Source organism: Akebia trifoliata, chromosome 15, assembly GCF_017979445.1.
Source record: "Akebia trifoliata isolate Shusen 1 chromosome 15, ASM1797944v1, whole genome shotgun sequence".
Lineage (NCBI taxonomy): Eukaryota > Viridiplantae > Streptophyta > Magnoliopsida > Ranunculales > Lardizabalaceae > Akebia > Akebia trifoliata.
In genome coordinates this window covers 901,010-964,111 of record NC_141389.1, presented here as the reverse complement: position 1 = coordinate 964,111, position 63,102 = coordinate 901,010, and the positions used below count along the sequence as shown (strand labels likewise).

The 63,102-nt window shown below is 34.1% G+C and overlaps 6 protein-coding genes across 12 annotated transcripts; 5 read left to right on the top strand and 1 right to left on the bottom strand.

Annotated features, from left to right (window-relative positions):
- Window positions 1-11,406: 11,406 nt before the first annotated feature.
- LOC147383775 (cyclin-dependent kinase C-2-like) lies at window positions 11,407-19,127 on the top strand. 5 transcript variants are annotated; one of them, XR_015172590.1, is made up of 14 exons: window positions 11,407-11,552; window positions 11,935-12,058; window positions 14,687-14,768; window positions 14,873-14,963; window positions 15,064-15,093; window positions 15,343-15,452; window positions 15,540-15,612; window positions 15,701-15,821; window positions 15,940-16,057; window positions 17,188-17,327; window positions 17,466-17,523; window positions 17,970-18,040; window positions 18,130-18,829; window positions 18,971-19,127. XR_015172590.1 is itself a non-coding variant. In XM_086425526.1 (13 exons), exons 2-13 carry the CDS (start codon window positions 11,949-11,951, stop codon window positions 18,668-18,670), a joined length of 1,545 nt encoding a protein of 514 aa, XP_086281652.1. In that variant the 5' UTR covers window positions 11,407-11,552; window positions 11,935-11,948; the 3' UTR covers window positions 18,671-19,004. The 5 variants fall into 5 exon arrangements, 4 of the variants coding, with proteins under 4 accessions (XP_086281652.1, XP_086281653.1, XP_086281654.1 ...); XM_086425526.1 differs by having other exon boundaries at window positions 18,130-19,004; XM_086425527.1 differs by having other exon boundaries at window positions 11,550-11,671; window positions 18,130-19,004.
- A 1,389-nt stretch (window positions 19,128-20,516) lies between these two features.
- Window positions 20,517-31,475, top strand: LOC147383774 (Transducin/WD40 repeat-like superfamily protein). 3 transcript variants are annotated; one of them, XM_086425809.1, is made up of 14 exons: window positions 20,517-20,755; window positions 20,892-21,121; window positions 23,546-23,660; window positions 23,824-23,923; window positions 24,306-24,489; window positions 24,691-24,745; window positions 26,044-26,128; window positions 26,242-26,317; window positions 27,318-27,417; window positions 28,584-28,635; window positions 29,681-29,818; window positions 30,017-30,104; window positions 30,916-30,983; window positions 31,371-31,475. In XM_086425809.1, exons 1-13 carry the CDS (start codon window positions 20,698-20,700, stop codon window positions 30,976-30,978), a joined length of 1,344 nt encoding a protein of 447 aa, XP_086281935.1. In that variant the 5' UTR covers window positions 20,517-20,697; the 3' UTR covers window positions 30,979-30,983; window positions 31,371-31,475. The 3 variants fall into 3 exon arrangements, with proteins under 3 accessions (XP_086281935.1, XP_086281934.1, XP_086281933.1); XM_086425808.1 differs by having other exon boundaries at window positions 20,518-20,755; window positions 26,044-26,131; window positions 31,360-31,475; XM_086425807.1 differs by having other exon boundaries at window positions 20,519-20,755; window positions 26,044-26,131.
- A 5,469-nt stretch (window positions 31,476-36,944) lies between these two features.
- On the top strand, window positions 36,945-44,976 carry LOC147383773 (putative protein S-acyltransferase 4). Its single transcript, XM_086426829.1, has 6 exons — window positions 36,945-37,311; window positions 38,779-38,958; window positions 39,506-39,814; window positions 40,805-41,032; window positions 43,313-43,803; window positions 44,618-44,976. The coding sequence occupies exons 1-5, from the start codon at window positions 37,216-37,218 to the stop codon at window positions 43,799-43,801; spliced, it is 1,302 nt and encodes a 433-aa protein (XP_086282955.1). The 5' UTR covers window positions 36,945-37,215; the 3' UTR covers window positions 43,802-43,803; window positions 44,618-44,976.
- A 2,352-nt stretch (window positions 44,977-47,328) lies between these two features.
- Window positions 47,329-50,928, top strand: CRD1 (dicarboxylate diiron protein, putative (Crd1)). The gene is made up of 5 exons (XM_086426185.1): window positions 47,329-47,826; window positions 49,008-49,072; window positions 49,212-49,539; window positions 49,644-49,742; window positions 50,527-50,928. Exons 1-5 carry the CDS (start codon window positions 47,377-47,379, stop codon window positions 50,788-50,790), a joined length of 1,206 nt encoding a protein of 401 aa, XP_086282311.1. The 5' UTR covers window positions 47,329-47,376; the 3' UTR covers window positions 50,791-50,928.
- A 2,214-nt stretch (window positions 50,929-53,142) lies between these two features.
- Window positions 53,143-60,859, top strand: LOC147383771 (proteasome subunit alpha type-3-like). Its single transcript, XM_086426186.1, has 10 exons — window positions 53,143-53,336; window positions 53,437-53,476; window positions 53,557-53,640; window positions 55,641-55,714; window positions 56,553-56,639; window positions 56,735-56,819; window positions 56,963-57,009; window positions 57,938-58,003; window positions 59,371-59,461; window positions 60,602-60,859. Exons 1-10 carry the CDS (start codon window positions 53,233-53,235, stop codon window positions 60,671-60,673), a joined length of 750 nt encoding a protein of 249 aa, XP_086282312.1. The 5' UTR covers window positions 53,143-53,232; the 3' UTR covers window positions 60,674-60,859.
- A 605-nt stretch (window positions 60,860-61,464) lies between these two features.
- Window positions 61,465-62,415, bottom strand: LOC147383770 (agamous-like MADS-box protein AGL103). The gene has a single exon (XM_086426188.1). It carries the CDS (start codon window positions 62,413-62,415, stop codon window positions 61,465-61,467), a length of 951 nt encoding a protein of 316 aa, XP_086282314.1.
- Between the last annotated feature and the right edge of the window lie 687 nt (window positions 62,416-63,102).

Here is a 63,102-nt window from a genome sequence, read left to right as displayed (position 1 = left end):
CACCCCGCGGATCGAGGGCGCTTTCAGGATTGCATGTTTATTTAAATTTATGTTGGCGCAGAGGTTCAGAGTACTGTTGTTTATTTTAGGCCGAGTGACCACAGTTGCATGGTAGGAACTGGATATCCATTCTCAATCCTGTTCTGTTAATTTCTCTTTTGTTTTAAATGAAAATCAATATATATATGTAACTATTTTGTGAGCTGTTAAAGGGTCTGTGAATGCCTGAAGGGATAGTACGTCACATCATTCGGAGGGATATACTATCTTGGGATGTACGGTAGGGACCACCAAGCCCATACGTGGTATGGGACGCATATGATAATAGAGTCACAACTAGAATTCGGGTCCATTCATTTATTATCTTTACCAGTGAACTTGTATTGTAAAGGTGGTCGTATACGAGTGGAGTGTTATTTTGGGAATCACATGCACGCCTGATAGGCATAGATGAAGATGATTAGTCAGTGATCACTAACAATCTAGTAGTAGTCGAACGTTCTGACACATCGAAAAGAGACCCATTGCTTACGATCACGTCAAATGACCTGCCTGAGCGAGATAAATGATCATCAGTGTGGTAAGAGTAGCGACCGGTCACAAAATCAGGAACTAAAAACCAGATTTATGTTGTAACATCATGTCCCGACTGAGAGCGATCCAGTCGTGAATCCCAACTCTTTAATTCCAATACTCCACTAATTGTACTATGTATCTGTTGCTATATTTTAAATTATAAACTACAAAACATGATTGTTATTTCAATGTGATGAATCATAGTTGGATGACAAATGAAAATATATAATGAGTACTAATGATTGATGCCATGTGAATTTTTAAAACTGTTTAGTTGCTCATCCCTGGCTATATGTACCAGTTAATCGTATTTTCTCTTCTAAAACCTTCCATTTGTTAAAGTGTTCAGCATGTTTACCCGATCATGTTTAAAGGAGGTTATTAATAGGAATTGGTTGTGGACTTACTGGGTAATCAACGTTACATATCCTTTCCTTCCAATTTTTTTTTTAGTTTCAGCACTTGCAGTTACCGAGACAGGTGCAGAGTCGTTAAGTGAGGAGTATCTGGTCGATCAGATCGACGATCATAGTCTATTGCTTGGTAAGTACTAGGGCTACACCCTTTAGTGATGTCAGTTTTGTCCAAGATGTATGTAAATTTTGGAGTGAGTGTTAGGTTTGTATTAGAGTAAGAGTACTTTAGAAATCTTGTATATTGTTAAACTTCCGCACTCTGATATACTCATGTATTAGATATTTTCAGTTTTTCGCTGTTATTTTTGTGTTGCTTTTATATATGGTCAAAATTTGTAGTATATTAGATTACGATGTTTTTGAGTTCCGTGGAACACTAACATAAACAGATCTAGCCATGCCCAAATTTCGAGGTGCCACCTAGTACTTGGGGATTTGGCCTTGGGATTTGTGTTAGTGTTTAGCGGTGCGTCACATATTGTATATTCAAGTAACAAGATTCATATTTAAGAGTGTCATGCATCAACTACAAACTTGACACAACCATCCTTTATCTAAGCTTAGGATCAACAATGCAATATAAGGCTTCGATGATGATGATGGTAAAATTGATTTACCCAAGGCTCGATCTATGATTTAAAAAAAAAATTGTTTGCCTTATTGTTTACTTGTTTTTTTCTTTTCTTCAGTGAATATTTGAGATACCTCACTTGACCTTGGTCTTCTATGAGATCTTAGATGAGAATGTTTGAAATACCCTCATCTTCAATCTATTAGTGAAAACCCTGGATTTCTTCTTCAAAAAATTGTAATATTCAAATTTTGGATTAAAAAATCAATTTATTTTGCAATTCATGATCTTTTCTCTAAGAACTCTTATTTTTCTACAAAAATAAATTATATTCAACCTTCAATTATTTATTTATTTATTATTATTTAAATTTCTTTATATATTTTCTTTTTCGTTGATATAGAAGATGAAATAGTGGAGAAAATCAATTATTAATAAAGTTGTGCGAAGGACAAATGATGAATTTTTTTTCCCAAAATCCAAGGTTGAATATGGGGGGGGGGGGGTTTCATTTTTGTTCATGTTTATTTGTGGGGTGGGAGGGGAGGGGGGAAGAATTTTCGGCAAGAGGTTGCAGATATGGATATTTTAATCATTCTCTATGAGTCAATCATAGAAGACCACGGTCAGAAGGCATGCCATAGTTTTGAAAACATCGAGGTAGCTGCTATATTCAATAAATAGGGGGGGGGGGAGAGGGGTAATGTCTATATCATCCTTTTTTTGTTATGTTCCATGATTAAATCCATAATCTCCACACTAAGCTTAGATGATTATTAAACATTTGCTAATTTTCAAGTGTTTGTTATTCACGATTTTATTAGTTTATGGCCTTAACTTGAGTTGATCTTTTGGTGTATCTTGAGTTGGGGGTGTGGGGGTCGCCCGCCCTCATGACAAGAGTTCGGGGACCGACAAGCTCCTGAGGTCTGTGCATGCATGTTTCAACCTAAGATGTCAGATATATTCTAAGTTGAGAAACCTTAAAATTGCATTGTATTTTCGGAATTTTTATCAGTAAAGAATTATCGTTGTCACCCATGGACGTAGGCAATCTTGTCAGACCACGTAAATCCCTTGTATTATTTGTTTTATCTATTTTTAATTTTCATAATTTATCAATTTTGATTGGTTGAAATGAGGTTTTTTACGATAGATTTATGTGGGCAAGAGAATAATGGTGGTGCGCAAGGGGGTTCTTGGTTTTATTTCGTAAAGATGAATACTACAATATATAATTGGGTTGTTCTATTATAGATGTGCCACGAAATCTACCATATAAATTTTTTTTGAGAGGCATTAAACCCATCTAGAGAATAACACTAGGTTTATTTAATAACATTGTTAAAAAAAAATCTTATATATGAATAAGAGAATATATATATCGACTATGATGGTGCATATTCATGCACACATGTAAATGAATTAATTGCATTAATTGGGATTTCATGTGACCTGAATATTTTGGAAATTAGCATATTAGTTCTAAAAGGATAAAGGGGACAAAATCTAAATACCTAAGATATATATAAAGCATATATAGATCACGATAATGATTTGTACCCTTAATAATTCCAACATCAAAATCATAGTACTTTCTAAAAAATGTGTAGTGTATTATTAATTCCGAACAATGTGAAACATTTAAATTAGGATAAGATTCACAAGCTTTATATTGTTCTAGTCGAAATGAGTCTGGATGTTCTAATTGACGTGTGTAAGAGAACAATATAATTTTTTTTTCCAGGAATTGAAGTATCCGGACTTCTTAGAGCACCTAACTAATCTTCAGGGCATGTCTAGTCCCCCCCCTCCTACACACACACGCACCAAATAATTTTTGGGATAAATCCTTGAGAGTGGCCCCTAAGGGGAGGATTCGAACTCAAGACTCCACTTACTAAGGTGTGGTCTTGGCCATCTCACCAACCCTTACAGGGGTAGAGCTAGTAAGGAGCTGGTGGGGGCAATTGCCCCCACAGAAATTTAAGACACCCTTACAGGGGTGGAGCTAGTAAGGAGCTGGTGGGGGCAATTGCCCCCACAAAAATTTAAGACACCCCTATATTTTCAACTAATTACATGCCCCATTTGTGCCCACTCCCTCACCTCTCTCCCCATTTTCCCTCACACCCTCACCTCCCTCCAGTTTTTGCCCCCCCCCCCCTCCTCCATTACATTGCCTCTTGACCCGGCCTTCTCATATACTAGTTGAAAATAACCGAAATATCATTTTCTTCAACTTCTAACAAAAAAACCTTTGAATTTCTCCTTAAAACCATTCATTTTCAAGTTCTTCAACAATACAACTAACCATAATTTGCCCTCATTACAAGAAAATCCTGGCTCCACCCCTGAACCCTTAGATGGTTCGCAATGGAGTTTTCTACATAAAAAAGATGATTACATATGACTATTGCATGCTTGTATCCGGTGATGCATATATGTACAAAATTATCAAATTTGCGTCGCCATAATTCTTTGAACTTTTCAAAAACCTTATCTAAGTTATCATTGTTTGATGAAGAATATTCACCCTTAATTCAAAATCCGAAGTATGAAATGGGCTGCAAATATGTGGCCCAAACTTATTATTGAAGCCCACATCATTTGGACCCACCACATCCTTAAAAATTTATGTCATAGAGTCATAGGCTACTCTTTTGGGTCCCACGTCATCCTCATATAGCTTTTAGAGTCAGGATTGAACCACCACAAACATCAGAACACATGCCCCCACCACAAACATAAAAAAAACCTTCAAATTTTGTGGGCCTTGGGCCAATATTTCATTACATCATCAATTTTACATAATTAGCATACCACCAAAACTATGTCTTATTCCTTCTTTGTCTACCTCTTTTGACCCTACATTTGGATCCATATTGCCAAAATGGGTGATATGATGATGTCATCCAAACCTAATATAATATTTATGAAAACCATGGACTACTATCATTATCCTATATAGGATTGAAAGGGTCAATTTTGATTCAAATATTAATTTATTATCATTCTTGATGTGTCTTAGATACCTTTATATTGTATAAAGGGAAAATTACATAAAGAGGATTAAATATTTTAATATTAAAAAATTTACCAAAAAACGATTTAAGTCGATGGATAGTCCAGCGTTTTAGTAACTCACTAGACTCGCGTCCAATATTTTAATGTGTTTTATACATTGCTTTACCAAAAATGCCCTCCAAAGGATTTAAATGAATGACAGTCCAACAAGTTACTAAAACATTGGACTGTAGAACGACTTAAATCGTTTCTGATAATATTTTGAAAAACATATTTCTTTAATAAATACCAAAATACTAAAATACTTAACACTCTTTTAGTAATTTTTCTTTATATAAATTTTATTTAGCAATTTCAACTCTAGGCTCAATTTTAGGTCAATTCATTTTTATTTATTTTTTTGTTTGTCGTGGGTATCCCCACCCTTCAGGTGAGACTAGTCTCACGGTCTCACATACCGCCCCCTCAGAAAGTCCTATGTGTAATTGGTTGAGTCGAGGGTCAACCTGACCCTGGAGGGTGGCCCCAAGGAATTCATTGCTTCATAGGGTTTCAAATCTTGACCTACTCTTCCTGAGGAATTTATCAAGGCTCGGCTTGCCACTAGACCAACCCCTTGGGGTTGGGTCAATTCAAATACTAAATCAACCTTTCAGAAAAGACATCATCGTCATCATATTGTATCTTAATTATCTAAAGTCAATTGGACAAATCATGTTCATCCATTCAATTTTATTTCAAAGAAAAAAAAAAACCTTAAAGATAATGAACAAAGACATATTTCATGTGCAACTATCCATCATGATTCATCTCTTTTTGTGTCATTTGCATCAGCAGTTATGTGTATGACACAACAAGGTTGTGGTGTACCTATGGTGCATTAAATTTAGGTTTTCTTGGAGTTTTCCTAATGTTTGATTACTTTCAATCTCATGGGATGGGATAAAGAAAAAAGAAATCCCAAAAAAAAAAAGAAAAAGAAGGCAAATGGGTATTGAGTGGAGAACTTGTACTCCTTGTAGTTGAGTTGCAACTTGACTTCCACTCTTAGTTGCACACCACAAAACACATTCTATGAGAACCCTCAAACTTTTGAACCCTTTGGCCCACATTTTTATAGATCCACAAATCGAAAATCAGTTTAATTGGTGTCTTCTATCCTTTAGATTCGAGAGTATTTCATTCCATTCCAATCCGATAACTTTGGACCTGATAAAATGCGAGAAATGATGTAAATTATATTATATATTTTACGTAAATATATAAAGTTCATTATACTTGTATATCAAATTGGATTTGATACTGATCCGATAAAAACCTAGTCGGACAAGACCCTGGTTCGATTTATTGTCTGACTCATGATGGGAAGAAATGCTCAGTTCCAAAGTTGGTAAATCACCAATCGAGCTGTGTGTGTTATTGTAACCACAATGACAAAATCGAGATTCGGGAATAATTCGACAAGAGAAAGGTTCAGAAAAAAGTCGAGAAAACATCTGATAAATTAAAAAATAAATAAAAAATAGTATTAAAATATACATTAAATAAAAAAATAATACTTAAAAATATTAAAAACAAAAATAATCCGTGATCACCAATCAGAATCGAACTATGTCGGTTATTGTAACAAAAAATAAAAAAATAAAAAAAAGTGTCCACGTGGCACACAAATGAGACATGAATTAGAGTTACAATCCAAGTATAGGGTGTATAAAAGCTATATTTTGAGGGAATTATTACAAAGAAGTGTACATGGGAAGACAGACAAATTGCAAAGTGGCTTCTAAGCGAACTTCTCGTGATGAAATCCTTCCATACGTCTCTTTCTTTCTCATTTGCTTTGTCTCTATCTTCCCAACTTGCAAGCTAATGATGCAAGCACTAGGGCTGTCAATGGATCGGGTCATACCCAAAGTCTGATCCATTTTGATATGATAACTTTGGGTCTAGATCGATATTTTATATTCCAATAAGGTTTCGATCTGATATCTTATTGGATCGGATCTGAAACAATCATGTCCCGATTTTCAGATCTAATAATACGTTAAAAAGTATTTAAATTATATTATATATTTGTTAAGATGTATAAAGTTTATTTAAATTTTGTATATAAAATCGGGCTTTGCTCGATCTGATTGTTAATGGATCGGGTTTGGATCTTAATATTAAGTTTCGATAACGACCCGATCCTCATTGGATCGATACCAAATCTACCGTGATCTGATCCATTTTGATATGATAATTTCAAGTCTGGATCGACATTTTATATTCCGATAAGGTTTCGATCTAATATCTTATTGGATCGGATTTGAAACAACCATGTCCCGGTTTTCAAATCCGATAATACATTAAAAAGTATTTAAATTATATTATATATTTCTTAAGATGTATAAAGTTTATTTAGATTTTGTATATAAAAGCAGGCTTTGCCCGATCTGAGTATTAATGGATCGGGTTTGGATCCTAATATTAAGTTTCGATAAGGACCCGATCGTCATTCGATCGATACCAAATCAACTGTGATCTGATCCATTTTGATATGATAACTTTGGGTCTGGATCGATATTTTATATTCAGATAAGATTTCGATCTGATATCTTATTGGATCGGATTTGAAACAACCATATCCCAATTTTCAGATCCAATAATACATTAAAAAGTATTTAAATTATATTATATATTTGTTGAGATGTATAAAGTTTATTTAGATTTTGTATATAAAATCAGGCTTTGCCTGATCTGAGTGTTAATGGATCGGGTTTGGATCCTAATATTAAGTTTCAATAAGGACCTGATCCTCATTGGATCGATACCAAATCAACCGTAATCTGATCCATTTTGATCTAATAACTTCGGGTCTGGATCGACATTTTATATTCCGATAAGGTTTCGATCTAATATCTTATTGGATTGGATTTGAAACAACCATGTCCTAGTTTTCAGATCCGATAATACATTAAAAAGTATTTAAATTATAATATATATTTGTTGAGATGTATAAAGTTTATTTAGATTTTGTATGTAAAATCAGGCTTTGCCCGATTTGATTGTTAATGGTTCAAGTTTGGATCCTATCTTCTCACACAACCATTTGCACGAAAAGGATTTTCTTAGGAAAATGTATTTTCCTACACATTTGATTACATTTTTATTTATTTATTTAAAAAAAACCATTTTGGGAAAGTGAATTTCTAGCTAACACTTTCATCACAATTTCCCCCACACCCAAATCTTAAAAACCAAATCTCTTTAGACATTTTCCTATGTTCAATCAAACATGGGTAAACATTTCCTTATGAAATGAATTTTCCTGAAAAGTTATTATCTTTTGAAAATGTTTTTCTCACAAATCATACAACTGTAGATTATAAAAAAAAAAAATAGATCTTCTACAATTACACGACAATGGCAACGATATATTTTTGTGATCAAAAAAAAAAAAAAGATCTATAAAACAAGCATGATTTTCCATCTCATAAGAGGTAATTCCAACTACATGTGTTAATGGGCCGGGCCAAACTGACGAGCTTTAAAAACAATTATTATGGGCCACGCTTAGCTGTATTTATTAGACTTACTTTGACAATCCATTGGATAAATGGTCTAGGATTGATGAGAACTTTTAACCAAGCAAGGCTAAGCCCATCTTAATTTATCAGCCATGCCCATTACACCTACTATTGGATTGGGGATTAGGGCTGGAATGTATAGGCCCACGACAAGTCAGGGCGGGCTTGTGCACTGGGAACCGTAGATCTGCGCTCCTCGGGATACATGGCTACACTTCCCTGTAAAAAGTGTATCTCGAGGGAACCGTGTATCCCAAGGAGTGAAGATCTACAGTTCCCGAACTTGCCATGTCAGGTAGTCTATTGAGTTTGCCACGTGGGGAGTAAGATTATCACAACTCTTTTTTTTTTTTTCCCAAAATCTCCTAGTGTCATTTTTCTTAGGGGAAGTCAAAATTTTCAGGAAAATAAATTTTCTGCAAAACACACTAATCGTAATAAGTAACTTTGATCGCAATTTTTTTATATCCTCAAACCAAAAATCAGCCTATTTAAATGATTTATAGCCATTGGATTGGCTCTCGATTACAGATCAAAGCCACTGAGTTGGTGAGTCATATTTACATGACTAATTAATGTGAAAAATCTTAATGATTAACCCTACATGAAATCACATTCTTCGCTAATAGAAAACAACAAAATGAAATAAGTCATGATTTTCTGACTCAAGTATTTTCACTCGGTCTAATGTGACAAGGGTACAAAACCATTGATCATTTTCTTCGGGATACACAAGGGAAAAAAATCAACGGTTCTGTGCCCTTATCATGTCAGACCGAGTGAAAATACTCGAGTAAGAAAACCTTTAACGAAATGAAATGGCAAATATAAGAAGAGTTTGTACAATTAACGGCATCGAAACTGTCATCTTCACAGAGATCATCGAAACACATCAACCATCTGATTTAATCAGGGCCATTGGATTGTTTACGATCGTTTCTTCATCTTCAAATCGGACGGATGTCGTTGTTTACACAATCGTAAGATGAAGGAGATAATAGGGAGAGAGAATGGAATAAAAAGAATTAAACACAAGTAATTAAGGTAATCCATTCTATAATAATCTAAATGACCTTAAAAAACATCCCTATTTAAAGTGGTAAAATAAAATTCTCTCTTGGTCTAGAAAAATTGATAAAAAAAAAATAATTATAATATAGGAAATTTACGATACTCTTCGAAGCATGGAAGATGGTGCTCCCAACAATTGTAGACCGTCGAATTTGGTTTGTGGGTTACATCTTATGATGGAAGATCATGAAATAACAGATCAAACAAACAATTGGGTTTTAATCATTATAGATGTACAGATCTTGAGAAATGTCTGGTCACATCTAGGCCGTTCGATGTGATCAGTGGTCCTTATTTTTAGACTGGACCCAACACAAATGGTGATTTAGAGGGATCAACGGTTGGAATTGATCCATCAATAGGCCTTGAAACATCAAACAAGTGTTTGCTTGGGGTATTATAAAGATTCTCCTCACAATGTTAAAGGCGTTGGACCAGTTCAGTTTTGGTTTAATGAAGAAAAAAATATCGTGAAAACCGGTGGATCATTATGTTTTGAGAGCTGCTACTGCCACATCAACTTTTGCTAACGCCACCCCAACTGTGTGTAATTTTATAGTGATTTATCATAGGAATTGGTGTGGCGTTAGTAAAAGTTGGTTTGGAAATAGCAGCTCTCTGTATATTTTCTCTTCCCTTTTATTTGTCCACTCCTTTATCTATTTATTTTATTTTCAAAACTCAATTTTGTGAAATTTTAATATTAATATGATTGTCATAAAAAATCCTGAGAAAAATAATTTTCCTAGGAAAATGTACTTGAGGATGCATTTCGTCGAAAAATTAAAATTTAGCAAAATATATATATCTTTCGACCAACCTTCAGAAAAATGATTTTTGAGGAAGTAGAAGATGATGGAATTTTGTGTAGAAAATTTGATGATTTTTTACAACGAGTTAAGGTGAAGTTGAAGAAGATATATCAGATAGATTATTAAAAATAAAAAAAACCAAAGAGGTTGAAGGGCTTGAAGAAGATAGATTTTCGAGAGAAAAATGAAGTATTTGTTTATTAGTAGTTGAAGATAAGAGCATTTAGGTAATTTTCATTAGTCTGTAAAAGAAGACCAAAGTCAAAGGCGGCATTTCAGCAGTTTGAAACATGTAGGGAGTGCAGACCTATGTTACCTGATCCCTGGGTTCACTCGGTTCAAATTCAGATTTATTGTTTGTGGTTCACCACTTGAAAACAAACTCGATTCGTAGGGGTAGACAGAGGCGATGGCGTTTGAAGGTTGAAAAAATGAATAGGGCAAAAAAGATGAAGGTAGTCGTTGCTTTTCATCAATTTATTAATAAAGACCAAGGTCAAAAGGGTATTTTATCAATTTAAAAAAATTGATGCATTAAATGGTAAGATGAACATGTCGGGGGTCTCTCTCCTTAGAGTCACGTCACTTGTTATTGGTTCGATTTAAATTCCATTTCAGAAGAATCCGCATTCATGTAGCATAGATTTCAACAAAACAAAATAATAGAGGAGATCCTCTTCTGAGATCACATTCCTCTTCTTTATGTCAAATCAAAGCTTTAATAATACGATCCACACATCATTCCATGTATTTTCATCCTTAAAAGCATTCCCATACCAACGGGACAATGCGATGAGAAATAGTGGATAAAATTGAAAATTTGAGCCAAATTGAGATATGTGGTTTTCAAATAAGAAAGGATTTTGGAATATTTTTAATTGGAAAAGAACTATCTTGAAGACAATTGCATGTTCACTGTAAATGCAAAACCTTGCACTACCTTGAGATTTGTGATCATATATTTTTTTCACGAGTCGTTCTCAGAAGTCAACGGATCCCAACCCATATCTAAATTATAAAAAAATTAATTATCCGAATCAAAACATACAAATCCCGATTGCTTGTTTGAGTTTTTGTTTTTTTACTCGATCGAGATTTTCAAAATATATTTCAAGACATCTAGTTTATCTTACGAGATGATGTGAACATTGAGACACCGTGTATATCTGTATCGTTGCTAAACGAGACCGATATGACTCGTGCAAGTCATCTCAGTCTTAGACAAAATTTAAAATCATGTTGGAGATGAAATTGGTCTCAATCGGCATTATGAAAATGTTTAAAAAAAAAAAAAAATTCATGAAAAATAAATAGAATCTAAAGTGTATAGGAGCCGTTATAACTGTTAACGGTCAAAGCTTTCTACCGTTAGCCGTTGTTCTCGGGCTTCGCAATAAAAGCTTCAGTCGACTTTACTTTTTTATCTAAAAAAAAATAAAAATAAAATGGTGAAGTTTGAGTTCTTAGTCTTCAACTAGGAGAAGGAGACGTCATCGATTTCGTTTCTCTGGTAAATCCCCTCCCACATAAAACCCTAAATTAGTTCGTTTTTTAATAAAAAATTATCCCTTTTTTACTGTTCGATCGTGCTTCTAATCTAGGCTTCCTGACATCGATTTCATTCTTCTGGTGAATCCTCTCTCACTAGAAACCCTAAATTAGTTTGATTTTTATCATAGAGTATTGTTTTTTAACTGTTCGGTAGTGCGTCTGTTCTGGGGTTTCTGTTTGTAAACCCTAATTTGTATGTGACGAGTATAGATTTGGGTGCAGTTTATAAACCCTAAATTAGTTTGATTTTCAGCATAAAGTCTCGTTTTTTAACTGTTCGATATTTTTTCTGTTTATAAACCCTAATTTTTATGTGATGAGTATTGATTTTGGTGGTGTAGAAGAAGGGTTAGGGATGGCTGTAGCAGCTCCTGGGCAGCTCAATCTCTACGAGTCTCCTTCATGGGGATCTCGTAGTGTTGATTGTTTCGAGAAATTGGAGCAGATTGGCGAAGGAACATATGGGTGAGTAAGAAATTATCAATTCCCCAATTTTATTGCAGGTGACAGATTCTCCGTTTCTCTCAGTGTTATCTACTAATCTAAGCATGGTTTGAAATCTCTATTTTGTGTCTTATTGGTATCTTAGACAATTTTGAGGCTTTTTTCAGAGCTTTGAACCAGAGAGAGATCTGTGAATTATGGTTACAGCTTTTCGTCTCGTTCATTAATGACTCAGAAAGTTTTTAAAACAATGATTATAAGATCTTGACTCATACCCGATGCCCTGTTAAGTTATATTTGTAAACTGTGATCCCAATGTAGAAATTCTGAATTTTATTGATAATTCTTGGATGAATATTACATGAACCCTGATAAAGAAACTAGACTAACATAAATATTCTAGTTTACCTAATTGAACCTAATTGAAGCAAATCTAAATCTTTAAGATATGTGATGAGATACACTATAGCATTGATATTGTGTATCTCATGCACATTATTATAATGCATACACCTTATCTCTATTACCCTCCCGCAATTGCGTGGTCCTTTAGATAAAGACTATGCAATTGATTACATAAAATATTAGCCTTTGATCTCATGAAGAAGTTTTAGATGGATCGCCGCAAGGTCCAATCATGCTTAATGGTGGTCACGGCCTGTCTACGAAGTCCATCACTGTCGCATCCCACTTATTTTTGAGTATGTCGGAGCCAGTGATCCACTAGATCAGGTTTGTTGTGATCTCCCCCAAAGCGTAAAAATATGGATTGTACGATTTAAATATAAGAACTCTCATTGTAGAGATTTGAGATAAAATAAAAATTGAGATTGTGAGGTATTAATTTGCGAAGTAGGGAGGTTTATAGAAACATAGAGAAAGTCGAGGTTTTTATTGGAAAAAAAAAACTAAATACTAATAAAGGGAACAAAATGATTTAGGTTCAGCTATGGCGGTGGCGCCATCGTCAAAGAACGGCGCACCAAGATCGATGTGCTCAATGGAGCTTGAGCTCTGATACCACGTAGAAATTCTGAATTTTATTGATAATTCTTGGATGAATATTACATGAATCTTGATAGGATATTTATTGGGATTACATCAACCAAGATAAGAAAACTAGACTAACATAAATATTCTAATTTAATTGAACCTAATTAATGCAAATCTAAATCTTCAAAGATATGTGATGAGACACACCATAGCATTGATATTGTGTATCTCATGCACATTGTTATAATGCATACACCTTATCTCTATTACCCAATACAACCACTATTATTGTTTTTTAATTTTTGATAGTTAATATAACCACCATTATTAACCGTTATCCCCTCTATTATGGCCTTTATCTTGCTATTTTAGGCCAAGTACAGCATATCAAGATGACCTGGGCGAGTCATCTCGGTCTTAGATAATTTTAAAACCATGGTTACAAGGTCTTGTCTCATACATGATACCCCATTACATTATATTTATAAACTATGCCCCCAGTATAAGAACCACTATTAACCGGTTATTTTGGTCGTTATCCTGCTGTTTTAGGATCAATATAGCATTTTTGTTTTATCTTATTATATAGTGTGCATCAGATTTTTTTTGCTAATCAAGCAATGGTTAGTGGTTAGTAGAGGGTGAAGGCGGGTTCAAGATGTCTTGGCATCGAAAAACTCATGAAATTTACCAACTTAATGAAGTTGGCACCTCCAAGTGTGCATCAGATTTAATCTATGGTTCCACAAGGTTACAACCATCATTTCGATAGTTTAGATTGAAATTGTGTGCATGAAAAATCCAAGATATAATGTTTTTAGGATTAGTTAAGTACGTTTCTGAATTTGCGAACTGACCCAACACTCGAATCTCTTCTTGAAAAACACAGGTGAGTTCTTCTTGTCTCTTCTTTCCATGATCGTGCGGTTGCATCAAATGAGCCACTTCCCACATAAATTGAATCATCTAAGTTGCTTTTCTATCTATAAACTGTTTCATGTGTTTCTCCGCCCCCCTCCCCTCCCCTCTTTTCGTGGGTATCCCCACCCTTTGGGTGAGAGTAATCTCACGGTCACACGCACAGCCCCCTTGGAAAGTCCTACGTGCAACTGGAAATGTTGAGAGTCAACCAGACCCTGGAGGGTGGCCCCAAGGAATTCATTGCTCGTGGGGGTTTGAACACTTGACCTACCCTTCCTAAGGAGCTTATCAAGGCTTGGCTTGCCACTGGGCCAACCCCTTGAGGGGGTTATAAACTGTTTCATGTGCTATCACCCTCTTATGGTCTTCCATTTACTGATCAAGTGTGGGCCCTCAACATTTATCATTGCATGGCCAACATTTTTTTCGATTCCCAGTTCAGTGGATGTTTAAGCATCTTGTCTATCAAAGATCTCTCTGCTTGAAGTTAATTCAATACCAAATGCCTTAAAGAAGGTAAAGTGGAGTATCCTCTACAAAATATGACCTTTTAAAAGGAATGCTAGAGGTACTGCCAAATGATCATGTGAAATTTGCTCGAGGCTAATTTAGTGATGTGGCATGCTTCTCTGTTTTGTTGTCTGCTAGAATCTTTGGATATCTGAGCTGTTCCTTTTTTTAAGGAATGTATAAGAAGCCTTTAATTGTTATGTTCTGGTGGTTCTGTTCTTGCAGTCAAGTCTATATGGCCAGGGAAATTGAGACGGGGGAAATTGTTGCTTTGAAAAAGATACGAATGGACAATGAAAGAGAAGGGGTATGTTTTTATCTCCTCTTTACAAGGATGCAGTTTATAATATATTAACTCCGAGCTTAGAATGTGTGATTTATCTGAACATTTTACTTCTGTTCGTTCTGCAGTTCCCAATAACTGCAATACGTGAAATCAAAATTCTAAAGAAGCTGCATCATGAAAATGTAATTAAGTTGAAAGAGATTGTAACCTCTCCAGGTACATTTTCTCTTTATTTTGTTTTCTTCCATCCTCTTAACAAATGGGTCATTTCTTCCTCATTTTAATTGGATTTCTCAATTTTGGGGATGTGTTCCAGGTCCTGAAAAGGATGAGCAAGGGAGGTCAGGTGAATAGCTCACTGTGCATGAAATTCAGTTTAGTTTGGGTTATGAATGCTATATTGCATTGGTTCTCATCTTATCGTTATGTTTAGTAAGTTATATATCATGTCACATGTTTACACTTGCGGCCAAGATTTTCATGCCCCCCCTCCAAAGTTTACGATTAGCTTTACCATGTTAACTGTAGCTTAATTTATTTGAGGGAAGTTTTTTTTTTAATTTTATTTTTAGTAACCTTTTCACCGGGAATGCAGATGGTAATAAGTACAAAGGTGGCATCTACATGGTTTTTGAATACATGGACCATGATTTGACGGGTCTTTCTGATCGTCCTGGTATGCGATTTTCAGTGCCCCAGATCAAGGTATGATGGGTCAACATAGCTTTAAAAAATTGTCAATTTCTATTACCTTCTGATACTTGACAGTTCATTAACTGGTTTTGTCATCAGTGCTATATGAGACAGCTATTGACGGGACTTCATTATTGTCATGTCAATCAAGTACTTCATCGCGACATCAAAGGTTATTTTCAGTCAAGTACATCTTTTACTGTATGAAATAATCTTTTTTTGTTACTCAGCTGAAATTTGTTCTATACCTCCCCATGTAGGTTCTAATCTTCTAATAGATAATGAGGGAAATCTGAAGCTTGCGGATTTTGGCCTTGCACGCTCATTCTCCAATGATCACAATGGAAATCTCACAAATCGGGTTATTACATTGTGGTACAGGTAAACAGTAACACTTTGATTACCATGATTGGTAGAATATGGATTTCTATGTAGTTACTGTCTTTTAATTTTTCAAATGTCGTGCACCATTTCATTTTTAATTAATTCATTTGGACAGACCACCTGAGTTGTTGCTTGGAACCACAAAATATGGTCCGGCCGTCGACATGTGGTCCGTGGGTTGTATCTTTGCCGAGCTTCTACAAGGAAAACCAATCTTGCCTGGAAAAGATGAGGTACTGTACTGTCTTCTCTGAAATGTGTCGATTACATGAAAAATTTAAGAATGATAGGTATGAGCTTGTTTATCTCATAAATGATTGGTGATCTAATTGGATGTGGATGACTGCTTTGTCGTTCCATAATTACTTCAGCCTTTATTTTTGTATCTCGGTTCTTGCGACATCCGGACGTGGAGTTTTAGGTGTTAATTTGTTTGGTAGGATGTTTTTTAAAAGATAATATTGTTTTGAAGTTGCATCAAAGTTGATAGGTGAATAAACAAAGTATGACATTTACATGAATTTTAGCCAGACAATTTCAATGTTAGAGTTAACCTGGCAACTAGCTTGTTTTTCCTAATTGGTCTATTATAACTTCAATTACCTGACCATTTAGATGAAATCATCAGTGAGGTTATGTAACCTAACTTTTATTAGATAATTTATGCACAATATTGTTATTATTCACACCTCGAATTTTTGGGATAAGGCTTTGATGATATTTTTATTATTCAAGTGCCTGTCGACTATGTTCTCTCTAACTCTGAAGCAGAATTTTAGAATCAATACAACCCATCTTCTTTTTAACAAGGGTTTTGGTTTTGTCTCTATGCTGTTCTCTCATTAAATGGAATATGTATGCAGCGTTGCACTTCTTTTTTACCTTCTAGTCAACCAGATTTTTATTTGGAACTCTTTGCGTTTTATATTTTCATGAAATTTATAGCATGAGAAGATTGTGGGGAAGAAGTTTTGGTCTACGGTTAGTTGGGTCCAATTTAGTTACCAAAACTTTGAGTCACGCCCATTTGAACAAGGATAGTTGGGTGACTTGGGGTCCATTTTACTGATAAGATACTCAAGAATTACCATGAAAGTGTTGCCTTGCACGTATAACACACTATATAACATTAGCTGTTCTCAAGACGTGCATATACTAGTAATGTTTGAATTGCAACTTGCCTTTTTTTTTTTTTCTTTTCTAAATCCATTTATTGAATTAAAAAGTTTTCTTCACATTTTCTAGTGTGAAATGTTACAGTTTAGTTCTTTATTTGTTGTCGTTGCCAGCTGTGGTGATCTGTACAGTAATAGCTTTCCTGGAGACTGGCGTTTAATACCAATTTTTTTCTTTCTTACTGTAGCCAGAGCAACTTAATAAGATTTTTGAGCTGTGTGGAGCTCCTGATGAGGGCACCTGGCCTGGAGTTTCCAAGTTTCCTTGGTATAACAACTTTAAGCCATCAAGGCCAATGAAGAGACGTGTCAGGGAGGTTTTCAGACAGTAAGTAACCATTATTATGTGTTTGGCAGATGGTTAGTTGCTACGATTTGAGGTTGAATGTATGAGAATGTGGTCCCATTTGACTATCTTTTTTGTCTTAATGTTTTGGTTGAATCATACTTACTGTTTGCATTTCAGATTTGACCGTCACGCCGTGGAGTTACTGGAGAGAATGTTGACTCTTGATCCATCTCAGGTATCGTTCACATCATATAGACTTAGTTATTTTCAATTTTTTTGTCTATCTAGTTGATTAACTCTTTTCTGTCAATATTGATTCATCTCTGTTTTTCTTTCTTTTTTTGATTTTCCAATATTTATTTAATGAGGATTTGATATATTATTTGGTGGCACTCAATCACTGTTCGGTGATAACACTCCAAAATTTCTTACTATATGTGTATCTCGGGTGGGGAATTGTTTGCTTCTTGAAACAGCTTTCTAATGACATTAATAAAAATATTATTTAGAAAAAAATTGTGGAAATTAAGAAATATTCATTGACCCCCCCCCCCCCCCCCCCCAACCCCAACCCCAACCCCAACTATACATATGAATATAAATAATTAAATTCTTCTCAACTTAAAACGTTGCAGATACTGCTTTTTTAATATATTGACCTTTTCTTTGCTCTTTATACAGAGAATATCTGCCAAGGATGCACTCGATGCTGAATATTTCTGGACCGATCCCTTACCTTGTGATCCCAAGAGGTTTGAATCTATATGCTTTTCTAAATCTTCTTTAGATCACTTCAACTGTTTCCGACTTCTACCATTAACAACCATTTTCAATGACACAGTTTACCTAAATACGAATCATCTCACGAGTTCCAAACAAAGAAAAAGCGCCAACAACAGAGACAACACGAAGAAGCAGCAAAGCGACAGAAACTGCAACACCCACAACAACACACACGCCTCCCTCCCATCCAACAGACCGGGCAAGTGCACACTCAATTCCGTCCGGGACCGAGTCAACCCATGCCAAATTCTCAACCTCAAGTCGTTGCAGGATCTAGTCACCACTATGGAAAACCCCGTGGACCTTCTGGAGGGCCCCACCGATACCCTCAAAGTGGAAACCCTAGTGGAGGATACAATCCAAATCGTGGAGGTCAAGGTGGAGGTTACAGTGGTGGTCCTTATCCACAGCAAGGACGAGGCCCACCTCCCTATGCTTCAAGTGGTATGTCTGGTTCGGGTCCTCGAGGGGGTGGTAGCGGTTATGGATTTGGTTCTTCGAATCACCCTCAAGGCGGGCCATATGGTGGATCCGGTGCAGGTCGAGGTCCAAACATGATGGGTAGTAAATCGCATCAACAATATGGTTGGCAGCAATGATCTGCGACTGGAATTTTGAAGTACCCATTATGGAATGAAAGTGGGCCGAATAAAGAAACATACATGGAAAATGAACGAAAAATATGGGTTTCTGAGGTTATGCAAAGAAAACAAGAAGACTTGATTGAATCAGAGAAGTTAAAAAGTTTATTGAAACAGGTAGAGAGGGAGCTATGTAAACTGTTTCATTCTATGGGATTTGTAGATTTGAGGTGTTGGGCTAGTTTGGATGCAGACACCCAAAGTAGTTGTTCTATGGGAAAGTGATTATTCATAATTTGTTTCTCTTTGTTGTTTCAGGTGTTGCAATTCTTCAATAGTTACTCCTCATCAATGTATTAAAGTCCGGATTCAGTGATTAATTGGTTCGTCTAGAAATTGAAATATTTCGTGAAAAATGTCTCGATTAGAGTGGAAATAAATACAATTTCATAGAAATGATGGAAATATTGTTCTATGGTGATGTGTGATTATTGGAAACTAGTGTATTGTTGTTCAGTTGCTGCAACCCTTCAATAATTTATAGTTGGTGACAAAGTCAGGATTCAGAAAAAATTCAACGAAGGAAAAAAATTAGGGGAAAATCAACAAAGTGGAAGAAAGTCGGAGAAAAGATTTGGAAAAAGTTGTTTAGAATTGTGGATCGTCGAATTTTAACCGTTAATTTGTAAATCACTTTTGATGGCTTTAGTATTTTGAGTTGATTTTTTGTGTAATTGAATCTTTTAAGTCATATAGGACAAATTTTGGCTCCCAATAGGTTGGCTACCGATGGTTACTGAATGCTACTCGATAAACCAATTGTAATATATGAGCTTTCATATTCAAAATGAATAAGTTCTTATATGTCTATTTAAGTCTCTTATAAATATTCTCTTTCGATCCGTAATTATTTCGATGAGTTCATCTATCATTTTAGAATTGTTTTTTTGACATTTTTTTATATATTATAATTACATTAATCACATTTCTAATTTTTCCTATATTTTAAAGCTTCTAACAATCAATTTTCTTAATTTATGCTCATTTTCATCTTGTTTATTACAATCAAGCTATTATAATTTTCTTTGTTTTCAATTTCATCCATCTCCTTTTTCAAAAAATAAAATAAAATTTGTTAATAAAAAAGTAAATTCGAGATTTCACAGAATCCCACATCGACCAACCACATTAATATCCACATGTATTAAGGCATCTCTAATTTACAAAATTACCCTCGTTAGACTTCTTGCGATTCATCATAACTAAATTTTTTTCTCATTTCTCTCTTTTTTTTTGGAAAATTTTTAAAAGTTGATTAAATATTGTAATATTTACACAAAAAAAAAAAATTATATATTTTTTTAAAAATTATCAAAAATGAATTAAGTCGTTGGATAGTCCAATGTTTTTGTAACTTGCTGGACTATCCAACGTTTTAATATGTTAAAATACATCGCGTAACCAAAAATGCCCACTAAATGATTAAAACGTTTGACTATCTGCAATTTAATTCTTTTTTGTAATTTTTGATTTTTTTTTAAATATTAAATTTGTTACTAATTTGCCTTTATTTATTTATTTATTTATAATTTCCACAAATTTAAACCAAACACTAATTTTTATTTTTTAGCAATTGGTAAACTATGATTTAATTTTTCAGAAAATGCTTTTCAAGTGGAAAACAAGTTCGGCAAGCACGGCCTTGTTTTTCTGCCAAATCTAAATAAAATATTTACTGATTTTCCTAATTCTTATTTTTTTTTTAATTTTTAATTTTTAATTTCCACAAATTTTAACCAAACACTAATTTTTATTTTTATTTTTTAGCAATTGGGAAACTAGGATTTAATTTTCCAGAAAATACTTTTCAAGTGGAAAACAAGTTCGGCAAGTTTTTCCGCCAAATCTAAAACCCTAAAAATACAAATTGTCCGATTGCGTAATACTTCCACTTCTACTGTTTCGATCTTCAAAAATTCCACAGATTCGGATTTCCATTATTTCTACTCGAAATTGGATCATCTGAAACGCTAAATCGATTAAAAATGCCATCTCTTCCTCCGCTAGGAACGATCACGATCTGCGAAATCAATCGAGAATTAAGTAAGAACTAAGAACAAGCCCCTTTTTTATTTTATTTTTTATTCAAATCTTATTGGCTGCTTAGTTGGTTTGATTTCGATTTCGTAGCTTTCTAGGGTTTCTAATTGTTGTTCTCAATCTCATTCTATCTGCACAGTCACTGTTGAGAACCTCTCGGATGATGGAGCTAGGGACACTTATGGAAAAATTCTTGGAGTCGTTTTTCCTCCTGTTTCTTTCCAACCCGATGTTCTCTCTCCCAATTCTGAGAAAGATAGTGGAGACAGAGACAGAGACGTTGTTCCTGGATCAAAAGAAGGTTTATTAGCTAATCTGCAATCTATCTTGTCTGATTCCATTAAACATCGCTTTTTCCCTCACAGTGATGTAAGTGAATCACCCCCCTTATAATCTTTATTAGTTCCTCTAGTAGCTGATAGAATCGTTTATGAGATTTTTTTAATTATTTAATTATGTTGAATTCTAGTAATGACAAGACTTACACTCTAACTACACAAAATTGGTTCATTTGCACGGAAAATCGTGAAGTTTGGTACAAAGTTTCCATCTTTGGTTATGATCATAGTAACCAATTTCGGCAACTATTCATTGTGGTTTCAGTTCAGTTAATTCGGATAGATTAGAGGAAGTATTGTAAAAAAATTTGGGTATTATACAAATGGTGATTTTGGGTTTCTTCCCAAAAATCATTATCTTCAATCTCCCTAAAAACTTTATCTTCATTTCAAGATTTGTAGATGAAATTTTGAGGTTGAAGGGTAAAAATGTTACTATATTCATTGAATAATCGATTTATTTTATTAATTCACCATTATACATGTTTTGAAAAATTCAGGGAATTTTGTGGCTATGGATGACACTGTACATGGTTTTTGTACACAAGTCTTTAAGGCTCCTATGGAGACAAACCTAGGGTCAGTTCTTTGTATGTATGGTTTCCACAAAGAGGAGATCAAACTCTAATGAAAATCGGAGAATTCTGAATCTTTCAACCATATCAAAAGTGTATTACTAGTTAAAGATTCCGAGCCGTCAATTTCTCCATTAAATTAATTTCAACTTCAGTTTCATAATGCTAAGAATTTCGGATGGATTGATTTTCTTTTTTTTTCTCTTTGCATTTGCATGTGCTTGGGTGCTCGATCTTTCTATACTTATCTTGATGTGGGTCCTGTCGGTCCATGTAAATTTCTTGTACTTAAAAAACCGTATATGAAGCATGGTTTTAAAACTCGGTTTCACGTTTCATCTCATCCATGCTAGATACCGAGTCGTCTCAGACAAGTTTTCTGATACGTTTGAGACGTCTCGTAAAAAAAAATAAAAAATGAACGTGGGGTTTAAGATCTCGTCCGAAAAATTGACTTGTCCGTCCGTCTTGTCCATGCTCGATACCGAGACAGCTCAGGCGATACGTCTGGGTCTCGGACGAGTTTTGAAACCATGATATGAAGACCTTGACCCTATATTGAAATTGTTCCTTTCCAAATTATACTAATTTTTACTACAGATTTTATCTATAACAATAGACATGAATATCCCTGTATTTCTCTCTAAAAATCTGTTTTGAAGGTTATCTGTTTTGGTTAACGTTATTAATGTGTTAATTTTTTGGTTCCAAGTTGTCATAGTAGTTTATAATAATGGACAGGTTTTCTGGTGTGATACTCCATGATTCTTTTGGAGTGACAGATATTTCTAGCATAGGGCAGTTGTGATGGTAGGCCCAAAATTGTCAAATACAAATTTCACTTAATGCCTCACTCTGGGTTACCGAATTCGTAAAGTGGTACCGAACCACGAATTAGTTTGATCCAAACAAGTTTGTGGTACAATTCACTCTCGGTATGTGAAGTTAACGAACCAAACGAATTACTTCTTTTTCTTTAATTTCTCCACACCCCCTTCACATGTTGATATACTGAGATATCTCCTAAATATTTAAATTGATAGAATACCCTTTTGACCTTGTTCTTTATTAATAAACTGATGAAAGATGACCAAATACAGTCATCTTTTTTACCCTATCCATCACTTCAACCTTCAAATGCCCTCATCTCTATTTACCCCTACGAACCAGGTTCAATTCTCAAGTGGCAAACCACGAACCAGGTAACATAGGTCTCACTTCATTGAGAGTTTCAGTCCTATAACACAATGCCACATCTGAAAGAGTGGCATTTTTTCTTTTGATAAAAGTTTTCCAACTTGCAAGCTAACCAGCTAACCTAAATCCTATCCAAATAACTGCTGACAGTCATTTCCAATTCTGTCATTGTTTTTTGAGCAACTTTTTTTTTTTGTTGAAATTCAGAGTAATATCAATTGAAGATCTTGAATAGATTTTCCAAAGAAGCTGTGGATCATGAAAATCAAATGTTTGTCGCAGAAGTTATTCTTCCCAGTATCCACCGGAATTGAAGTACATGATGATGATGTTTCCTATCATTTATCTTTCTTTGAACTTAGGTTTCAAATTCGATCAGTTTTGAAGTCATTGATTCAAACCACTCTGGCCTTTGGTGGAACTTCATTTCACACCTATTGCAGACCATCAAGGGTCTTAAGTCTTGAGATCTGAGAACATCTAGTTTTAACATTTCCTTGTATTTTACATTATAAATGTGCACGAGTTATCTAAATTCACCAACGTTTGATGAGTCAGAGTTTGTTGACATTGACTTTGATTATTACATATGATTTAAAATCTGGATGACGAAAAGTGATGTTAGGAGCCTATTTGATGGTTTCATACTGAATTTTTTGTGCTTTTCTAACCTTATGACCTAGGTGAATGTGCTAGAAGAAGTTGATCTTAAAGGAGTAAGCTGGCACCAACATAAGCATATTTTAGCATTTATCTCTGGAAATAATCAAGTTACTGTACGTGACTACGAGGATTCTGGTGTGTAACTTATCTATAACTCAATACTTACTTGAAACAATGCTTCTTTGCTGATCTTATTGGCATTTTTTTTTAAAGTTTTATTTAATAGCTTTGATTACATGCAACCGTAAATTTCTATTCTATAATTCCTATTAAAATCAAACATGCCTCTTGTTACCAGATGGCAAGGATCCCTGCATTTTGACTAGTGAATCCCAAAGAGACATAAAAAGTGTTGAGTGGAGGCCAAATGGTGGGAAGACACTCTCTGTAGCATGCAAGCGAGTATCGTGACACCAAACATTCATTGAGATTTTAGTTACTTTGTGTTTACTATGTTAAATACATAAGTCATGGTTTTAGGTTTCAGTCTCAGCTCCTGGATCATTTGAGGCCAAGATTGTGTTTACTTTGGGTGATTTGGAAAATTTAGGTCCGAGTCATGGTGAGACAAAACTGGGACAAAGGCCAAGTTATGCTGAGCATGGTTGAGTCGGGCCAAGTCAAGGCATGCCAATTTCTGAGCCACACTTGGATCTTGGCCTGGCTCTAAGTGAAGCTGGGTTGATTTTTGTAAATCAACCTGGTCTAGCTCGAGACTTAAAATGTTAATAACTATAGAAGAAATATTTTTAATAATTGATTTGGATTTTCTCTTTTCAGAGGTGGAATTTGCATTTGGTCTGCTTCTTATCCAGGCAATGCTGCGTCTGTGAGATCCGGTGCTGCCTCTTTTGTGGGCACACTTTCTAGAGGGTCGGGGGTTCGATGGACTTTGGTTGATTTTCTTCGAAGCCCTAATGGTGAACAAATCAGTGCACTCTCTTGGAGTCCTAATGGAAGATATCCATTCCAACTTCCTTGGTTTATGTTAGTTATGCAAATAAATGTTTTACTATTCTCTCATAGGAGTCCTATATATTTGTGATATTGTTCTAGTTGTTTAAAGTTGGATGAAGTACACAGATTGCTGAATTTTAAAATTCAATTTCAAAGTAATGCTTTTAAATGCTTCAATCTGGAATATCCTTGACATTTCTTCACATATTTGGCATCTGCCTCACATAAGAGTTCGTCATTCACCATATGGGATGTTGCTCAAGGTACAAATTCTTTTTCTTTGTAATTTGTTGTGCATCAAATTTAGGCATATTTTTATGAGCCTATTCTTCTTTTACTGCCATTTGATTATCAAATGAGTTCCTTTTTTTACATCAGAACATTTTTTTAACTTTTAAAAATTTAACTGCACAACATGTAGAAATAAAGGCTAATGCCTCGTTCTATGTGTGTTTGGGAATTACATAAATCACTTTTGACTCTCATGTGGGCCGATTCAGCCACAAGTTTGCTTCACTTAAATTACGTGAGACCTTCACTTTCTTCATATTTCTAAAATATCTTCCACTTGGGCCCGCAGCTCTTCAGAACATATTTGACGAGGTACTGAGTCTCGTAGTAGGATGGGCATAGTTAACTATAGTCTTAAATTCTCAGTATCATTAGGTAATTTTGTAACTTGTTAGATGTTAAGTACTAACAAAAGGTGCATTTTGATTGAAATAAGCTGTTCTATATCAATTTCAAGAAGTAGCACTGGATTGGTAGGTGGAAAGCAATTTCCTCCATCAAATTGAACTTTATTGATCTGGGCTGTAGCTTTCCAAAGGTTGTTAATGGAGCAAATACTCACGTTCATTAAACAAATATTATAGGACTAAATTGGACTATGCTCAAGTGCTTTTAGTACATTTTTATGTTGTTCTGTGTTCATTTTGATCAAATAATAAAGAAAAGTTGTTTGTGAGCATTTGTTGATGCACGCCTATAAAAAAAAGCATTTGTTGATGCCTGACTCACATTTCTTATTGTTTAGCTTGTTGCAGTTATTAATTTTGAATTTTTCCCCCTTCATTGCTTTTATTGTTCTTGCCACTTTTGAAATTGTTTTTAAACCTAAACAAATTGTTTTAAAAACTAAATAGAAACTCTTCTTTAAGTCTTCAAGTCAACCCGGGTCAACCCATTGGTCCCTCTTACTCCCTTTTTTGGTTTGAGCTCCAAGTCAGATTTTTTTTTAATAATTGAAATTTTATTGAAGAGAAGTGGTTCAGCCCAGTGGTCTCACCTATCCCCTTTTGGTTTGAGCTCCTAGACAGATTTCAAAATACTGGATGTCATTATCATTAACATCCTTTCAGCCTTATTTCTACTAGCACAAGGAATTTGATGAGTTTAAAGTCATGGATGTCTTGAAATTAGAAATGCATGAATGCACCTGTTAACGCTTTATTTTCTTCAATAAATATTTTTTGATGCATCGAATAGTTGGGGATAAGACACTACGAATGATGATGGTATGATTTTGATGCATTGATTTAACTAATTGTATGATCCACAGGAATTGGAACACCTATTCGACGAGGATTGGGTGGCATATCAATACTGAAGTGGTCACCAATGGGAGATTATTTTTTCACTGCAAAGTTGTATGACTGATCACCAATGTTAATATCTATTTTCAGTTTCATATATGTTTGGCACAGTCAAGTTTATTTCAACTCACTATGTTTACTTTGATGGTCATATACTTTTACAGTGATGGAACATTCTATCTCTGGGAGACAAACACATGGACGTCAGAACCTTGGTCTTCCTCTGGTGGATTTATCACGGTAACTGAATATGATAAGTTTTGGTATTTAATACATATATGTTTGGTTAATTGAATTTTTTTAATTATTTTTATGAGGTATTTTACTAGAATTTTCTTTCCCCAAGATTTTGAAAACACATTAGCATGTAGCCGATTTGACTAGTGGTCAACATCCTTTTTCCTCGCCAGAGGGACTGATTTATTTTCATTATGAATAATTTCCTTGCAATTTTGAGGGCATATAGTTTCATTTATACATCTCTGCATTAGTATTCTGTACCTTTGTACCAACTTTGACATCATCATTATCAAAGCCTTATCCCTAAAATTCGGTGTATTAAATTTTGACATATTTTTTACTAATTTAGTAATATACCAAAATATTTTCATTTCCATATAGACCGAAGGAACGCTTTTGGTACATTTCCATTTTCATGAAATATGTTATCTATTTTATAAACTTAAACATTATGTATAATGCATAACAACAAAAATAACAACAAAGCATTATCCTAAACATGTGGGATCTGCTAAACGAATCTTGTCACTCCATTCCTCCTTGTCATCTGTCCAAAGCCAAGTCTCATGTTATTGAAAGTGAGTTCATTTATGCTTTCATTATCTCCATCCACCAAATAATATGTAGTATTAAATAAGAATGTAGTATCAAGTGACCCTGTTACACATTATTTTAAATAGTTAGTATATATGAACTCCAATGGGTTAATCACATACATATCTACTTTTATATCTAAGTTGTAAGTTAAAACTATTTTTATTAAAAAAATTAAAGAATTAGAAAAAAAAAGGATATCGAAGATTGTAAGACCATGTGATTGGACCTTCATAGGTAGTGAGTTAATTGCTTTTGATTGTCTTTTGGAAGCGGATATCCTACTTCTGCTTTAATATCCTAAACATTTGAGATTCAATTTGCTTACATTCAGTTTTGTTCACTTTGTCCATTATGATCTGTCTGTTTTTTATTTTTATTTTTTTGAATTTTGAATTTTCATCAGGGAGCAACTTGGGATCCTGATGGGCGTATGATATTGATTGCTTTCTCAGAATCTGTAACATTGGGTTCTATTCACTTTGCATCAAGGCCTCCTTCATTAGGTTTGTGAAGTCTTGTTTCAATTTTTAGTACTTCCAAGTTTCAAGTATTACGGTTTCTTAGTTTCTTGACAATGCTTATTCATTGCTAAGCAGAATAAAATTTTCATCTTCTGTATGACATGGGCATTGTTGTCTTCTCTCCAAGATTTATTTTTATTTAGTTATTTTTTGGGTTTTTCTTTTTTTTTTTTTTTTTTTGGGGGGGGGGGGGGGGTGGTCTAAGCTAAAAGGGATTTATGACCTTTGAATGCAGTTCATATTCCACTCTTGAAGCTGTGTCACATCATTTGGTGACTGGTCGACTTTTATTGGGATCTATGGGTTCTCAGGATACTGGAGCATTTGAATATGTCACCATAATCAACTCCTTATCCCAAAATTTGGGGGTCTGCTGGATAGGTCAATTTACCTTCAAAATTGTGTGTTTGAATATGCACAATCAGGGCAGATGAAGTTCTTTAGTGGGGTCTTTAGGTGTGGTTCTGCTTCAGGAATGGGGGAACATGGAAACTGTAAAGAGTTGTACTTTGCCTTGGATAAGTTAAGTAGGGTTTGTGTGCCCATTTTCAGTCCCATAAAGGGGACTCAGTGAACCCATTAAGAATAGCAGAGCGAATTTACCCTTTTTAAAATGAGATTGTTTCTGGTCTGTTCCAGGCCAGACCTTATCTGCATAGCTAGCTACCTTATTTTCTACTTCTCTTATAACCATGCTGATCTAATAACCTTGTATGATTGGGAACCTTGGATATTCGTGCAAAAACATTTATAAGCCGAAAGCTGTTCAACATATCATAATATCACTTTGAGATTTCCTATTATCTTCTTTTTCATAGAAAATGCTCAGACACCTATATCATGTAAAGAATACATCATCTTAGATGGCAAAGTTTAATCCAAGTTTCTAGTTAAATACATCATTTAAAGTAAAGGTATAATGTAAAATCTGACCACTTCTTAATTCCTGTAAACATTTCTTTTGTGACCATTGATGCTTTCTTCTATTATTAATCTTAAAGGTTTTCGGTCCTTGCTGTTTTTTTTTTTTTTTTCACTTCTTGATACGTTGTCAGGCACAGTTTTTTGCTTCTCAAGTTTACAGAAATACATTAATTGCTTAGAAACATGATACATTTTTGTTGCTTCCCATGGTTGATGTTCTGCAGATGCACACCTATTGCCGGTTGACTTGGTAGAAATAGCATCCTTAACTGGGAGGTAGGGGCAATATTACTTTCTTCCTCAATATTCTTTTTTTTTCCCTCTGCTGGTTCCCTTTTTGATCACAAAAATGTTGCAGATATATTTTCATCATTCTATAATATACTATATGTTGCATCAGGGGCGGATTTACAGTGGGGGCAGTGGGGGCAATTGCCCCCACAGAATTTCTAAAATCCATAGGGAGGTATAATAAATTTAAATTTTTTTTAACATTCTACTGCTTTGCCCCCACAAAAGTTTTGAAATTTTTTTATTTGTAATTTGCCCCCACAATTTTAACATTCTACTACTTTGCCCCCATAGAAATCAGAAAATTTTTCTATTTGTAATTTGCCCCACGAATACAAAATCCTGGCTCCGCCCCTGTGTTGCATGTAAACTGATTCACGGACTTACCAATCCAGCTTGGTAGGTTGGTAAACCCGTGAGTGTTAATATCACACACTCGAGTTCTAAACCTGTCTTCTTCTGTTTGTTACATTTGATAATCCCCATCAATTTATACTTTAAAAAAAAAACCGTCATCTTCAGCTTATCTTTCTATGAAACTTTTGAATTCATGTAATCGTGACCAATATTACTTTTTCTATTTTTTTTTAAAGTAATTGTCGGTGTCTTGCTGGCTGACAATGTGTTCATGCCTCTCAAATGTTATTAACGTACTCGAAATCTGTGAACGTGCATAGAGTTATGTAATGTATCAAAATGTCCTCATTGCATTTGACATTCTCTCATAAGAATGTAATTTTGCAGTTCTTGCGTTGCTCAAGATTGTCAAATGATGGAATGTAAAATTGCAAGCTTGAGAAAAATTAAAGAAAATAAGAAAAAAACGTAAAAGACATCAACCATTAGAAATTAAAAAAATAAGCTGCACATACTGTGTTTACATCCAAAATGCAATGTCATACACACACAAACCTAACTATCGAAGTATGTATTATGCTGACATTTACATTATTATGATTTATAAGACTATAGGAAGATAATCATGGTACTTTTAGTTCTTGATATAACAAGTTTCCCCTATGTTATGCAGCCGGGGCATTGAGAAGATAGCCTGGGATGCTTCAGGAGAGCGATTGGCTTTGTCATATAAAGGAGGCAATGAGATGTACAACGGTCTTATTGTCATATATGATGTTAGAAGGACTCCTATCATTTCTGCATCTCTAATGTTAGTTTCTTTTTTTCTTTTTTTTAAACTGCCAGCAACTTTCTCCCTTTTCTTTTTGAGCACACTTTTGTTTCTTTTATCTTCTATCATATTTTCTTAATTATACCTTTTCGCTAACTTTTTTCCTTTGAAGTATTATATGTAAAAAAAAATCTCTAGGTTTTCTCTAATCCATTGTTTTGTGGTGAATTAATACAGTGGGTTTATTAGAGGGCCTGGAGAGTCTCCTAAACCACTTGCTTTTGCCTTTCACGACAAGTTCAAACAAGGGCCGTTGCTTTCTGTGGTAAGATCTGATTACTCTTTTACATGTTCTTGTTATCTAAGGCTTGTTCACTCTTTATGTCCCTCAAGAAACCTCTACTAATCTACACACATACAATGACATACTATTACAGTCATATATGAATAATGCTAGATGGACCCCGGCAAAACATGAAACGTTGAAATGTTGCAATATTTTTATTTTTATTTTAATTTTAATTTATTTTAGAGAGCTGCTATTGGCACTGCAACTTTTACTTATTACACATTTACACCCCAATTAAAGATTAAAACACACATTTTAAACATTAGCAAGGTTTGGTTCAGATTATGATCTCAACATTTAACACTCGTTCAAACAATTTCAGTAGTTGTTTACCATTATGACTAGGCACATATAAAATCCTAAACCCCCAAAAGAGGAATCTAGCAAAAAAAAAAAGTCATGCTAGGGTAACATTAAAATTGACATTGATTCACATGGAGGTGAGCACAGAACCATAGATGCTTCACTCATATCTCAATGAAAAGCATCTATGGCTCCGTACATACAACCACATCGGCAATATGTGAATCGATGTCAATTTCAATGTCACTTCAGCATTTTCCAGAAAAACAAAACAAGATAGCTTCTATTGGCACTCCAACTTGTCCTTAAAGAAATTAAGTGAATGGAGGGGACTGCCTATAATTCTTTTTCTTTTTCATTTTTAACTTCGGAATATAATGTCTCTAAACATTTTTCCCTCCATTATTATAGGTATGCATGTATATGTTCATGTATTTTATGTTGTTTTTACATTATTTTAAGTCACACTTTGCTTCTTTTGCAGTGCTGGAGCACTGGTTGGTGTTGTACTTACCCTCTCATTTTCCGATCACATGTACTTCCATAGTCAAGGTATTTGTTTCCTCTGTTCGAACTTAGAATTGAAGTCTGCTCTATATGAAATAAATTTTCTGCTTTGTGAAACCTTTTGATATGAAAACAAATTTCACTTGGTAAGAACTGATAAAAAAGAATTAGAGAAAAAAAAACTAAATCAGATGCTTGAGCAGATGAGCAACATGAGAAATAACATAGCTGCCTTGATAGTTTGCTTTGCTGTAATTTTCACAAGGGCTTCTGTTGCGACACCAACTTTTACTAACGCCACCCCACATGTATGCTAATTCTTTGGTAATGTACATATAAAAGTTGGTGTGTCAATATAAGCTCTCATTTTCATTTCTATTTTCAATAATAATAATAACAAATCATTGATTTGCATATTTAGCTCTTTTATAGGTTGAATTATTCGCCATCAATAAGAGGAACTACAGTTTTGGAGATTAGCTGTCGAGGAAATTACTTGCAAATGTTTACGCCTTTGTAAAAGATTAAAAAAACAAATATGATCTCAAGTTCTAGTCAGTCAGTTTGTTCTCGTTGGATCTTCTATTATTATTTATGGTTAGAATTGTTTAATGAAAATCAAGAAAAATTATATGTATTTGTAATTATGACCATTTGAATTAATAATGTTCGTTATTTGAATGTCTGGTTCTTTTGTTTCAGGATCTTAAATTTTAAATTTTGAGATACGACTTTAATGATAATCGACGAGGAAATGAGAAATATATTAAACAAGATTATAAAATGCGTCAATCCAACGGCCCAGATTGTTTCTCAACTAAATATGTATAAACAAATAAAGTACTTCCAAGATTGGTTGACTTAAACACATTTTCTAAAACGGTATTAACAATATGGACAGCACCAAGACAGTGATCATGCCATGTTTCCAACTTCAGCTGTGCACAACTAAAGCAAACAAAATTGCAAAAAAAAAAAAAAAAAAAATTATAAAGGAGCACCTCCTCCATATGAATATTAAACACATGTACTGTTTCAAATCCTTTAATTTTCTAATGACCAGAATACCCCAGTTCTATTTGTCAAATTACAGTTTCAATCCTTGTATTTTTTTTTTTTTTGTTGCTAAACATAATCTTTAAAGGTAAGGTGACTTAAACTCAAGACCTCTCTCTTCTTATCTTTGTTTCATGATGTTCTGGCGAAAGAATGTCATAGATTAAATAGTTTTGATCTTTCGATAGGATTGATCATTTTTGTTTATATATAAATAAACTATATGGGCGCATGTGATTTTATAGAAAATGTTTTCAAGAAACTAAATCTTGTAAAATATATTTTTTCTCCCCAAGAAAGTAGATTTCATCAGAAAATGTTTGCACCTATGATAATGTCAAACGGTGATTTGGTTTTTTATATTTAGAAGTTACGGGTAATTGTGAGAGAATAACATTTGGATTTTCCTGTTCTAATAAGAAAATCATTTTTCTTTGGTTCATATAATCTTTTTTTTTTCTCCCTAAAATACGTTCGTCATCTGCAAATCACATTTTCAGGTAATCCATTCGATCGATGATTTTCCCTCGCAATATACAAATCCTAAGAGTGATTTTCAGAAAATTAATTTTCCACCTCCTAATATTGTTCACTAACTATAGCTATCTTTAAAAAAAAAATTCCAAGCGTAATCAAGTGGCGGAATTTATATTCCCACGACCATTTTCCCGAGAAAATCATATTCTCTTGAAAACGAATTCCCTACAATCATATCAAATAGATAATTTCTCCGTAAAGTCCATCAAATAGTGTACTTCATGTTTCGTAAACAGAATTGGATTAACATTTGTGCAATTTGATCCATTATTAGGAGTCAATGTTGATCCCGACGAATCACTCAATTTCTTAATGTAGAAAATGTGGGATTTTGCCAAATCCAATTCTTATAAAATCTCAAATCAGATTATTAAACCTTATTTCAACATCTAGAGAATTTTTATTTTTATTTTTATTTTTTTTAGGTTTCTATTTCAATATTAAACAAGTTTAAATTCAAGAGTGATGGTTTAGTCAGGGCTATTTTGGTCAGATAAAAAATCTAGACAGGTTTTAAAGAATTTTTTAAAATCAGGACAAATTAACAATTCGATTGCCACGTCAGCTTTTATAATATGTCCACGTGGCGTTCTCTTTGGTTTATACGTCGTGATGGCTACTAAGGGGTTGTCTTCGTCTTCATGTAGTGAGAGAGAGAGAATATCCTTCCATGACACCAAGACATCAACCGTTACTCTAAAATATCGTTATCGGGAATTTATCGTTAAACATTATATCGGGAGAAAATGAATATTTGTTGGTCTTTTTACATTTTATTAAAAATTCAGCTATGATATTGTTGACTGAGTGGCAAGTGAAAAACTTCTAAAGTTTACTTCATATCATCTCGAGAGAAAATACAATATCACAATGTGGGCCCTGATCAATCATCACCATCGATCAGCTTCATGTTTTTTCTTTCTTTTTCTAATAGAGAGATTCTATTGCCACACCAATTTTTGCTAACACCCCCTCAATGCATATGTAAATCATCAAATAATTAGCACATCTTGGGGTGATATTAGTAAAAGTTGGTGTGGTAATAGAAGCTCTCTTCTAATATTAGGTCGATTGGTTAAGAAATTAAAAAAATAAAATAATAAAGAGAAAATTACTTAAAGGACTCTGGCTCCCTAAGTTTGCGGTGGTCTCTTAATATTCCATTTAGTAAACTCGACAATAAATAACAAGTGTCGAGTTCAACAGTAAATAGTGGTGAGTTCGAAGGTAAAATTTGTGAACTTGACACTAGATGAAAAAGCGTAGAACTTGACAATAAATAAAAAGTAGTGAGTTCACTAATAATGAGGGACCATCATGAAATAAAAAGTTTACTAAATGTCCTATCAAGCTATCACGCAAAACGTAGGGATTATTTAAAAATAAATCCCTCCGTCAAGGTCCATTGAGTAATTTTCTCAATAATAAACGGTACCAAAGAATAAAATAGCAAAATCTAAACGGACAATAACATAAGTTTTATAAATAAAGTAATAAAGAAGAGCAAAAATCAGGATCCAATCCAATGACCCAGGAAGAATAACTCATGAAAAAACACGAAGTCCGACTTTTTGGAATAGAGCATGTATTCCCGATGATATGTTGTGTACCTTATGGTAAATTTTTTTTTTTACCTTTTATTATCAATAAGTGTATTTTTTAATGAGTTCAATGACTTAGTTCTAGTGGGATTTAAACTCAACTCCCTTATATTATCATCCAAAGACTTTACCAACTAAATTAGTTGACGCCTGCACCCTTATAATAAATATTGATTACGGAATATTGTATTTTAACTATTGGGAATTTGTATTTTTTTTTCACAAGTCGTGATAATCTGACACCCCCCTTTGACATATGTCTCAATCATAAAATCGTAGATCATTTGCCTCAAGATACACAAGATTTTTTTTTTAATTTTGCATATCTCGAGGCAAATGATCTACAGTTGTGTGAGGGCGTTAGAAAATCATTATTCTTTTTTCACAAGTTAACGAATCCCAATTAAGAAAGGGTTAAAGGGTGAAAGTTTTAAGCAACTAGATTATGTTAGATTTATCAAGAGCAATGTCTTGAACTAAGCTATTCAAATAATATTTTGAGGATTAAAAAGGTTGGTGAATTAAAAGCTAAAGAAGATATCATATTACCAAGAATAGTGATTTTCTAACACCCCTACACTGCCATCACAGAATCGTAGATCACTTGCCTCGAGATATGTAGAATCACAAATAATTTTCTTGTGTATCCCGAGGCAAATTATATATTGTTATGTGACGGGGGCGAGGGGGGGGGGGAGGGGGGAACTCATAAAAAACAAAAAAGACATACAAATACACAAAATATTGAAGCATCAAATTTGCTTGTCATAGTGAAATTATAGAGGAAAATAGTCAGCAGGAATTTAAGATTAAAAAACAGACAAAGGTATCAAAGAATCAATTTGATTTTATGCCTAGGAGGTTAATTATCAAGAATTTTTTTCTTAAATAAATGGTAGAGACAGATGGGATGATTCATAGTTCCTCCAAACTAAGTCTAAGGTCATTAAATCAACGCTTTGTTGATGAACAAGAATGATATAAATTACAAAGAGGAGGAGGATTCAAAGGAGGGGCACGTTTAGAGGAAATAATTAATGCTGGAGTGACCTCCTCAGTGGGGGATACACAAGGGATATCTTGATGTGGTGGCGCGCGCATGCCCATAGATACGTTTTCTCTGAGATATGAGTAAAATGTATCGGGCATACACACACTACTATGTCTAGGTGTCCCCCACTGTGGTCACTCCAGCACGACTTAGAGGAAAATCATTGAGAGATCTTACTTTTTGAATTTTTTTCCTGTTTTGGGTGACTTTTTAGATTTGATTTATAGAATTGTGGAATGATATGTAATGACGACAATGCTCTCAATGTATAAATAAATAATATTATTGATGATGATGTGCATTAAGACTTCGTTATTTACGGTAAATATTGGCATGATTAGTTGAATATGATATGTTATCGGCTCTTCTTGTCTCTTGATGTATCCTAATGTGTCATTTGATCATGTGAGCCTAATTCAACAAACAAGGTTTCTTTGTTTAATTTTTGAAGTATAATACTGAATGAGTTGTGATAAAATGACTCACCAGGTGGCATACTCAATCAACTTATTGATGTGACAAGTTTGGAACCGTAGATCTATACGTATTGGTATACACAATTGCACATTCCCATAAAAAAGTGTACCTTGAGGGGGGCCATGTATCCCTAGGTGGGAAGATCTACGGTTTCCAAACTTGCCCACATCATTGAGTCGATTGAATATGCCACTTGACGAGTCATTTTATCAGGACTCATACTAAATTGGGTGATGTAGCACACTCAAATGCACTCAACTGACATGTATGTGCACAAAAAACCATATATTTTCCTTGTGTATCTTGAGGAAAATCTATGATTATGCGCACATTTTATGCTAGTTGAGTGTCTTTTTTTATAGTTAGTTTAGCACGACTCATTTTCGGGCTATGATTTTAACGGGACAAAACAAAATCTAAGGAATCTAAAAAAGGCAAATATTTTAAGAGAGTTGCTATTGGCACCCCAATTAAAAATAAAGAAAATAAGTGAATAATTGATAATATGTAAAAGTTTGGATTCCAATATGAGCCAAACCTTTGTAATTTTTGAATAGTGGGTTTTAATCTTTAATTGGTGTATAATAAATAATTGGGACCGAATAGTTCCACACCACCTATTACCAATTACACTCGATCACTTAAAAAATTATCCTTTGCACTCCATTTAGATGATTACACTTTGAAATTAATTTAAAAAGGTGTTGCACTCATTTTGTAATTTTTCTTCTTCCTCAACTATGCTCAGAGAAATAATTGTTGGTTCAACAATTTTTGCAAAAAAATACTTTTTGGTTTCGAAACCATATTTACAAAATTACGTTCTCTTGAAAACATAGATTTATTTTAATTTTTAAACAAATATTAGGAAATTATTACCTTAAGTTAGAACCAAAGAAAGCGAACAAAATCAATCACAGAACATGAGCAAAGTGTAGAGGCAGAAAATATAAAACTACAAGAAAAAATAAAGGTTATGTATTGGAGTGCAAGCCATCAGATAAAATAGAGATTATAAAAAAAGAGCTACTATTGCCACACCAATTCCTATATAAATCACCAAACGATTGTGCACAGTTGGTGTGGCAATAGCAACTCTAAAAATAAAGGATTTTTATGTTGGTGTGCTATCAACAATTAGTGGTGTGCAACTAGTTGGTCCCTAAATAATTTAAGAAATTAGGGTGTAATAAGTTAATTTTGGGTGCCAATAGCAGCTCTTTTTATTTTTTTTTAAATCTCTTACGTATTTAGTAGAGCTGACACTAAGAATGACATTGTTGTTTTCCCGCGAAAAAGTCGCGGGAAATTGGAAAATCCGCCGAGTCAGTCGTTACGAGAGAGAGAGAGAAAACAATGAAGAAGACGTCCTTGGATTGATCCGTTAGAGTATTTTGAGCAAAGGCAGCTGGTTTTGATCGACAGAGACAGACGAAGAAAACACCAACCCATTACACTTAAAAAAAAACAAAAAAATTCTGTATCTTTCTTTGAAGAACAAAAGTTCAAATTTTATCTTAGATGGGTCTTTGAAAAAAATTCAATCTTCGATCTTATGATCGAAAATCAAGATCAGAGTCTGGGTATCTGTTATAAAGATATGGCCTCGCCCATACCCAGGATGGTTTATCAAGAATGGAAGGGAAGCAATGTAAGGTTTCTTCTCTTTTTAAAAAGTTCATGTTTTTGCCCCAAATTTCATTTCTTTTTATTGCTTTAATGCTGTTGTTTGATCATAAATTGAATTTTGAAGAATGAATTTGAGAAGGGATCAATGTGGGTCTTCCTTTGGTTATGTCTTATTTTGATTTCTTATATCATGGATTTGATTTGTTTGATCATTATATGAATTAGTTTTTATTTTATTTTACTTGTAAAGGATGGTTTTGGAAAGAAGGCTATGTGGGTCTTCATTAGATTATTTCAGAATCACGAATTTGGTCTCATCGGATGATTTTCTTGATTGGGAGTGCGTGTTTGATCGTAAAATGAATTGGGTTTTTGTGTGTGTGTGTGTGTGTGCACTTATGAAGATTGAATTTGGAAAAGAAGCAAATAAGTAATGTGGGTCTTCATTAGATTATTTCAGAATCACGAATTTTGTCTCATCGGATGATTTTCTTGATTGGGAGTGCGCGTTTGATCGTAAAATGAATTGGGTTTTTGTGTGTGTGTGTGCACTTATGAAGATTGAATTTGGAAAAGAAGCAAATAACCAATGTGGGTCTTCATTAGATTATTTCAGAATCACGAATTTGGTCTCATTGGATGATTTTCTTGATCGGGTGTGCATGTTTGATTGTGAAACGAGTTGGTTTTTTTGGTTTTTGTGTGGGCACTTATGAAGATTGAATTCGAAAAAGAAGCAAATATGCAATGTTTCATTCATTAATTTCATGTATTTTTGTTAATCGTGGATTTGGTATTGTTGGATAATTTATTTAATCATGATATGCTTGTTTGATCCCAACAATACTTGTATTTTTAGTTCCCCTAAAACAAAAGAAATACAAATTGTAGACTCCCTGATTTTTGCATATTTGATCATTAAATGAAAGCATGGGATTTTCCATTTATTTTTAAATAAAGTAAATCGAAAATGAAATTCCAGCAAATTAACCTTCACAATCAAATCTTCGTTTGTTTTAAGTTTAATACATAAATTTTGTTTTTTTTAATTGCTTTTTTTTTTTTTTTTTTTTGGGTTTGTGTGTGCTTGTTTGGTGGTATCACGGTAAAATTATAAAAATAAATTGATATTGGAAACCAACAATTTATTTTAGTGTTTAGGAAGTGACCTCAAGATTGGACCTCACATCGCACACCCTGACGTGAAAGTGCATGGGAACCGTAGATGCTTTTCACCAAGATACGAGTGATAAAGCATCTATGGTTCCTATCCACTTTCACGTCAAGAAGTGCGATATGAGGTCACTCGAGTACGACTCTTTTTCTTATGTTTAAGGAGATCAAATCTGTGAGGTTGAATGTGAGTTTGAAAATTAGTGTTCAACTTGTTGAAAATATACTATAGTAACATAATGACTTTATGCGATTCCGGATGATTTATATTTTGTAGACCAACTAACACTAACAAAACTTCTTTTGTTATTATCAGAGATTTATTTGTGGTGGGAGAATTATCTTTGGTCCTGATGTGGCGTCGTTGTTCTTATCGACACTCCTAGTAGGAGGTCCTTCATTAGCATTTTGTTTTCAAGTGATTCTGAAGATCAAAGAGAATGGTTATCTTCTTGGGTATCCTGTACTCTTTGTGGGAGTGATTGTCACCATTTTGGTTAGTAATTCTTTCTCTTTATCTAAACCATAATATATAAAGGAACGGTTATTTTATAAGTCATCAAGGCCTATAAAATCAAATCTTTCTCTATTACTAATGTCAATTAAAAGTAAACTAATCCTTTATATCGAGAAAAAAATATATATATCGGTCCTACTCATCTTAGATTTTGGAGAGAGAGACAATTTTGATTTAAGATTTTGAAGAATATTTACCAAACAATTAAAAATAGACTAATCCTTCATATCGAAACAATTAAGTGTAGGGAAACATTATAAAGTATAATTTGGCAATAGAACATGATTTAACATATTTCATCGATTTCTTATGTTTTGAACTTTCCAATTTCTATTAGCATTGTGTTTGACACTACACATCTATGTCCAATCCTACATGTTAGTATGGAGGCTTGGGTGTGTGTGTTTGTGTGGTTGAAATAGAGATAAGTTTGTTCCAACATGCAAAATAAAATCACGTCTCCTCACTAATCTATCAATGGTTCAATTTGAAACCACTAAATCTAATGCTTTGATGAATTATGCAGGAATTGGTGTTTCTTTTCTTGACATCTGGTAGAGATCCGGGCATTGTACCTCGAAACTCACGACCCCCTGAATCGATTGAATCATTTGACATAACTACCCCATCTATGGAATGGGTCAATGGGAGAACCCCTCATTTGAAATTACCTCGAACAAGGGATGTCATTGTAAATGGTCATGCGATAAAAGTGAAGTATTGTGACACTTGTTTCCTATATCGACCACCCCGTACATCCCATTGCTCGATCTGTAACAATTGTGTTCAGAGATTTGATCACCACTGCCCATGGGTTGGTCAGTGCATTGGAGTAGTAAGTAATGTCAAAATTCAAATACAATGTTGTTTAATTCTTAAAAAAAATTATCATGATCATTTCCAATGTTATGTGTTGATTGTATATTTTCCTCCACTCTTGGGTGTGTCATACCCCACTTAAGCCCTGTGACCCTCTTATAATCATAGTTCTCCTCTCCAAGAGATCCGTCTTTTGGAGTAGTTAGTTGGTTAACATGGTATTAGAGTGTTAGGTTCGTAAAAGTCACAAGTTTGATTTTTTTCCATCCTTATGGGTGAGGGGGAGTGATGGGTGTATATTTTCCTCTAAACTTGGGCGTGTCATACCCCAGTTAAGTCCCATGACCCTCTTATAATCATAGTTCTCCTCTTCAAAAGATCGGTCTTGTGGAGTAGTTGGTTGGTTAACATGGTATCAGAGTCCTAGGTTCGTATAGGTCACGGGTTCAATTCTTTCCATCCTTATGGATGGGGGGAGTGTTGAGTGTATATTTTCGTCCAGTCTTGGGTGTGTCATGCCCCAGTTAAGCCCTGTGACCCTCTTATGATCATAGTTCTCCTCTCCAAGAGATTGGTTTTTTTAGAGTAGTTGGTTAGTTAACATGGTATTAGAGTGTTAGGTTTGTATAAGCCACATGTTCGATTCTTTCCATCCTTATGGGTGAGGGGGAGTGTTGAGTATATATTTTCCTCTAGTTTCGGGTGTGTCATACCCTAATTAATCCCTGTGATCGTCTTATATTCATAATTCTCCCCTTCTCCAAAATGCCAGTCTTTTGGAGTAGTTGGTTGGTTAACATGGTATCAAAGTGCTAGGTTTGTATAAGTCATAGGTTCAATTCTTTCCATCCTAATAGGGGAGGGGGGGGGGAGTGTTGAGTGTGTATTTTCCTCCAGTTTTGGGTGTGTCAAACCCCAGTTGACTCGGTTAAATTGATTTTTTCTTAGTAATGTTTAATTGGTTTTGCTAGAAACTGACGAGCCTCCTACATGTTGTTCTTTGCAGCGTAACTATCAGTTCTTCTTCTTGTTTATATCAACCTCGACTTTTCAGTGCATCTATGTCTTTATTTTTTCTTGGGTCAACCTAATTGAGCAAAAGCATGACAACTCTATAAGGACAACAATGTCAAAACAAGCCATATCAGTTTTTCTCATAGTATATTGCTTCATAGCCTTTTGGTTTGTTGGCGGGCTCATGGTTTTCCATTCCTATTTGGCTTGCACAAACCAGGTGATCTTCATCCTCCTCAATTGAAAAACTTAATGATGGAAATAAGTGAACATTGATATATGGTACTAAAGAGTGATAAATAAATATATGGTGTTGCTGAGCACCATAGATTTTGATAATGTTTAGGACTTGTGCCAAACATTTTTCAATATATGGGCTAGAAGTTTCGGAATAGGCTGCTTTTTTGTGAGGATGAACTCTATGGTGAATAGATCATCTTCACAAGAAATTAGCTCATTCCGAAACTTCTAAGCCCATCAAAAGTGGTTTACAAATAATTGACAGTCTACGATTATTCAACTTGTAAATTGGGGCAAGACTTCTAAGCCCTATATTGAAAAATGTTTGGCTTTCTTTAAGACTTACGAATGCTCTCTATATATATTTATAGGGGAATGTTAACGTCCAAGACCTTATGAGGACGTTAGCATTCTCCAACACTTTATTTTTCTAATAATACCCCTATTCATTTTATTTTTTAGTGAAAACAAATAAGGGTATGTTGGTCTTTACATAATAAATGCTTGTTTGCATTGATTGCCAAATCATTTATTATAACAAAACATTTAATTCTAAAGATTAAATGCCCTTAGCATTTATTATGAAAGATACAAGTATTCATTACATAAATAAGCATTTTTAATGTAAAAAAAATTAATATACCTTTGTCTTTTTCACAAAATAACAAAATAGATAAGGGTATTATCAGAAAAAAAGTGTTGGAGAATGCTGACGTCCCCATGAGTTCTTAGACGTTAGCATTCCCCATATATATATATGGGTCCCATTCCACAACAAACATTTTGGCAAAACATTTTTCAAAACATGGGTTATAGGTTTTGGAATGGGCTGATTTTTGGTGAGGATGATCTCTACGGTGAGGAGATCATCCTCACCAAAAATCAACCCATTCCAAAACTTTTAGCCTCAGTTTACAAGTTGAAAAATTTTGGACCGTCCATTTTTTGTAAACCATTTTTGATGGGGTTAGAAGTTTTGGAATGGGCTGATTTTTGGTGATGATGATCTCCTCACCGTAGAGATCATCCTCACCAAAAATTAGCCCATTCCAAAACCTCTAACCCATGTTTTGAAAAATGTTTTGCCAAAATGTTTGTTGCTGAACATTTCCCTATATATATGTTTTTTTTTTCAAAATGAGAAAATTGGAGCAAGCCACCCTCTCTGTCCCCGCCAAGCATGTGGCTCACATTCATGGTGGTTTGGTCTTGGGGCGCACCATTTGATGATTCGATCTACACAGATTTTAAAAATAAAATAAAATGTACTTAATCGATCAGCTAACTGTATATACGTAATTTTTTTTTATCTTGTTGCAATTATTATTAATTTTTATAGATTGTTCAAAACAATAGAGAGAGTTGCTATTGGCACCCCAAAATTTTACTTATTACACTCCAATTTCTTAAATTATTTATCAAATCCCAATTAAAGATTAAAACACGTTCTTCAAACATTACAAAAAGGTTTAGCTCAAATTATAATCTCAACTTTATAACACTCGTTCAAACAATTTCAGTAGTTGTTTACAATTATGATTAGGCTCATATAAAAACCTAAACCCAAAAAGTTAAAATCTAGCAAAAAAAAAAAAACAAAACAAAACAAGAAAGTTTCTATTGACACCCCAACTTTTACTTACTCTCAACCATTCGCTTATTCCTTTATTTTTAAGTGGGGTGTAATAAGTCAAATTTGGGGTGCCAATAACAACTCTCAAACAATAGATAAGTGAGATAGTCAGGAATTAACATTATTGATTGGGTTGGCTTCTTCATGTTCCCATATTCTAACTAAGTTCAATACTTAGATCTAAAATAACTATACTTAATGTGGAATGCTAACATCTAAGATTTTACGGGACGTTAACAATTTCCAACACTTTATTTTTCTAATAATATCCCTTTTTATTTTGTCTTTTAGTAAAAAGAAATAGGGGTATGTTGGTCTATTACACAATAAATGCTTGTTTATATTGATTGTCAAATCATTTATTATAATAAGACATTTAATTCTAAAAATTAAATGCCCTTAGCATTTATTATGAAAGAGACAAGTATTAATTACACAAATAAACATTTATTATATAAAAAGACTAATATATCATTGTCTTTTTTACTAAACAAAATGGGTAGGAGTATTATTATAAAAAAAAAAGTGTTGGAGAATGCTAACATCCCCATGAGCTCTTAGACGTTATCATTTCCCATACTTAATTTACTCATATATTCTCATCCTTGCTTCTCTTGCTCAATGCAGACAACTTACGAGAACTTTCGATATCGATATGATAAGAGAGAGAATCCATATAATAAGGGAATACTTGAGAACATTAAAGAAATATTTTTCTCAAAGATCCCACCTTCAATGAACGATTTTCGAGCATGGGTATTGGAAGATGATCATATAGAGATTGGGTCCACTACTCCAAATATTGGAGGTGTAATCAGCTCAAAAGAGAAAATCGACATAGAAATGGGACATAAACTCGTAGAGGATGGAAGTATCCCGATTAATGATATTTTGGAAAATTTGGATTATAATAGTATCGAGGCCAGCTTGAAGAGTAAGGATGGAGATGGTGGTATTGTGGTTGATCCATATTTCTTTCCTACAAACCAAGAATCAAGAGACTTGGAACAGAGTTCCAACAACGGCGAGAGAACCATTGTAGATGCCAACGGTGATGAAGGTAGTAGCTCCCACCAAACTACGACTACGACTTCGAATTCGAATATGCAATCATAAAGGTAATTTGTCTTTTATTTCACTTTTTATTAATGTAATATTGCTCAAACTTATGGTTGGAACTTGGAAGCTTCTCTTGATTAGAAGAAAAAAAAATAGTTTGTTTATAACATACAACATACGTTTGTCAAAATCATTGTCACCAAATTCTCCGACTTACTGACAAAATCGCAATTAAATTGTGACCTTTTCCTTCACCGATTTAATCACGACTTTTATGAATTTCTCGATTAAATCATAAACTTCAAGTTTACAATGCATGGGCTTTCTAGTGAGAAGGATATAGTTAAAAAATGCAAATCTAGGTCATGTGCAACATGAATATATGTTTCATTCACCCCAATGAGTCACGATGAACTACTTAATAGATTCATTTTCTGTTTCATTATTACATTTTTTTCTATAAACCAAAGATGATAATCACCCCAATTCATATGTAAATCACCAAAGAATTAGCACACATCTTGGGTTGGCGTTAGCGAAAGTTCGTGTGGCAATCGAAGCTGCAAAGCTTGCATCCTAGCCTAAGTTACGAGTCAATTTAGGTGAATTAGTTGTTATTCTATTATGACATCACGAGTATTAAAGTGAATTATGCATCTTGAAGCCTAACATGATCATTGAATACGATTGAGTGTTCCATAGCAGCCATTGATAGTTCGATACCCATTTGTGACACTTTCTTCAAAGTTTAATTCCTAGCTCAGCTTCATAATCTAATTATAAAGTAAACTCATTTGCACCTAAAATAGTAGGATTCGTAATTTAGTTTCATTTTTATATGGTTGTTTCTTTTAATTCTTCGTCTTTTAACAGGTACTGCCACAACAGATCTTTGCAAATGTCGGATTAGTCATGATGCACGCACGTCGAATGTTAAGCTCGTTGTTAAGGATGCTTTGAGTTAGTTCTCAACTGTAAAGGACAAATGCCAAGCTCAAGAATGTCATTTATACTCTATTTAAACAAACAAAAAACAAAACAAAAATTCTTCTTCTGTTCAGTTAAAACTTTAGACTTGCAATTGTTAGCTAGTAAAATTACATGTTTGAGTGCAAATTAGGTTGTGTTGATGCTCTCTTTTTTGGGGACTAATTAGTTGTATTCATTTTTTTATTTTTGGTGTTTTCTCTCTTTATAGAACATGAAATAATTGTCAAATTTATGGTAAGAAAGTGTAGAATTTTGTTTTGGGAAATAGGAACCTACTTAGTGTCCCTTGTCCATGACATCCCGTAGTGTCACTCATGAACTTTATTGGTCGAGTATGTAAGATCACTGTCGTTCACTCTATATCGAAGTCATAAACGTGTTTGCTTGATAACTTCGAGGACCCGTTATTGGAACGGCTCATCTCTCGTCACCCATTTAACTTGCTTAGCTTGATTCGGTGATCAACACTCCCATGTTTGGTGTTTGTTGGTTCGGACCAACAATGTCGTGTCCCCATGTCACTCTATTTTCCCTTGTTGACACATAAGGCTAACCGACACACGTGTGCATCACATTATCCACACTCGCACAGACGATAAATGCCTTAATTACTATAAATTCTGACAATGTCGATCAACCATAAGAGAAGTTGGATCAATCAAAGTGTTTAGGATCAAATCATCTTTCTCATTTTGCATGCCCTTTTTGGATCATGAGTCACGACTTGATGACACAGTTTGTGAACTTGTTCGAGACCAAGATGACTTGGGCGAGTAATTTGGGTCACAAAGACAACTAAGTGAAATATTTAATATGAAATGTCGAAGATGAGTTGCCTGATATTTTGAAAATCTTAGCTGAGTCAGTTATAGAATAATTGATTTACGATGATTTAAATGCTTGTGATTTATTTAAAAATAATAATAATCGAGCATCTACTAATCCATTTTATAGTAAAAAAGTAATATATATGGATACAAATTTGGGGGGAAAAAGGAAATTTTATTTAAAGGACCATAACAGAGGGATTTATTTCTAAATAGTTCCTTAGTTTTGTGCGGTAGTTTTTTTATTTATGGTCGAGTTCACAATTTTTACTGTCGAACTCACCACTATTTATTGTCAAGTTCACCACTTTTCATCCAAAAACTATGAAAAAAAAAGTGAAAAAAAACCTTGATTTTTTTACATTTATCTTTAAAATATTTGAAAATGACTTCTTTTTCTTGCTTAAATTCTTTCTAACGGAATGAAGTCTCTGAAATTCGATTAGGATGTCAAAAATCTAAAAATTTTCGATGAAAGTGATGAGTTCGAATAGTTAGGACATTCAATCGTGAGAAATGTGGGAGATGAGGTCCAGGGATTATTAAGAAAAGAACACTTACTATATGAATTCGTAAGAGCCGCACCAAAACTTAGGGACTATTTAAAAAAAAAAGGTCCCTCCAATAGGGTCCTTTAAGTAATTTTTCTAAAAAAAGAACACATTTTCAGTGGTGCAAAAATCAATTCATACTGTAATAAAACGAAGGCCACGTGTCATCATATTAACCAATTATGTTAATAGCCCAATTGGATGAAGGGTGCAACATGATCAGCTTACACGTGTCAAATTCTCATTTAAACTCATAGATTTCCTTGGATGAGATGAGATCCATAAAAACCCCAACGTGTCATCATATTAACCATGATAACATAGGACAGATGCTATTTGCACCTCAATTTTTATTTATTACACCCCGATTTCTTAAATTAACATTAGAAAGACTTGGTTTAATAATCTAAACCTTGGAAAACATTATAACACTCGTTTAAAAATAAAAATCTAATAAAATAAAATAAAAGATGAGAGAATTTTTATTGACACCCTAATTTTTACTTATTTTTAATCATTCATTTTTATTATATTTTTAGGAATGAATCTCTAAATTGTACATTGAATATGTTGAAATTTCGATTTTGATACACTGTTCATTTTAATTCCCAAGACATGCACGTGGTACACTATTCATTTTTTACGTGTCTGCAAACTCAGTAATTCGTCACTTTTAATGTTTATAAATTCATAAATTCATCACTTTTAAATTTACGAGTCCATAGATGTGTAAAAGTAAATAATTTTTACTGTGTACATGTTTTCATAAAGAGTCGTGATAATATGACGCCCCATTCTAAGAAACGCACCCATCACAGAAGTGTAGATCATTTTCCTCGAAATACATAGAATCATAAATATTTTTCTTGTGTATCCCAAGACATTTGATCTACGATTCTGTGATAGGGGCGTTTGTCACAGGGGTGCATCATATTATCACGGTTCTTTTGTAAATAACATGAATGACGTATCAAAATCATAATTAGAACAAAAGTTGTGCATGTTTCTATAAATATCGAACTATTTTAATGGGATGTAATAAGTAAAAAGTGGGGTGCCAATAGTAGCTCTCTTACATACACCCATATTGGATCATGAGTGTAATATGATGACTTACACGTGTCAAAAACCCATTTAAACTCATAGATTTCATTGGATGAGATGAGATCCAATAAAGCTCACTCTTTCATTCCTTCCCACTCCCACCATTATCTCTCCTCTCCCTCTCTCTCTCTCTCTCTCTCTGCTAAAACTTCCTCCAAAAATGGCTACAGAAATGGCCCTCATAAAACCCATCTCCAAATTTAGCAGAACCACCCCTAAATTTAGCAACCCAAGACCCACAACTCTCACTAGGCCTTTTTACTCCAAAATCAAGATGGCTTCCTCATCAGTTACTAGAAAGCCCAAGAAAACAGGAATCAAGGAAACCCTCTTGACTCCAAGATTCTACACCACAGATTTCGATGAAATGGAGACTCTATTCAACGGTGAGATCAACAAGAATCTGAACCAATCAGAGTTTGAAGCACTTCTCCAAGAATTTAAAACTGATTACAATCAGACCCATTTTGTTAGAAACAAAGAATTCAAAGAAGCTGCAGATAAGCTTCAAGGGCCTCTTAGACAAATCTTTGTGGAGTTTCTTGAGAGATCTTGTACTGCTGAGTTCTCTGGGTTTCTTCTCTATAAAGAGCTTGGTAGAAGGCTTAAGGTACGTCGAATGATCACCACCGTTGATTTCTTTAAATGGGTGTTTCAATAATCCATCTCGAAGTTGAAATCCAGTGATGGATTTTTCGATTTTGACTTTTTATTTATTTATTATAAATAGAGAGTTGCTATTGCCACACCAATTGTGAGCAATTCTTTGATGATTTACATAGGAATTGGTGTGGTAATAGTATCTCTCGGATGACAAATCCATCTAGAAGTTGGATATAATTAAAATTTTGACTTTTTAAGGCTTAAACATGAGCTAATCTACCTTAAAATAAGAAAAAAAATTATAATTATTTAATATAAATATATATAATATTAAAAAAAATAGAGATTTTATTGCCACACCAACTTTTGCTAACGCCATTCCAATTCATATGAAAATCACCAAAGTGTTAGGCTACATCTTGGGGTGGCGTTAGCAAAAGTTGGTGTGGCACTAGAAGCTCTCTAAATAATAATAAAAAATGCAATCTTTTTAAAAATTGCGATTAAATCACGATTTTAATAGTTATTGATTAAATCGATTTTTTTTTTTTAATCAAAGTCAGGATTAATAAACGATTCTTGGAAAAAAAGAATTTACAGGTTATTTTTAGCATTTTTTTGAATGTTATTTTATAGTTTAATTAATATATGAAATGCACATATATTTTTTACATTTTTATGAGAGTTGCTATTGGCACTCCAACTTTTAGTTATTACACTCCAATTAAAAATAAAGAAAATAAGTGAATGGTTGAGAGTAAGTAAAAGTTGGGGTGCCAATAGAAAACTTGTCGAATTCTTTGCTTTATTTTATTTATTTATTTATTTAGGATTTTATATGAGCCTAATCATAACTGTAAACAACTACTGAAATTGTTTGAGATTGTTATAATGTTGAGATAATAATTTGAGCCAAACCTTTGTAATGTTTGAACAGTGTATCTTAATCTTTAATTGGGGTGTGAGAAATAATTTAAGAAATTGGAGTGCCAATAGCAGCTCTCTTTTTTATTATCCCCAAACCCCAATTTTGTCTCTATGATTTATATACCTTACAAATAAAATCAGTTTTATTTCATAAATTCACATTTTAATTCTTAAAATATATACCAAATTATAGATTTATGGCTATTTTTCTTCTTTCTCAATTTCCATTTAAATTAATATTTGGGAGCATTATTTTTACAGAAAACCAATCCCGTGGTGGCCGAGATTTTCTCGCTCATGTCCAGAGACGAAGCTAGGCACGCCGGGTATGCAATTATATATGCATTATTTCTTTTTATTTTTATTTTTGCACCACTAAATTATAAAATATATATGTTTAAGAATATAAAGATTAGCAAATAAAAATGTTAATTTAATTTAATTAAAATTTTTTTTTTTACACAGATTTTTGAATAAGGGTCTATCTGATTTCAATTTGGCATTGGACTTGGGATTCCTCACAAAAGCTAGAAAATACACATTTTTCAAGCCCAAATTCATTTTCTACGCTACGTATTTATCCGAGAAAATTGGGTATTGGAGATACATTACCATCTATAGGCACCTTAAGGCCAACCCAGAGTTCCAAGTTTATCCAATTTTCAAGTATTTTGAGAATTGGTGCCAAGATGAGAACAGACATGGAGATTTCTTCTCTGCATTGATGAAGGCGCAACCGCAGTTCCTCAACGATTGGAAGGCCAAGTTGTGGTCTCGATTCTTTTGCTTATCGGTATTTTTCTCATTTCTAATTAATTTACATGCAATGTGTGTGTGTTTACCGTCTGAATCAATCATATACAAGGCAATGTTATTTGGATTGTCGAATTTTTGTAGGTGTACGTGACAATGTACTTGAACGATTGCCAACGAACAGCATTCTACGAAGGCATCGGACTTAACACAAAGGAATTTGACATGCATGTCATCATCGAGGTAATCGTGCTTTTTTTTTCTTCCATCTTCTTCCCTGTGACTACCCTTTCTTGCACCGATGTTTTACGCTTATAACTAACATTTCACGAAAGCCAAACTTCACGGGCTTCTCTATGTCTTGATTATATGAGAAGCAGCAACAACAACAAAGTTTTACGACAAAGGTTTTGGGTTGGTTAAATGAATTTGTTCCTCCATCCCACTCTGTCCAAAGCCAAGTCTTCTGCTACTGAGAGTGTATTTATATTTATTTTCATTGTATCTATGCACGTTCTTTTAGGTTCTCCTCTCACTCTTTTAGAACTTTCAACTAGAATATTTCTTCTAATTAGGACTGTAATTGGATTTCTCGAACAAGCCCAAACCATCTCTTAATTTATATTTCCTAGTCATATTTGGGGTGGTTAACTGGATTTTTTTCCTCCATCCCACTTTGTCCAAAACCAAGTCATCTGATACTGAGAGTGAATTTATATCACTTTCACTATATCCATTCACGTTCTTTTAGGTCTTCCTCTCACTCTTTTAAGATTTTCAACTCGAATATTTCTTCTAACTGAGACTATAATCAGATTTCATTGAACAAGCCCAAACCATCTCAGTCAACTTTTTCTTAGTTTATCGTTTATCAGAACTACTACTACATTTTCTCAAATGCGTTCATTTCTAATTCTCTCTTTCCTAATCCTTCCGCTCATCCATCTCAACATCATCTCTACTATACTCATTTTATTATTAATCCATTGATGATAAAAGTTGGGTTGCTAAAATTTTGATTTTGCAGACTAACCGCACGACAGCTAGGATTTTCCCAGCAGTGCTAGACGTAGAGAACCCGGAATTCAAGAGGAAGTTGGATCGGATGGTAGAGATCAACGAAAAGCTTCTTGCCGTTGGGGAGACCGAAGACATACCCTTGGTGCAGAACTTAAAGAGGGTACCACTCATTGCGGCATTAGCATCTGAGCTCTTGGCAGCTTATCTCATGCCTCCTATTGAGTCTGGCTCCGTAGATTTGGCGGAGTTTGAAACGCAACTTGTTTATTGATTTCTGTATGAGACATCTGCGACTTTGTTTCAACGATGCAAACCTTGATTACAATTGTTAATTATTACTATAAGGATCTTGTATGAAACTGATATGAGACATTTATTTGATGAGTGTAGCTATTGTTTTTCAAAATTTGAGCCAAGATGATTTCGATCTCAAATGAAACGTTTAGGAAGCAATTCCCAATGAAATTCTGGATCGTATACTTTAGAGATAGAGATGAGTTGCCCAATCTTGAATGAGTTTTTAGAGTTCATGTCTTGAATCCACAATGAAAAACAATTCTCTGAAAGAGTTGAAATTAAATTGATAATAATAAGGATGAACAAAAAGTGTCTCTTACAATGTCTTCAATAAACTTTTAGATTCCTAATTTGATTCTACTTCCAACTGCATCCGTACTTACCAAAAAATCTATTTTTTTCCTAAAATAGTAAAGAAAACTAGAAACTGAACCCCCTTTCCACCAAAAATAAAATAAAAACTGCTACGGCCAAAATAATATAGACCTAACCGAGTTCAACTTCAAATAGAAATTTAAACTGCGAAATAGTCTTCTTTTTTTTTTTTTTTAAATGTCTGTGGTTAATGTTGTAGGTCTTATCGATATCTTTCTAATGGTGCATTACAATATCACTAGAGTTTGTCAATGCCTACAACATGGGCACCCTCTTGGGGTTAACAGGGCAAAAGAGAAAATTAATAAAGTTGAAGGGGTATTATTATTATTATTATTATTATTATTATTATTTTTTATTTTGTAGGGAGGGGGGGATAAGGGAGTAAAAGAGGAAAATAATAAAATTGGAGAGGTATTATTGATGAAGGTGTAAAATTAGGGGTATTTTTGAAAAGTGGAAGAAGAGAAAAAGTAAATAAGATAAAACATGCCCTTTAGATATGTTATTTATGGGATATAAATCTAGAGACAAAGAGAGTGGGATCCAACCTGATTATATAGATTTTTGATTATCGACAATAAAATTGTGCTTGTGGAAAGCTAAGATGTGCGGAGATAATGTTTATGCTTTGTCAACTTCATTTTTTCTTATCAATCGATTGTAAAGTTGTGCTTATACAAAGCTACGGTGTATGGAGGTAATGTAATTTGCTCTTTCAAATAGATTTCTTTTGATCCAAGCATGTTAGAAATTCATTTGTAAATTGTCTTACAAGAACGGCCCTTGTTTATCTGAATACATCTTGTGCTTGAGCTCAACTCGCTTTAAATAACGCCATCGGGAATCCTAGAATGATGCATCAATATATCAACCATGAGGGAGCCCACAAAGAATATATATTTTCTTCTTTGGCATGTAGAAGGCAAGGAAGAGTTGGATAAAATTTGCAACAAGGGTTGGCCCCTCTTATCGTGTGTTCAAAATTGTGTGATTTCCTAACTTACTCTGTTGCACATTGGAAAATTTTCGTGGAGTTGAGGCATATGAACATAGGGATTATTAATTTACAAAAATGCCCTTCCATGATGTTAAATGACACAACAAATTATAAAGCTAGACTATTTATTTTCAATTTTTAAAACAAAAATTTAAATTAATGATAATGACAACTCTAATTCATAAATATTAAATTTTTGTCGATTTTGGTTCTAGTTCCAAAATAAACGGAATCAGAACCACCAAAAATCATGGGTACCCATTTCTAGTCCTCAAGAATTGAATGAGAAAAAAAAATGCAAATCATTATATATATAAAAAATTAACATATTATCTAAAAAATTATTAACTTAATTATAATTTTTTATACTAAAATATAAATTAATGATTTTTTTTCAAAAACACAAAATTATCTTCTTAAAAAATAATAGATTTTTAGAAAAAAGAGCGCATTTTAAGCACTAATCCATAATTTATATGAAAAATTGAAGAAGATTATATACCATGCATTAATTTTGAAATAAAAGGATTACGGAAATCATTTAAGGTATAAAAAAATTTGACAAAACAAATCGATTCTGAGTACTTGCGGGTACCCATTGGATAGAATATAACAGCTACAGTTCCATTTTAGACTTAACTCTAATCGGTTCCAATAAAAAGGGACCAAAATAGAGATTTTCTATTTTGATTCCAGTTTAGTTTGATTAAATGAGTACCTATTGACACCCCTAAGGCTAGTATTGGGTTTGAGGTCGGGCTTTAGGAAAATCAGGCAATCCGATGTCTATGCCCGACCTAATCCGATTTGATTTTATAAAATAAACAAAAAAGCCCAAACCCAACCCAAACTAGCTAATCGTGACCAAACCCAACCCAAAATCGGGTTGAACCCATCGGGTTCGGTTTGGCCCGCCCAACACCATCTTCTACTCTCATTTTCTTTGTTTCTTGTGATCGAAGAAAGCTTCTTAGGTTTTTGGGTAAATTTTGAGTGATTTAAGAACACAAAGTAGAAGAAAAAGAAGAGAAGAAGAAGAAGATGAGTAGCATAGGAACCGGTTACGATCTGTCAGTCACCACATTCTCTCCAGATGGTCGCGTTTTTCAGATCGAATACGCAGCCAAAGCAGTCGATAACAGTGGGTACGATCGATTACTCATGATGGGTCTTCTGTTCTTCAGTTTTATATAACTGGGTTTCTTTCAAAATTTCATTTTTTTTCTTCGATAATCTTGTTTACAGGACTGTTATTGGGATCAAATGCAAGGATGGGATTGTTATGGTAAAGCTCCTTTACATTGGGTTTCTCTAAATTTCCTCTTTTTTTAGGGTTTAATGTTAGCTTTGATGGGGTTTGTTTAGGGTGTAGAGAAGCTCATAGCATCAAAGATGATGTTACCTGGTTCGAATAGGAGAATTCACTCGGTTCATCGCCACTCTGGCATGGTAATTTTCTTTGGGTTTCCTTTTTTATTGTTTAATTTTAATGCTTTATTTTTATTTTTGATTAATTTATCTTCTCTTTAAATAATTCCTGATTTTGAGGTTTTGGAGAACACATTTTTCATTTACAAAGACTTACCTAGAAAAATTATCATATATGTATGTATTTATTTCGAAATCGATAAATTGGCTTTAAATTATAGAATTTTTGTATGTTGGTGTAAAATGGCACTTGTCATTGTTAAACAACCAACTACTCCAAAAGACCGATCTTTTGGAGAGGGGGAGAGCTATGAATATAAGAGTGTCATGGGGCTTATAACTGGGGTATGACATACCCGAGAGTGGAGGAAAATATACATTCTACTCTCCTTACCCATAAGAGTGAAAAGAATCGAACCCATGACCTATATGAACCTAGCACTCTTGATACTGTGTTAACTAACCAACTACTCCAAAAGACTGATCTGTTGGAGAGGGGGAGAGCTATGAATTTAAGTGGGTCATTGGACTTATAATTGGGGTATGACACACCTGAGAGTGGAGGAAAATATACACTCAACACTCCCTCTCACCCACAAGGGTGAAAAGAATCGAACCCGTGACCTATACGAACCTAGCACTCTAATACCATGTTAACCAACCAACTACTCCAAAAGACCGATCTGTCGGAGAGGGGGAGAGCTATGGATATAAGAGGGTCATGGGGCTTATAATTGGGGTATGACGCACCCGAGAGTGGAGGAAAATATACACTCAACACTCCCTCTCTCCCTCTCTTTCTTAGGGTGAAAAGAATCGAACCCATGACCTATACGAACCTAGCACTCTGATAGCATGTTAACCAACCAACTACTCCAAAAGTCCGATCTGTTGGAAAGTGGGAGAACTGTGAATATAAGAGGGTCACAAGGCTTAACTAGGGTATGACACTCCTGTGAGTAGAGGAAAATATACACTAACAGTCAAGTGACCTTTTAAGGTTGTTATGGATCCTCCACTACTTGTATTCGGATAGAATGGATGTTGAATGCATGTAGAGCTTAGGAAGTAGTAATTATGTTAGAAAAAATGGGTTTAAAAACAAAACTAGAACTATTTCAAGAAATGATTGCCAAATATGTTAATAACCATGCTACCAGCTTTCACCCTGTAAAGGCAGGCTTGAAAGCTGGTTCCATTTGAACGAGTGTTCCAACCATTTCATTTGTAGGGGTGGCAGTGGACCTCTACCCAATCTGCTCGAATTGCCGATGATAACCAGCCTAGCCCGAACTATAGGATTTCATAAAGCACTGGAACTCAACTTGAACCGCTTAAAAATACTGCTACCCAAAAAGGGAAGCTTTATCAAAATAGTGTGGATTAGCTTGGTCTGAAGCTGTTCGGAATTCATTGGCTGTCTCACTAGACCATTACAATGTGGATATGGAATTTATGCTTTATATTGTATTGAAACTTTAATGTATAAGGATGTGTGGAGTTTGAGTGAAGTATTTTGCCAAGGATTCCACTATTATAAACTCCTTCGAAGTTTCTTTTTCTATGGAAGAATATTTGAATGGAGGTTTCATTCTCACAGGAAAGAGGAGGTATATGATATTAGAGTGTTTATCTTTGGGGAGGGGAAGTTGGCGTTTCTTGTCATGACTTGTTCTTGTTCTTTGATACTTTTTGGGTTCTTATTTGAATATATATTTATCATGTTTCTATTTCCTAAACAAGTTGCAATAGACAAAGTTTTAAATCTTGATCTCGTTAGGTTTTTCAGTAGGTTAACAAAGCAAAACGTCTCAACTGAGACAAAATGAAGGTGGAATGAATTTGTTTTTAGAAAAAACAATACAAATCAACACACCCATTAGGGAATTGGGAGGATTGTTTGTTTCATGCATTGTTTGTAATGGAAGTTGATTCTGAATCAAAAGCAGCTTTGCCCTTCTGTTTCTCTTGTTCTCGTTTGCTTGTAAGTGTCTAAGCTTATGGTGCTTTGCCAATCGCAGGCTGTGGCTGGATTAGCAGCTGATGGGAGGCAAATTGTTGCACGAACCAAGTCTGAGGCAACTAACTATGAAAGGTTAGCATTGTGAAATCACTTGTCAGCATTAATATGAATATCTGACGAAACCACCCATAAAATCTAGAACATCCCTGTGTACTTCGAGGCATCGAGCTTCTGAATTGTCTTGTTTGTTGTCGCCGTCAGTACAGTAGATTACCCACAAAAGTCGGTATCGGTCAAGACCGATATTGACCACAAAACGTTGAATGTTTCTGGAATGTATCGGTTTATATTGAATATATCGGTCGATACCATATCAGTTTTTTCATTAACTGAAACATTCAATCGATACACATAACACACACATGTCATAAGTTTCATATTCGAAATAAATAGAACAGAAAAATATGTGAATATGGGAAATAATTCGGGGTTCGGATATGTGAATATGGGAAATAACACATAAAAATGCTAAAATAAAAATAATCTGTGATTTTTTGTTTAAAAAAAAAACGTCTATTAAATCTGATTAATCGTGATTTTTTTTGAAAACTTCACTATTTTTTTAATCGAGAACAATTAAAATAATGATTTTTGGGACAAATCGCAGGTTTTTGTCACTATGAGTATAATGCATCTTCCTGTCTTTGCATATGCAAAGGGGACCATAATTGTTTCATTGTATCAGTTTTCATCCTGTATGGTACGTTTCATTCCCTCAATTTATCACCATGTTAATCCATACCACTATTTTAAAATATGGTTGCACGCCCATCTAAACAACTTCATGATAAACTTAGCTGGACATCTTGGACAAATTCATTCACAAAAACCCAAAGATAAATTGCATCATAGTGACTCATTTACATTGTTCCATATGTTCTTCTATAGTTTGTGACGTTCTCATTTGCAGGGTTTATGGGGAACCAATACCTGTTAAGGAACTCGCTGAACGTGTTGCTAGTTATGTGCATCTGTGCACTCTTTACTGGTGGCTAAGGTTTGGGAGCATATGGTCTTGCCTTGTACCTATTGAAACATTTTCTTTCTTTCTTTTCCTACCATACTTCCCCCCCCTTTTTTTTTTTCTTGCAGACCTTTTGGGTGTGGAGTAATTCTTGGAGGTTACGACCGAGATGGACCACAATTATACCTCGTTGAACCTTCTGGTGTTTCCTATGTGAGTTAGTGCCATCAAAACCGAAGCCATTAGGGATACTAAGAAAATTCAGATTTTTTTTACAAATAAGTTTCATATTTTTGTAGTCATGTTTTATGTGATTCTTTCTATTTCTTAATTTTACTTTGGGAAATTTGTTGTAGAGGTATTTTGGCGCTGCGATTGGAAAGGGAAGGCAGGCTGCTAAAACGTAAGTACTTTGTAATCTATTCCTTTCTCAGGAACCTAAGCAAACGCATTGCTTAGGCCCTTATACCATATGGACAGTTTACCGATGGCATAGTGGTAAATGCGTACATTGAGGGGAATGGGACTTAATGGACCGAAAAATAAGGATAGAACAACCATAATCATCTTTTTATATAATAAAAATCCTAAACATGTTCTTCTTTGGAAATTTGTTGATTGTTTGCCCTGTTCTTTCTTCTTTTTTTAGATGGGTAAAAACAACTAATAAAATGTGGTTGACATGACCAACAAAGAAGTACAAAACAAGCAAAAACCCCAGAAAACAATCAAGAAAGCCTACAAACCCAATCCCAACGCCTAATGAAATCCTCAAAGAAGACTCCTTTGAACTCTTCAAAGGCTTTACACCAAGAATATAAAAAATCTTTAATTGACACAATAATATTATTTATCGAAAGCTTCCTTTCCTTCAAAGACCCGTTGGTTCCTTTCTTTCCCAATACCCCTGTAAATGGCAAAAGGAGTAAGAACCAGAAAATGCACGTAGTCAAGGAGAAAAAGATTCCGAAACTATCCAAGACTCGAATTGGTCTCTGACCGATAGAGGAAAGCAGCCCAAAATGCCAAAAATGTCTGCATCCCATTGTTAGACTGTTATTGTCTACTTGGTGATTGCTTATATATCCTCTCCTTGCACTTGTTAAGAAAAATTCACTCCTTTTTTTATTGGTGTGTCACGTGTTCTGAACTTGGAAATAAATGAATGATGATTTTATTTGTATGTTAATTAATGGTTTGAAGGAAAATTATCCACATCTCACTTCTACTATTGAAATTTCTCTTGTTGCATGTAATTGTCTTGATTTTACATTCTTATGCTGACACATTTAGATGGTTCTTCTGATATTGTAATTGGATGCTATGGACAGAGAGATCGAGAAGTTGAAGCTTTCCGAAATGACTTGCAGGGAAGGGGTTATTGAAGTTGCCAAGATGTGAGTGGTTATATTTGTCATTGTTTCTTCTGTTCTCTTTTCTGCAATAGTTGTCCTCGAATCACTTTGATTACTTGTAGAACTTTACAATTCGATACTCTTTTAACTTTGATGCATGTTTTTATTTTTACATATGAAGCACTGACGTGGCCAATCTAGACTGTCCATCAGATAGATGACCCTCCAAATTGGCCATTTTGGTAGTGGTTGAAGTTTAAAAATCTGGATTGTACATTTAAACCGATATTTAAAGTAAACTTGTTTTATACATATGTGGAGCATGGACTAATTTTTTTATGACAATAATAGTCATGTTGAGCATGATCTGCTGTTCGGTTGGATTGTCCAACATCAAATCCCCATGAGCCCACTAGCAGGAGTAAGAACTTATCAACTCATGTATATATAATATATAAATGTGTTGATGTGCATATATCAACATATAGGATCACTTATTATTTAGTGCATGTTTTTCTTATACAAGAGTGTAATACATCCTCTTTTTTTATAGGTTGTTTAGCTAGATTTTTTTTTCTTGTATTATTTACTTTTTGCACTTATATTTATACAAGAATAATGGTTTTCTGACACCCCCCCTAGAATCATAGATTATTTCCTCGGGTTACACTACTGCACATATTTATGGGGATGTACAGTTGTGTATCCCAAGGGAAAAATCTATGGTTCTAGCCCATGCCATGTCAGGGGTGTATGTCAGAGGGGGTGTCAGAAATTGCGTCTCTTTATACAATAATGCATGTATCGCTGGTAAGGACAGTGACAATTTTATCAGGTCAAGAAAAAAAGTAATAAGGATCAGGGGAAGAGAACTCCCTATTTTTTTATGGTAAACTGGACTTGAACTCACGACCTCAAAGTTGCTTTGCAATGTATGAAACCAACTGTGCTATGGGTCCAAGCCCAACATTTAGATTAATGTTAATTGTCCTTGGAGTGAAAGCTGAGTCATGAAATGAGTAGTTGTGAATCTTGTGACAAAGATTGTTTTGTTAGAATGGTGCAATTTTTGGATCCAAACTTTTTGACAATTTCTTCTACGCCCTATTTGTAGCGTTACCAATCTAAAATATTGTTTTCTTGGAATTAGTTTGTTAACTTTCAACGGTATATATATTTAAAAAGTTGCATTGGTTGCAATTATCTTTTGATGGGTAACATTGTTTGCAATTCAGAACAGGTAATTTTTAAACACTTCAAAAGCTTGTAAATAGTTAGCTTTGATACTTGAAGGAAGCATTCTTAGTTTTTCATGTCATTTGGGTCAATCTTTTTTTCCTTTAGATTTTCTTTAAATTTTTAGACAAAAATTATATAAAAATGACACATTTTCTTTTTCTGCCACACAGAATTTATGGGGTACATGATGAGGCAAAAGACAAGGCCTTCGAATTGGAAATGAGCTGGGCTTGTGATGAGTCAAACCGCCAACATCAGAAGGTAATCTCATTGTTCTTAAGCTGAGGAGGAAACCTTCCTTATTTTTAGAGAGCTCTATTGCAACACCCAACTTTTTGCTAACATCACCCTAAGATGTGTGCTAATTCTTTGGTGATTTACTTATGAATTGGCTTGGCATTAGCAAAAGTTGGTGTGCCAATAGAATTTCTCTATTCTTTTTAATCTTCAAGGCCTTCTTAATCTGAGACTTACATTGTCAAGCAACTACTAGTCTAGTCATATCCACGATTAGTAGAATAGATGAGTAGTGGGTGGGCCTAAAACATTTATGATTTTGCATGCACACGTGCCATGTTTACGACTCAACCCGCAAAAAACTTGAGGGGTCATCTTCCAAAAACGCAAATGTTCCTGTACATATTTAGTGCTATATGTAGGAATCAACGTTGATGATTTGGACCCGTCCCATACATATAAACCATAATTTGAGGCTTCTCAATTAGGAATTTGTAGGTCAAAATTTGTTCAAGAGAACTGCTATTGGCACCCCAATTTCTTAAATTATTTAGCACACCTAATTTAAGATTAAAATGCAGTATTCAAACATTACAAACGTTTGGTTTACTTAAGTGCTTCAACATCACAAAGTGTTAGGGCGCCCCCCCCCCCCCAAATCTGATACATGCCTCCATACGCCCCTTGACGTGGCATGTGCTAGAATCATAGATTATTTTCCTCGGGATATACAACTGCACATATTTACGGGGATGTACAGTTGTGTATACCAAGGGAAAAATCTATGGTTCTAGTCTATGCCACGTCAGGGTGTGTGTCAGAAAATCATGATTTTTTATATATATTTTAAATGGGGGCGTAATAAATAATAGTTGGGGTGCCAATAGTAGCTCCTTTTGTTCACTGGATGATCATAACCTTCCTAAGAATCACATGCTTTTGTATCTCTTGGATTGTCCAAAAAATGAAACAGAATTAAATGGCTCAGAATAATTTTCTTTGGCTAATTGTTTCTATAATCTGATCAATTTGAGTTTGAATCATTGAGAACCCCAATATGATCAAAGTGGGCAAACTTGCATTTTCGGTGATTGAAACAATGAGAAAAGTAGGAATTAGAGTTCATTTTTATACTTATTTGTATTTTATTGTGATATTTCTCAGGTTCCAGAAGAGCTTTTAGAGGAAGCAAAAGCAGCAGCCAAAGCAGCACTTGAAGAAATGGATGCAGATTGATAATTTATCGCCGAATTCTATTTCGTATTATTACGCTTTTGTTACAAGTTATTTCTTCAGATTTTCTACTTAAAACTGAATGTCACCATCGAAGATTAAAAGGTAAAACTATCTGTTTGTCGAAATTTTCAGAAGTTATTTTTAAAAAAATTGAAAAATGAACACAAAATCTCTTTTTCAATGACATTCAAGTGTTGTGTTTGGATGCAAAATTTCCTTGAATTGGGCAACTCAACCCCAATTTTTTTTTCTTTCGTTGTCCACTTTCGTGCAATACGAGAGAAAAAAAGATCATTAATCTGATGGAACGAGTTCGTGGCACGATTCATCAAGGTTGGATATTATAGAAAATCATTTTTGCGAACCGAATCGTTGTGTTTTTTCTTATTGGGTTTAGTTTCTCTTCAGCCCAAAACATGGTTTTAAATCTCGTCCAAGTTGTCTTCATATCGTCCACTAACAAGACAAGTTGACAAGTCATCTCAAAGACATGATTTGTGCTAATTCTAAGGGTTTTTTTTTTTCAAATCTTGTCCGAGACAACGAAAATAATTCGGATGTATCGTCCGAGATAATTAATCAACAATTATATAAACCAAATTAATGCATAATCAGTGAATCATAATCAGACTGATTTACAGTTTAATCCAACTTCATAAAACCTATAAATCAGAAAACCATAGTTTTCTAGAAATTAAAAAAAAAAAAACTAAGAAATCAAAACTTTACAATCTACCATAAAAATCAAAATTCTAAGCTAATAAAAACTATATCAAGTGTGTTTGATTCCCTTAGAATCTAGTACTCCTGTGCATGATCTGAGAATCTTGATAATCAAAATGATTATCGAACGACTGAAGATTCATCTGGATCGATGTCCCTGGCGTCAGATACGGTGTGTACGGACACAAAGCTGATGTACCCATATTGGAGAATTCGATACCATTCAATGTCTTCATCCCCTGATCATAAAGAAATGGACGGTTCAGGGATGGATAAGAGAAGCTCCCAACGGGCCCACTATTGAAATCGTGGTAATTATAACCATTCATCGGCATCATCGGAGCCATCGGTGCCATCAGTGGGCCACTATCAAATATTAGTGATGGGTCGCTGAAATGCTGATCAAGTGGTTTCATAGCAGTAATTGGCTGCACATGCATAGAATCATTCCCAATGTTCCCAAGATAATTACTTTGCAAATGACATGGGTTTTGATTCTGTGTTGCATGGGAGTACTCAAACTTCACTGTCTCTCCTTCCATGATCCTTTGCTTGCCCTTCATCAGTCCAATTTTTTGGTTCATCATATCAAGCTTAGAATCTAATGTGAGAAGAAGTTGCCTCAATTGATTCTCGGTAAAATCATTGATTCGATCATCCCAAGTTGGATACTCTACCTCGTTCTTTCGACGCATTTTAGTGAGTTCATCTTCGATTTTCTTCTTTCGATCCTTAAACATGTCAAAGAGATCGAGATTTCTCTTCCTACGATCATCGCTATCTAATAATTGATATCGATTGATGATCCTATGAACTTCATCATAATTCTCTGGCCATATTTCTGGCTCAATCGGACGGTCACCTTGCTTGGGTCCATAGATGATCAAACACGCATCAACACTACATAATGTTGAGAACTCATAAGTTTTCTTCTTCAATCCTTTCTTTCTCTTTAGAAAAGTTGCATTTCTAGATTTCTCTTTGGCTATTAGTTCCATGTTGAGTTTCCCACGGCCCATCTTCTTGTTCTACAACAAAATTTAAAAAAATAATAAATAAATAAAAATAAATAAAAATAAATAAAATTAATATTTAATTCATTAAAAAAAACCTCTTAATAAAGAGAGTTCCTATTACCACAACAAATTTTACTATTAACACATCAATTCTTATGTAATAGATAAGGGTGTCAATGGATAGTTGAAAATTCTAATTCAATATCGAAAAATCGGATATTATCCAAAAAATTTGGATATCGGATTCAAATTCAGATAATTTATATATTTGGATCATTATCGGATACAGCTTCGGATAATAACATTTGGAATCCGATTCTAAATAATATATAATATATATTATTTTATTTTATTTTATTTATTATACAAATAAAATAATATATAATAAAAAAAAATTAATAATGAAAAATCAATTGGATAAGGAAAAATTATGTTTTTTATATATACAAATTATTCGAATTCTAATCAGATATTATTCGATATCTGATAGGATAATTGGATTCAAATTCGGATATCATATAAAAATTTTAGATTTTGATTCAAATATTACTTAATTCAAACTGATAAGCACCCATTGACAGCCCTAGTTATAGATGAACAAAGAATTGTACATAGTTGGTGTGGTAATAGTAACTCTCTAAAATTATTACAACAAAGAGTTGGGATTGGAGAATGTTTCTAGAGATTCCA

Bases quoted from the DNA above. Each gene is read 5' to 3' on its own strand.
- LOC147383775 (XM_086425526.1), top strand. From the start codon at position 11,949: ATGGCTGTAGCAGCTCCTGGGCAGCTCAATCTCTACGAGTCTCCTTCA. The intron at 14,769-14,872 runs GTATGTTTTTAT...TTCGTTCTGCAG, and splicing joins TGGACAATGAAAGAGAAGGG to TTCCCAATAACTGCAATACG. The intron at 17,524-17,969 runs GTATCGTTCACA...CTCTTTATACAG, and splicing joins TGACTCTTGATCCATCTCAG to AGAATATCTGCCAAGGATGC.
- LOC147383770 (XM_086426188.1), bottom strand. From the start codon at position 62,415: ATGGGCCGTGGGAAACTCAACATGGAACTAATAGCCAAAGAGAAATCT.
- LOC147383771 (XM_086426186.1), top strand. From the start codon at position 53,233: ATGAGTAGCATAGGAACCGGTTACGATCTGTCAGTCACCACATTCTCT. The intron at 55,715-56,552 runs GTTAGCATTGTG...TCTCATTTGCAG, and splicing joins GAGGCAACTAACTATGAAAG to GGTTTATGGGGAACCAATAC. The intron at 58,004-59,370 runs GTGAGTGGTTAT...TCTGCCACACAG, and splicing joins GTTATTGAAGTTGCCAAGAT to AATTTATGGGGTACATGATG.
- LOC147383774 (XM_086425808.1), top strand. From the start codon at position 20,698: ATGCCATCTCTTCCTCCGCTAGGAACGATCACGATCTGCGAAATCAAT. The intron at 23,661-23,823 runs GTGTGTAACTTA...TCTTGTTACCAG, and splicing joins ACGTGACTACGAGGATTCTG to ATGGCAAGGATCCCTGCATT. The intron at 26,318-27,317 runs GTAACTGAATAT...AATTTTCATCAG, and splicing joins CCTCTGGTGGATTTATCACG to GGAGCAACTTGGGATCCTGA.
- LOC147383773 (XM_086426829.1), top strand. From the start codon at position 37,216: ATGATCGAAAATCAAGATCAGAGTCTGGGTATCTGTTATAAAGATATG. The intron at 37,312-38,778 runs GTAAGGTTTCTT...TGTTATTATCAG, and splicing joins AAGAATGGAAGGGAAGCAAT to AGATTTATTTGTGGTGGGAG. The intron at 41,033-43,312 runs GTGATCTTCATC...TGCTCAATGCAG, and splicing joins ATTTGGCTTGCACAAACCAG to ACAACTTACGAGAACTTTCG.
- CRD1 (XM_086426185.1), top strand. From the start codon at position 47,377: ATGGCTACAGAAATGGCCCTCATAAAACCCATCTCCAAATTTAGCAGA. The intron at 49,073-49,211 runs GTATGCAATTAT...TTTTTTACACAG, and splicing joins GACGAAGCTAGGCACGCCGG to ATTTTTGAATAAGGGTCTAT. The intron at 49,540-49,643 runs GTATTTTTCTCA...GAATTTTTGTAG, and splicing joins CTCGATTCTTTTGCTTATCG to GTGTACGTGACAATGTACTT.